This window comes from Juglans regia, chromosome 4, assembly GCF_001411555.2.
Source record: "Juglans regia cultivar Chandler chromosome 4, Walnut 2.0, whole genome shotgun sequence".
In the NCBI taxonomy this organism is placed as follows: domain Eukaryota; kingdom Viridiplantae; phylum Streptophyta; class Magnoliopsida; order Fagales; family Juglandaceae; genus Juglans; species Juglans regia.
Genome location: NC_049904.1, coordinates 30686808 through 30749122, shown reverse-complemented (window position 1 = coordinate 30749122; position 62315 = coordinate 30686808). Strand labels below are relative to the sequence as shown.

Here is a 62315-nt window from a genome sequence, read left to right as displayed (position 1 = left end):
CAGTTCAGACTCCCATCAGCTTGTTCAGACTAAGCTCGGTGTCCTCTGCTTTGTTTTAGTAGTATTCTAGGCTTGCTGAGGTATCCTTGCTGCAATAAAAACCCTCAACAGGGAAGAAGCAGGTTCTTCATGACATGCTAACCAAACACATCACTGACACATATGGAAACCATATGCCTTGCAATAAAATGCAATCGAGAGGTCTCAAATATTCAGCTCTCTGACTCATATAGTCACACCTATCCATTTTCTTGCAGCAATAAAAATGCAATTGGGGATTTGCTGGCTTCCCTTCCCTTCCCGCAAACATTCCATACCGCCCATGAGTTTTAAGACAGCGAGTGGCTTCTGCTGCAGTTCCAACTGCCAATGCAACAACGAACAAGCAAAACTAAAGACAAGGTTTGGACTGTGTTGCCTTTTGTTTTTTCGTTAGTGTGGGAATGCATGCCTCCAAACTCCTACTGGCCATTCTCCTCTTTTCTGTCTTTGATCGATACCTTACTTTTATCCTTTTTGTTTCTCAATTTTTTTGTTTGACAGAATTCATTACTGTTCAATTAATTTAGGCGTTGGGATTAGACCACATCGTTTTTTCCTATAATCTCACCTTTATCTGTGGTATTTTGAGCAGTGTTAATTTAACATCGGTCAGTGCCGAGCAGTGGTGTTGGCCGTTGGGTAATGCGTTGAGGTGGGCTTGATATCAACCAGTGGCCTATTTTTTATGGGTTATGTTAAAACCATGTGTTCGTGGGTTCAAATCCCACGTACGACACTAATAGTTGAGGACGTATTTCACCGTTTAGCATTATCGATCTCTTGCAACCAAAGGTTAAAAGGCACAGGGATGAAAAGGGGAGTCTCCAATATCTAAGTCAATAATAATAAGTGTAATCTCTAGATCAATTCATTTTTTGAGTATTTTACGTACCTGATTCTTTTAAATAGATATTTCACTTTCATCTCATCTTTTAAGTTTAACCACCTTATCTATCATTTGAAACTTGAATCTTAATCTTTTAAAATTATTTGTCTATTTTGAGTTGATAAATATTCTTAGGATACGTTTGGATTGTGAAAAGTATTGAAAAGTATTGAAAATATTTATAAATAGTTATAAATAGAGATTGGAGTGAGTTTGTGGATCCTATTGAGAATATTTTGAGTTGTTTAGATGTGTGAAGTATGTTGAGTTGTTGACTTTTGAGTAGGTAGTTGAAAAATGTGTGGGTCTCATAAATATTATAGTGATTTTATTTTTAATAATAAATATTATAATAATTTTATTATAGTGATTTTTTAATATTAATAAATATTGTAGTGATTTTATTTTACTTTTATATATAATAATAATAAATATTATAATGATTTTATTTTTAATTTATATATAATAGTGATAAATATTATAATGATTTTATTTATATATATATATAATAGTGATAAATATTATAGTATTTTATTTTTTATTTATATATAATAGTGATTTTATTTTTTATTTATATATTTTAGTGATTTTATTTTTTATTTATATATTATAATGATTTTATTTGTTATCTATAGATTATAGCTATTTTATTTTTTATTTATATATTATAATGATTTTATTTTTTATTTATATATTATAATGATTTTATTTTTTATTTATAGATTATTTATATATTATAATGATTTTATTTTTTATTTATAGATTATAGCGATTTTATTTTTTATTTATATTTAATAATAATAAATATTATAGTAATTTTATTTTTTATTTATATATTATAGCGATTTTATTTTTTATTTATATATTATAACGATTTTATTTTTTATTTATATATAATAGTGATAAATATTTTTTATTTATATATTATAGTGATTTTTTTATTTACTTATATATTGTAATGATTTTTTTTTATTTAATAATGATAAATATTATAGTGATTTTATTTTTTATTTATATATAATAGTGATAAGTATTATAGAATATTTGTAAATAGTTATAAGTAGAGATTAAAGTGAATTTGTGGGTCCCATTAAAAATATTTTAAGTTGTTTGACATATGAAATATTTTTAAAATTACGAAAATACTTAAAAAATATTAAGAATACTCTAATACCCAAACAAACCCTTAAATCTTGCCGGAGTAATGGGTGAAAACCTTCCTTATCAATCTAGCTCAAATCCTAACGAATTAGGTGGGTATTTAGGTCTCATACGTCTTGCCGGACTGTGGAGAGCCGAGCCCATGTTACCACCCCGCGATCTGTTGGGAGTATTTAGACCCTTCCAGGTTATTTGGTGGCTAGATGGTGAGGACACTGACAGTTTGACGGTGCCTGAGAGCCCGCTTCATATATAAATTGCTATCAGTTTTGGTGACGGGATCTCGATGCCGAACTGTTGGCTTGGTGATGACTCCAGAGGAAAAGAATAAGTGTGATTTGAGATGATAATAATATATATATATATATATATAAAAGGAAAAGCATTTCTAAAACTATACTATATAAAAGGAAAAGCATCTCTACAGCTCATTAATTTGAAATTATGTTTTCAATATGACCCACCACTCTGTTTCAACTTTCCAAGCGAACTTGTGAAGAAAGCAAAGTAGTAAACAGAGAGTCCAGGCCCCGAGGATGTCATGATCATGATTATCCCCACACTGTCCACCATTAAACTTGAGTTATTTAAAGCCCCATCCATCTAAACTAAATTATGGTGTGGCGATGGCGATTAAATGCAGTGTACTCCACCATTTGCCATTGCAGTCTCGCTTCCACTCTCTGTTAATCATTCTAATTCTAATATACTCTTTAATAATTTGATCACCATTCTCAGATCAATGCTGACTTGGGATTAAAGGGTAAACAAACCAACGAACATCATTGTATGTTTCAAATCAATCCAGTGCCGTGGGTGGAGGGAGTGAGTTGGAGATTTGTATACTTTTCGTCGGTGATAATGTGCCTTTCTCATTCAATCTTTTTCTATGCATCTCTGCTTTTCGTACTGCCCCCATTTTTGTCTCTCTGTCCTAAACGATCAAATAAATTGGAAAATGCTACTATACGACTTTTTAATTTATCAATTTATATATTTAATTTTTTTACTAATTAAAAAAAATGATTATTAGTATAGTGATAATTTTTTTTATTTTTTAAAAATATTTAAATATGTTTAAAAAATATTTAAAATAAAAAATATATATAATAGTTTCATTAAGGATACAGAATAAATTGAAGAGGCAAAATAATACTGTTCAAAATAATTTGGAAAATGTGACCGATGAATTGGACTCCAAATCGACCGATACTTGTGATAAAAAAAAAAAATACTGAATGATTAAGGATCAAATAAATCATATGATCACATAGCTCGCTCTCGAAATCATTTCTTCTTCTTGTTGTAAAAGCATTTCTTTTGAAAATCGAAAAAGAGAGTAAAGGGAAAAGGAGAAGCATCAAAAGCAGAGCAGAGCCATTGGCCCTTTCTTTTCTTTTTCTTCTATTTTCCTTTGCTCTCCTCAATCCAAGCTGATCAGTCTTTCCTCTTCACATCTCCTTTCATTTCCCTTCTCCTTTTCCTTCCCCTCTGGAGATATTCAAACGCATCACTTTCTCAGTCACTAGTTCTCAGGTAATTTCATCTTCATCTAATTGCTCGAAATCTCGTGTGCTTCCATTTCAGATGTGGGTTTATGCTAGGATCGTTTCCCAATTCTTTTCTTCTTTCTTTCTTTTTCGTTTTTTTTTTTTTTCAATTTTATTTTGTCTACTTGTGGGGTTTCGTTTCCATGGATCTAATGAGTTCCGTTGGTTCGTTTTTGGTATTGTGTTTACAGAAAGAGATTGGAATTGGAAAGAACATCACGGCGTGAGAGAGAAATGGGGTCAAAACTGGAAATTGCAGTTCAAATGAGAAAAATCGTGATCATATCAAGCAGAACATGTTATAGATCAGTTTACAATCATCCATTCCTTTTGGGCATCCTCTGTTTTGTGTTATTTCTGTACAGATCTTTTCCTTTTTTATTTTCCCTTTTGGTCTCTGCATCCCCTGTTTTGTTCTGCACTGCCGTTCTTCTTGGGACCCTTTTGAGTTTTGGGCATCCAAACATTGTACCCGAAATCGAAAAAGATGATGATAGTGTTAGCCATTCCCATGATGTCGCATCTCTTAAGGCCAGGGTTTCGAGGGACACCACTGTTGTTGTCGATGATGAGAGAGACGAGAGCTTTCTTGTAGAAAGATATACAGGAAAGGGAAGTGACATAGTAGAGGAGGCTACTGAGGGTCCTAGTTCCGCAGAAGATAAAGTCGGGAAGGTTGATACATATGATGGTCTGGATGACTGCGTGGCAGTGATTGCTCATAGTTCCCGGGAAATTCAGTTAGAGAAGGATACTGAAGGGGCTAGTTCGGTGGAAGATAAAGTTGGGAAGGTTGGAATAGATGATGGCCTGGCTGATTATAGGCCACTGAATGATCATAGTTCCCGGGAAATTCAGTTAGAGAGGCGAGTAACTGGGGAAGTCGGGGGAAAGTTTAATGGTTTGGAGTTGGAAAAGAAGGGTGAATTTCACGAGGAGAACTTGGGGATTGAATGCATGTTAAATGATGGGAAAGCTCTCGAGAATCAATGTTTTGTGGTTCACAAAGCGGGAGATGAGATTCTTGAAGTGGAAGATAATGTTAAGCGCCCGGGAGAGTTGGCCGATGCTCATAGTGGAGATCACTTCGATTTATTTCCTAATGATGATGAGGATGGTGATGATGAGTCTTCGGACCAAGGGTCTGATCTGGCAGAGAGTTCCTCACCGGATGCTTCAATGGCCGACATCTTTCCAATCCTTGAGGAGCTTCACCCACTTCTGGATCCAAAAGCTCCACAGCCTGCTCATATGTCCCATGATGATGAGTCAGATGCTGCTTCAGAACGCTCTTGTAAAAGTAACGATGCCAGCGTTGAGTCAGATGAAGAATCGGAAATTCATGGAGACGAAGAAGACGGCGCTGATGAAAATGAAGATGACGAGGAAGAAGCACAGGGAGGCAAGGAGGATGAAAGTAAATCGGCAATTAAGTGGACAGAGGATGACCAAAAGAATCTCATGGATTTGGGGACTTCCGAGCTGGAGAGGAACCAGCGCCTGGAGAATCTCATTGCAAGGAGGAGAGCACGGAAAAACATGAGATTGATGGCTGAGAAGAATTTGATAGACTTAGATGGCGCTGATCTCTTCTTTAATGTTCCACCCATTTCAACGGCAAGACATAATCCTTTTGATCTCCCTTATGATTCCTATGATCCACCTGGTTCGGCACCATCTATATTGTTGCCAATACGAAACCCTTTTGATCTTCCTTATGACCCAAATGAAGAAAAACCTGATCTCAAGGGAGACAATTTTCAGCAAGAGTTTACGACATTTCAGCAGAAAGATACATTATTCCGTAGGCATGAAAGTTTCAGTATTGGACCATCTGGCCTAGGGGGTACCAGGCAAGACAGGCATGCTATTAGGTTCAGACCCTTTTTTGTGCCAGAACGCTTCACTTCAGAGGGGACAAGCTATTCCTCATTCGAGAGACAGTCAAGTGAAGTTAGTGAATCAAAGTTGAGTTCTATTCCTGATACTGAATCAGTGAGTTCTGCTGTTGATAGAGATGACAAGAAGCTCAATGAACTAGATCTTTGTCAAGAAACAAAACTCATCTCCAGCATAGACCATGCTTCTGATCTTGTTGAATGTGGAAGTGGATTTCATGAAAATATTGATTCAGTGGAGATGGAACAAGTTCAGAGGAGGGATGTTTGCCATGATGAGGTTGAGATCACACTGGGGCAAGTGGGAAATCATGCTGAGATTGATTCTGGCTTGTCTGCAACAGGAGGCGTGGCTATTCCTCTGGAACTTAGCACTAGCGAAATTTATCTCGAAGCACCACATTTTATTCATGATGATGAGGTTGAGATAACATTGGGGCAAGTTGGAAATCAAGCTGAAATGGATTCCGGATTGTCTGAAACAGGAGGGGTGGCTATTCCTCTGGAACTTAGTACTAGTGAAATTCATTTAAAAATGGAACCTGTTGAAGACGAGTACAGCAGTAGATCAAGTTTGTCATCGTTACCAGAAATAGATGGGAGAGTACTGTATGCTACAAAAGAAGAAACGGTGAGTTTGGAACCAAGAGCCAATGACCTTGAAGAATCTAGAAGTGCAATCCTACCTTCCCCTAAGGAGCCAGATTCCCACTTTTTGAGTGGGGGGGTGGATGAAAATCAACATGAACCTGTTTATGATTCAAGCCCCCCGGAAGGTGAAAAGATCCTCTCCCTTCCCTCCATTTCTTCTGACTTGCAAGTGGAGATATCCAAAATGGGTTTGCCTCCAGTGTCTGTTGTGACTTCTATTCCCATTTCAGATAAGGAATCTGAATTGTACAGTGAGAGAGAAGGGAAGGATTCTTCTAATTATGAAGAAACTCATGGATCATCCTCAGTGACACATCCAGATAATGAAACGGAGCCAAGGTTGAGGGAAGTACAGGAGTCTAGTAAGGGTCATGTTACACAGGTCAAGTCTTCAGGAGTTAACTTGGGTGATCAAAATGGGTCTGAATATGTGGTTGAACATTTTTCAGGTACTTCAAGGTCATCTTATACTGATGTTGGATCGGTTGAGGAAGGTATAGTATATAAGAAAGATAGCTCATCTCATAAACAGGATCAAGTTAGCTCCTCGAGTAATGATTCGGAGATTATTTTTGGGATCCATCAAGCTGTGCACGAGAAGCCAGATTCTGAGGCTTCAAGCTATCAGATGGCTTCTAAAAATTTAACTTTGTCTAGAAAAGAGGAACAACATCCACGGCCTTCAGGGGTGGTCGAGTATGTGTCAGTGATAGCTTCAGAAACTGAACCATTTGAGCGGCATACCATCAGGAAGATAGAAACTTTTCAGCGGGAGCAGGATCAAGTTTATTCATCAAATTCATCAGACTATGGATCTATAGGGGAGGGTTTGATGCACATCAATGAGGTTCTTCAGCCCGAACATGATCAGGTCCAGTTCTCGATTGTTGATGGTGCAGAGATTGACAAAAGCAGCCACCAAGATGGGGGCGAAAAGTTGGATTTGGTGGCTTCGTGTCCCCAACACATTCCTTCCTCAGAGGAACAACAGCCTCCTCTGGTAACTGAGCAAGTTATACTTGTTCTTTCCAATCATTCAACTTCAGAAACTGAACGTGGGGAGGACTGGTCCTTGAATAAGGAGGAAATCGATTGCTACGAACAGGATGAAGTCCACTCATCAGGTTCTGATGCAAAAATTGATGCTGGTCACCACCGAGATTTGGATGTTGATGTAGTTTCTTTGGGTTATGATAGTCAATATGTGCCTTCTGAAGAAAAACCACTATCTTGTTCAGAAAAACATCTGACTTATGCAGATAAGCCTATGGTTGACGCATCCTTTGATGACCATGATGAATGCACAGTAAGTCATATCTGGTCCTAGTTATTTTGCGACTCTAATACTTAAAGATTGATCTTGTTTATTAAATTTTAAATATGTATCTTCAATGATGACTTGACACCTTTTCTTTTGTCTCATTAAGTAGCACATTTGTTGAACATCCTGTTTTTCAGAATGGTTACATTTGGTACTCTTCTGTCTCATGTCATTTAGGCATCCAGCCTAACGGATGAAGTGGCCATCCTTTTTGTTAGGTCCTTGGTGCTTTCTTCTGGATTTGCTACCCGTGTGATGGGTTCTGCAGAAGGGGATATTCTACCATATATACTACATTGAGAGCAACTCCAATTTGAAAATAAATGTGTTCGATCTAGTATCAGACGGTAGACATGTTTAATTGATTTATTGAACACACGGGTGTATGGTGCTCATATTTATATCCCAAGCTTTAGTGTGGAATTAATATACCCTTACATGAGAGGTGCTTATAATAGTTTCGCCCTACAATAGTAATTCTTAGTAACCTACAATCTTAGTGTCAGCTTGGATTCTTCTCTTCTTTAAAAAATTCTTTTTTGCTGGATTTTTTCAATATGTCTGCATTTCTTGCTTGGGAGTATTTGGCATGAATGTTTAGAGAATACGTCTGATTGATGACACTTTGACTCTCTGCATTTTATTTGTCCTCTTTATCTTAGTCAGAGTCAGACAGCCATGTTGGCTTGTTTGATTGATTTTTTTGGTATGGGCATCAACTAGAGCAATATACATAGGAAACTAATCATGGCTACTTGGATACTTGGCAGGAATCATATGATATCCGGACAGAATCTTCAGAGGTGGTGAAAATGACCGACAATGAAGATGGGCTAATAGTCCATGATCCCGAGTGCAAAATTAGGCCAAATCTGTCTTCCTCTGCGTCTGTTTCCACCCAAATTGATATCCCAGATGGGAGTCCTGAATACAAATTGCCCTCCAGTGGACTCTATTTGAAAGCTGATGTCCTTGGGGGAATTGTTGATAAGGACCAAACGAAGGTCTCAGAAGACTTCAGCTATCCAGCAGAAGCTTATGGCTCTTCCCATGCCGAGCAAAATGTCAACGAAGTTGATGAAATAAAAGAAATTGATGAAGGATTGCTGTCAGAGTTGGATGCAGTTGGGGACTTTTGTGTCAAAGAAGTTGTTGAGAGTACTGAATTTGAGTTGTTGCCCAAAGATTCAAACCCAGCAAAGACTGAGATGGGCCTCCCAGTTCTTGAAGCAAGATCACTTGAAGATATCAACTTGGCTTTTAAGCAACTTCGTGAAGGAGTAGACGCGGAGGAAGTCATCCTCCCCGGTGTGGTTGATGATTGGCTAGTTGTGGGAGAATCCAAGGATCATGTAGAATCCAATTCGAGCTTGAAAACAGTTGATGCAAAATCTCTGGAGGATATTCATATTGCTCTCAAGCAAGTCTCACAGGATAATGTTCATGAGCTGCCACAAGCGTTGGGTCCAAAGGATTCGGCAGCGGTAGAAACATCTCAAGTGGCTTCTGCCGAGGAGATTGAATCAACTGATATGGGGTCTGGTGTCCAAGAAAGTAGCACAGTGGCTATTGATAAACCAGAACAAGGATGTTATGAAACATCTGAGATTCTTGAGCATATCCGATAGATTGGATATAAAAAGTAAGGAAGAAAAATCCCATGGGGCTAGATCTAGCTCCAGCTCCAGCTCCAGCAATTCTGATTGAAAATGAGGACTTAAGAAGAGAGACAGTGACAGTTTCTCGATTCTTTCTCGTGGTTTCTTTCTGGGATAATTGGCCTTTGATTGCGTAGTTTGATGTCATCCTGGTTTGATCAATGGTTGTCGTCTTCAAGAATGTGTTTTGGTCTGGATTCTTCGAAGTGTGAGAGTTTCTTTGTCTATTGTACCTTTTTGAGAGCGAGTAATTTGAGGCTTATTGGGAGTTTTCTTTTTTTGTAAAAAAAAAAAAAAAGGTTGCATGCTGTAAATTATATTTTTGGTTTTTTAGATTTATATTCCGCAATTTTTTTAAGCTTTTGCATTTTTATTTTATTTTCAGTTCTATCTCCACCTTATGAATCTATGAGACCTTAATCAATTCTCAGCTGAATATATATCTATATATACAGGAGGACTTGTAATTGGATATGTGGACGCGGGACACGTGTTCTCGTATTCTGTTTTGGGAATAACTTGTTGGATTTAATAGTCCTATATTGTTTAAATTACACGTACTTGTTTTATTCGATAATGGGAATATGTGATTAAATGCGAAAACAAAAGTTTTATTATTATGAAGTTGTTTACACAATAAGGGATACCTATTCAGCAGCTCACTATTTAGCAAAATTTGCTATTAAGTATGGTTTAGATAATGAGATGAGATAAGATGATTTTAAATAAAAATTTAAAGTTGAATAAAATATTATTATAATATTATTTTTTAATATTATTATTATTTTAAAATTTGAAAAAATTAAATTATTTATTATATTTTATGTAAAAATTTTAAAAAAAATTAATAATAAAATAAGATGAAATTTTTTTACTATGCAGGCCGGGCCTTAATCTATCTTGTCCAAGTGTGAAAATGGAACGACGTCGATTATGTATTCAATCTATTGTCGAGGTAGAGATGTATTGATTGTTTAATCAATTAAAGTATAGTTATTTCAAAAACAAAAAGTCTCCAAACATTTAAGAGATTAATAATTCAATTCCCCATAATGACAGGTTTGGGCCGAAGATACTCCAATCAACATAATTAAAAGAAGACCTGATCGGCTCTCTTTAAAACACAAAAACTCCCGCTCTCTCTAAAACTTTCTGACCGGCTCGAGGGGATGGGAGCTTCGGCTCCTTCCCCCCTCACTCTTCCCTCCCGCCTTCTGGTTTTTTTGTTTTGTTTTTAGTTTTTTTGTTTTTTCAGGCCAAACAAAGGGAGTATCGGCGTTCGTGATCTTCCGGGCCCCTATAGTCAACACGCGCCCCACCAGAAGGTTGCCCAGCCGTCGATCTACACGTCCACCAAACACGGCCCCAACCGGAGTGGAGCGTAGCCTGCACGCGCGGGACGAAATTTTCGAGCTCGTCGGCGCGTGTCCTTCACGCGCCACCAAGGAGCTCTTCGCCGTAGCAATGCGCGGCTACTCCTGAACCGGCGATTCTAGATCTTCCAAGATTGATCGTCGGTTTTCCCTTTCGAGGCGTTTTTTGTACACTGTTTTTTCCTTTTTATAGTGTTTTCTCTATTTATTTAAATTATGCATTGTTTTTATTTTCAAGAAAACAAAAAACTCAAAAACATTTGTCCCTTCGGACTTAGGTTTAAAGGGTGTTGTCCCCCCTCCGCGTTGTCGGTGATGTTCGGGTTTGATTTCTCCATACTCAGCCTAGTTAGGTATGGAGTTTTATGTTTGGTTATTGTGAATTCTGTTGGGAACAGAGTTGTGCTATCTCTTAGACTTCGGTCTTTAGAGATAAGCCGTCTGGACTAGACAATGTCAGTCACAATAGTGTACTGAGATTCTACTAACGTTTGTAATTGGCTTGTTGTTCGAAGTCAAAGTTGTATGTCCTCTTAAATGAATTGAATGAGTTCTTTTTTATAAAAAAAAAAAACATAATTAAAAGAAAAATACTGAGTCAGCCTATTATTAAAGAAAAATAATAGAAAAATAATCATTTTTATATAATTATATTTAAAACGAAGGATATATATATTTTTTTTTTGTAAAACAACATTATTTTACATAAATATTCTTATTTTAAAGTAAAAAAAATTGTATTTGTATCATTAATCATTATTAAATGGTGAAAATATTCAATTTACACCCACTTTCGAAATATGCACTCTAATAAATAGAATATACACGCATTTTCAATAAGGTTCCGTTTGGATACATAAACGGTTTCATTCAATCTCATTTAATTATTATAATTTTTTTAAAATTATCACATAAAATATAATAAAAATTTTCAAATTTTCAAATCTTAAAACAATAATTATATTAAAAAATATTATTTTAATAGTATTTTATTCAATTTTCAACATTTATCTAAAATCATCTCATCTTATCTCATCTTAATATCTAAACGGACTTAAGATATTATGTCTACAAAAATAATGGGAATATATAGGGGTGTTCATCCGGATCCAGATCCGAATATCCGGCCATAACCGGATGCGGATGCTAAAATCCGAGTGGTTATCCGCCCGGATTTAATCCGAATATCCGAATTGTAACCAAATATCTAGATTATAACCGGATTTAATCCGGTTTATAACTGGATAAATCCGGTTTTTATTTTATTTTATTTGTTTTTAAAATACTTTAAAACTTAAAAAAATGTTTGTATAGCACTTGTTTTTTTAAAGAAAATTATGATATGCTTAAATTGTCCAGATTGTTTCAAAAAAATAATTTAAACATTTTTAACAGATTTTTATAAAAAAAATCAATTAACAAATAAAATAAATAAAAATATAAAATAAATAATATTGTCGTTACATCACAATGCAAAATATAAATTTACAAAAAATAAAATAAATAATAATACATCACAAAATTAACTAAAACATAAATTTACAAAACAAAAGAATTAATAATACATCACAACTAATTAAACTAAAACATAAATTTACAAATATCAAAATGCATTAGTCTTCACATCTTGAATAATGCATCCTTACATGGATTATAAATCCTATTGTTTCATTATAATCGAGAAGCTCCTTCCACTGTTTCCCAATGCTCAACTACAGCAAACAAGTTTGACATAAGATGTTTGTCTATATTATCATCACAACCCATGAAACCAGGAAATCTGGCACTACTATGTAAATATTTTTCTATATAAGTAAGATACACTTCCGATGGAAAGGGCATTCAGACCAATTTTGATAGAAAGTACTTCATCGTGGTAACCAAGAGACTTAATTTGGAAAAGCTAGTTCTTTGAAGAGTATATTCCACCAATAGAACTTGCATAATTCTTTGAAGCTAGCCTTTTATCTTGAAGCCATTGGTCGAGTATGGCAAAGCAAAATGGATTTATGAGCATAGAAATGAGATCATAGAAGAGAATATTTAAGTATTTAATACTACTTCAAAATCTGTTTTGCATCAGGATTGCATACATTAAGATTGCATCAATGTCTATCTCTGATAAATGAGCTTAAAAGATGAACTAGAGGCGAATCTATTATCTATTTATAATATGAACTTAGGAATGGGAAGTAGCAGAAACTATTATCTATTTATAATCACCGATACACAATTTTTTCAAAGGCATATTTCAGAGTGGCCCCAGTCAACAGAAAAAGTACAGCACTAATGGTTATCCATCGAATGATCAGCCAAGAGTCTAGCTTATGAAACTCATTTACATGTCTAAGGGTCTATGAAAAGGCTCAATTCCTTTTGACGGGTTTTGGTTGCAATCTAAAGGCTTGAAGGTTTTTTTTTTTTTTTTAAAATTTTTTGTCATGCTCATAATTTTCATTCTTAAATTATTTGCATCTTTGGCGTGTCTGTTTGTAGTTGAATTTTTATAAAGGAAGTCAGGAGTTTGGAGCTCAAGATCTATCATATATGATCATACAATATAGTTATTGGCATCAAAATCTAGACCAAGCAATTTCATTGCCTTTTTGTCATTTTCATTCCTGTACTCGTACATAGATTTTGCAAGCCCAAGTACATGGGGTGTTCACCATATACATTAACAAATTCAATCAGTTACAAGAAAAAACTAGAAACAAGATAAACTCATCATTATATGGCAAAGATAGTAGAAATCAGAACAAACCAACATTACTCTCTGCATTAATTGCTGCTTCTTCTTCCTCATCCTAAAGAATCTACAAGATAATTGAATTTTGATACAGAAGGAAAAATAATATAAACCAAACAAACAGAGTATTACAATGAATTATTACAAAAATAAATGGAACATTAAGAAGAGGGTTAAGTTGAAGTTGAAGTTGCTTAAGTTGCTGAAGTTGAAGGGAGAGGGTTACCTTAAGCAGAAAAAAATGTAAAGGTTAAATTAAATTGATAAATTAATAATAAAAAATCAAACTTAACAAATAAAAGTGTTTACTTTCGATGTCAACACGTTCTACATGCTCCTCGACCTCCTAAGAACTGAGTGCTTCATAAGTCAATAAATTTTGCGTGCAAATTAATGCTTGGACAGTCTTCAGAGCTAATGAGCTTCGGTATGGATCTATTACATGTCCACCGGTGCTGAATGCGGATTCAGATGCGACGGTGGAAATAGGGATGCCCAATTCATCTTGTGCGATCTCCGCAAGGATGAAATATCTAAATGAGTTATTATTCCACCAATCCAAAATATCAAACTCGGGTATTTTTGGTTCAATCACATCCGACAAATATCTATCCAAGTCCGAGTTAAGTACTGAACTGTTTTGCTTCTCAATATATTGCTATAGAGTTGTATTAAAATCTTCACAGTCAAAGTCATCACTAGTAATACTTGAGGAACTTCTATGAGCCATATTTGATCTTCCACTACCTAGTCCATAAAACTCGTGGTATTGCTCAATTAAACGATTCATGAGCAATCTTACTTTGGCCTTAATTCTATCTTCGCATTCATCCCTTTTGCATTTTTTTAACCAATACGACAAGACTATAATCTTATATCGAGGGTCAATGATAAAAGCTACATAAATAATCATATTCATCCTATCTGTATTCTCCCAATATTTATCAAACTTAAGTTTTATAATAGAAGTTATCCTCATCAACATATCATCCTCACTCTGACCCATGTTTAACGTTATAAAATCAATCTGATTTTGGGCAGTTTTTGTGGATGACTAGACAAACGGTATTCATATGATTTGAAAATTGAACATAAATTGATATTGTTCAATAAATGAATAAACGAGAATGATTATTATCAATCAAAGAAATAATTAATTTTCGTTTATTTTTTTAACATGAATTTAATATTTTGTTCAATTCCAGAAATTGTAAAATTCGCCGTACACGAACTGGAGAGTCACCGCACGTGTCACCTGTGCACATCTGATTTATCAAATTCCATTCTCTTGCTTTTTTCTTATTTTTATTTTTATTTTTATTTTTATTTTTTAAACAATCTAATTTCTCTCCACGACTGATTTCCACATCGGCCTCTCTCTCGACTATCCGTGCGAGAACAACGGGCTGTCTCTGTTCTGTTCTAGGGTTCTTGAGTCCAACAAATCTGTGTATTCAATCCCCGAGCCATTCTTCAGCTCTCTAATCGAGTGGAACTTTCTTCTTCATCGCCTACCTTTTCTGTGGTAAAGCTCAACTCTTCAATCATGGTTCTTTTTTCCCCCTTCATTTTAACCTGATTCTGAATTATTCATTATTTGACTTGAAATATGTGTTATGCGCTTTCCGCGTTTCCAGTTGCATATTATGTGACAAAACCCTAGGCCTTTGTTTCGGCTGTGGAGAACTTCTAGTGGAAATTTTCAAGGGAAAAATAACGCTTTAAAAGAGTTTCAAGATTCTGAATCTTCTGCTTCATTTGTATTATAGGCTTTCCAGTCGTAAAACTAGCCAGTTTTCAACCAGTTATTTCAGGTAGGGTGCGCCGTGTTACTTTTTATTTTTATTCTTAAAAAATATTCGTTACATTAGTTTAAATGACGAGGAATGTAAGATAATCAGTTCGATTTAAATTCATTTTACTCGTTTTCTTGGTAATAGAATGGACAATGCCTTTCACGCTGTGGTGATCCGTTAAATGAGAAAAAAATAATACTAATCATCATATAGGCATCAAGTGACTGGAACTTTTTTTTTTTTTTTACTTATCGAAAAAAGTGAATGGAACTCCCTTTTCAATGGAAAATATTATGTGTTGCGTGTGATTCGCCGTGCTTTGATTGTTATTAACTTTATCAAACATTTTAGAGTTAAGTGGCAAATACTGAGTCTGACAATCATCTATACACATATAAGAAAACTTCCACTATTTCGGTAAATAAATTGTAATTGCAATTTGGAATTAGTTGTCTACCGCTAGAACTTTCTGAAATTTTTCTTTGTGATTTCCCTGTCTTACTGTGGGATGTCTCTATCAGGTTCTTCCGAGGGAAGAGAAAGCTAAGAAAGGCTAAGGCATGTGTTTCAGAAGTAAGTTTAGAATTTTTATTGAAAATATGCTGTACTTTTTTTCCTCTTAATTAAGGAATTTGGAATTCCATTATACAGTGGAGACTGTTATCCTTTAATTAAACTTGATCTGCATTCTACAATAAACTTCGCAGTATCACTGTGGTATAGGCTGGAACCTCAGAACAATTTTCACATTCTCACTTGATCACAGTTTTTACTCTTCCATTTTACTGGGTATGGTAGCACCTGTGACATACACACTAACCCTTACATGCACACGTTTTTGTTAATATTAAGCATGTGTTCTGGTGTGCGTTTTAGTTCACATGGTGTGATATGAAGCACATACAATGACCCTATGTTTCACACCTTATTGCTTAAAAGAATGATTTGTATTATCAATGTAAAGATGTATTTATTATGCATTTGGAAAATGATGAAAACTGCTAGCATTTATAAGTGATGGTTTTACCTGTTTTTGTTTCTGCCATTATTTTTTGCTGATAGTCTGGATTACTCTGTCACTTCCGAATTGTTACACTTTATTTTTTAAGGTATAGGACATCCCCACGATATGTAAAACTTCTTCAACGGCATAATGAGCAACAGCGAATTTGACGGACAGGTTTTGGCTGAGAAATTGTCGAAACTCAACAATTCGCAGCAAAGCATTGAATGTATCCTGCAACGAAATCTCAATACTTATATCTGAGTCGTAGTCATAACATGTTTCATGGTTGATTGCTTTTTGGTTTCCTGTGTGGCATTCGGTTATAAATTCACCATGCACAGTGAATTCTTATGTAATTTCAAAATTGATTAGAGGAAGCATGACATGTTTCTTTTTTGTGGCAGAGTTAGCAATAGAACATAACTGAAACAAATATTTGCGGTATATCTTATTTTACCTACCAGAATTACTTGTCTCCCTTATATATTTGGTTGTGACGCCAGAACTGCATCTGGTTTTCCCCTAATTTCTGTTTTCTTCTTACTCTAAGCATGCTGGACATACTTTTGTTGAAACGATCTTATTTAGTATCATGGGAGTCAATATGCTTTTGGTCCATGTTGTAGGTAGTATTTGATCTCAGGTTTCTTGTATGGGATAAGAGACTTTACAAAGCTAGCTAATTCCCATACTTTTTAGGCATCCAGAAATACCTCACCTTACGCTACCTCTTATATTTCTATGTGAAGCTTGAATGCAGTATCTCACAAATGAAAAATGGTTTAATTATCAAAAAGGGAAAACAAATTATGATTTTTTTTAATTGATTACATTATCCCTGCTAACAATAAGCTTGAATGGATCTCAACTCGTAGTCTGGGTCTCAACTCTTAAGGTGATATTTGGATGTTAAGAGTTTTTAAAAACCTCATGAATAGTAATGAGAAGTTTTTTAAAGGAGTTTTACAGGCTTTTGTGAAAGTGATGGGACCCATTGAGAATATTTTTGGATGGAAAATTTTTTTGGGAAAAGTTTTTATGGACGGTGTAATAAATAACTAGAAGTACAAGATGCGAAAAATAAAAAATTTGTAATCAAAGAAAAAGAAAAAGCCTTCCAAGCTCATGGGGGGATGGGATGGGTGAACCCACCCCCTCACCCTGGCAATCACATGGAGCTGCTTGCTGGCCAGATCAGCCACCTCTGGGACTTGATCCCAGCCAACCCAGGGGTGGCCTCCCCCTCCCCCTCTCTGCCCCTCCTCCCCATTTTCTACATTATTTTTTAAAAATTTCTTTTTAATATTGCGTTTTTTAGAATTTTTTATTTACTTTTTTTGGATGCTTTTGGAAATCACTCTAACCATTTTTGCATTGTAGATGTTTTTGAGTGTTTGAGAAGAACACCGTCTAAAATGTCTCTGGGTTTTGAGTCTTTGAAATCCAAACAAACCAAGCAGCTGAGCCGTGAATCTGACATCCAAACAAGCTCTGCATAATTAATTTTCATTATATTGCTTATTTCTATATTTAGTACTTTTGGCATTACACTTGATAAATTGAAGGTGTCGAAGTACCTCAATTCTTAACATAGTTTTTCTACCCTTTGACATTGCAAGTTCTGATGCTAGGAAGTAATTTTACAGTAAGATAAACCTATGCTTTCAAAAACTAGAGCAGACCACACAGTTCAATTGGTTGAACAGTGAATCAGGCCTCATTGCCAATTGGGTTCATCACTTGAACTGGATTGAACAGGACAGATCAATGGTTGGATTAGATTATACCAGCGAATGACAGCCAATGAACGCGTTAACTAGTCTAAATTTGCAGAATGGTGATTTTTTTAAAATTATTAAAAGTAATATGTTTTTTCTTTTTTCAAATACTCTATAAAAAGTACCCTAAAGGAACACATCTATAGAACTTTGTATTTTTCTTTTAATTATATTGAATGTTTATGTGATCAATAGGTTGAGCCAGTAGTTCAACCGGTGAGCTGGTTTATACTGTAATTTGGAGTTGTGGTACGTTTTTCTTTATATTTGCATCAGCTTTGTCTCGTTGGTGTATCTCTCATCGGAAGAAGGCAAAACAGATTGTGGAAACGTGGGCTAAATTGTTCAACTCTTCTCAGAGGGAGCAGCGTGTTTCTTTTCTGTATTTGGCCAATGATATTTTGCAAAATAGTAGGCGGAAAGGCAGTGAGTTTGTGAATGAATTCTGGAAAGCTCTTCCTGCAGCTCTCAGGCATGTTTACGAAAATGGTGATGAATATGGAAAGAAAGCAGTAACCAGACTGGTAAGGCTCTAATTGACTATGAATCATCGTCCTTTAATTTCTTGTTTAATGAGTACCAGTTTGGGGATTCTAAGTATATCTATAATTTTATTTTTATTCTACTTTGGGCATGGTTTTGTAAATATTACAGTGACTTGCTGCCAATAAATGGCATCAACAGAGGTGTTTAAAAAAAAAAAAAAAAAAAAAAACTTTAGGAGAAAATTTCCCTTGGCTCAACCCTTTCTTTCTTAAACTGTGCTCTAATTACAATACCTAACGACTGTCTTCCAAATATATGGCCCCATGCAAAAAAAAGTTTGGCTTGAATTGCCATCGTATAATGGAGTAATTCAATTTAGGGCAGGTTTGGGGCGTGGGATGAGACACAAAATTCTCATATCATCTCATCTCATCATTACACATTTTTCAAATTCCCATACAAAATATAATAAACAATTTAACTTTTTCAAATTCCAATTCAACTTTTTCAAATCTCAATACAATAATAATACTAAAACATAATATTTTAAACACTAAAACAAAACATAAAATTCTCATCTCACCCCCCAAATCTGCCCTTAGTGTCCACCCTTCTGTATTTCATGCTGCTTCATGACTCATGAATGTTGCTTTCACCATGCATCTACTCTCATCACTTCATTCATCGACTTATTTTTTTGCTGTTTGGGGGGTGGGGGGGGGGGGATTTTGGGTTTGTCGTGTTTGCTTGTTTAGGTTGACATATGGGAAGAAAGGAAGGTTTTTGGTTCTCGAGGGCGGAGCCTCAAAGATGAAATGCTGGGTAAGAATCCTCCTCCCCTGTCTGTGAGTAATGGAAAGAGTTCAAATCCAATCAAGATAGTGAAGAGGGATGCAAACTCAGTTAGAATTGTAAGTACTTAGCTTGTGGTATCTAATTCTAATCTGTTGCCCTTTTGTCTGCATTTTGATATATATTGATGTTGGCTATTGCTTTTTGGTTATGCTAACTTCAGAAATTGGCTGTTGGAGGTCTTCCGGAGAAAATATTAACTGCATTTCAATCTGTTCTTGATGAACATCCTACTGAAGAAGCTGCCTTAAGCAAGTGTAATGCCACTGTACATCATGTGGGTAAAATTGAGGAAGATGTTGAATGTACCTTAACACAAGGTAAGATTTCAGCAGTAGGGTTTGATGTTTTGACATGCTACTTTATTCAAAGAGCTCCGCGTTCCCTACCTCACATGATGATGATTAAAGGCAAATGTATGATTTATTTGCAAAGTTGTTTTAATAGAATTATTGTCTTGAAATACAGATGCTGTGCAGTAGTAAATTAGAACTACTAAAATATAATTAAAGCTAGGCCCTATAGAAAGTCTTATAATTGTGATGTTTAGTGACCTTGACTTGTGTGAGGTATGATGTGTAGGGTATGGCACCTTTATAGGAGGTCCATGAAGTTCTTTTTTTACTGAAGTATATATTTGTTATTCCAAGCAAGTAGAGGTACATCAAGAATCAATGCCGATGGATAAAGAAAAGCCATTTCCACATTAAAAAACAACAGCAACAAAATCTTGAGCTAGTATTTTGAAAAAAACTCATAAAAAAACTTGAGCTAGTTTTTTGAAACCAGCAGTTTATCAAACAATAAATCGAGCCCCACAGTTAAGTTGAACCAATAGGGCCTAAAGTAAAAGTTATACGGATAGGAACAATGTGAACTATGATTGCACACAGATATGCAAGTACAGACAGAGAGAGAGAAAGAGAGCTCCACAGTTAAGTTGAACCAATAGGGCTTCAAAGTAAAAAATAGATGGATGAGAACAGCAACGAACAATGATTGCACACAGATATCCACGTGCAGGGGAGAGGGAGAGAATTTGTAGGTTGTGAACAAAAATGTTGTTCTAAGTTAAAATATTTGTTCTAGCCTATATCAGTTTGTCAGACACGCTTACGTGTTCTGCCAAAATGTATTGATTGGTTCCCCCTTTTGTGGATAATGACATCAGGAAATCAGCTGGGATCTACTGTAGTGGATGAGCTGCACGAACAGGAGGATATTCTTAAGCAATGTGTTGGGCAACTTGAGAGTGCAGAGGCAACTAGGGCTACCTTGATTTCCCAGCTTAAAGAAGCACTTCAGGACCAAGTATGGTTCTGTTATTTTTAAATTTTCTGTAACTACTAAGAAAATTTATCATTTATAGCTCTGTTCAAACAATCTAAATTTTTTCAGGAATCAAAGCTGGAATTTATTCGCAGCCAGTTGCAGGTAAGAATAAGCATAATCTCTCTATTGTCTCCTTTGAATTGTATACTTTAAACATTGAAACTCTAAATAATTTTGAAGCCTAAGATCTTCAACCATTTATTATTTGCTAATTTTATTTTATTTACCCGAAAAGACCCTTTAGTGCCGTGTCCAATCCATAAAGACCCTTCAATTTTATGTTCAATCCTAGGAAAGATCCTGTTTAGCCAAATCATCCACTCCCATTATATATGTCATTAAATGAAAATTAAATATTGTATGCCATGAAATAGTGGCCTTCCAATTTTTCTCTCTATTTTTCCCCCTCTCCGTACACTTTTCTGTTTTTCATTTGTTTGGCTGGTAATGCTGTTCATGGGAGGTTGAGTGAGTGATTATTGCAAATATGAGTAGGACTATGAGCATGTTGAATGCTATTGTTATTGATCGTAAGTTCTTTGAGGTAGTTAGAGCTGGGCGATGGGTGAACAATACAGAAATGGGGTGGAAGTTGGTGAGAAGTCTTCACTTGGAGTTAGCCTCGGCATGGTGGTTCACTAAAGCTTTGGAGGATTGCTTGAAGGTGGGAAGAAGGGAGTTTTATTCAGCTCACAGAGAAGGGGATAGGGGCTTCATAGCCCAAAGGTGTGCTAACTCCTAAGGTTCATTCATGTCGTTGGTGGAGTTCAAACAGGGGGGTCAGAGAAACAGTATTCTCATTCCTGAAGGGAGAGATGGGAGGGGGTGGAGAAAACTAGTGGAGGTTTTGAGGGAGGTAGGCAGAGAAGGCCGTGTAGTTGGGTCAACTCCTCCAATGGTGGTAGCAACGTCGGCAGCTCAACCCCTGAAATCGTATTTGGAGGCTTTTCAAAAATCCAGTGCTCGAGGTCCTGCTAGTCTTGTTACGAGAGGTGCTATCACTGTATTAGCAGAGGAGAAGTGTAGGGGGGTGATGGCAGGGGAGATGTTGGCCTTAATAAGAAAAGTTTACTGAGGGCTCTGTCAGAGATGCAAAATCAAGTGATATGTAATATAACTTAGTTGGCTTGATACGGGTGGTTGAGGAAGATAAAGGAGAGGAGGTGATATGGGGGCGTGTTGATACAGAATGGGTCGAACGGTGTGTAGAGGGTGTTAATGGGGGCTGCGCCTGCGGAAGGATGTCTTGAAGGACTGGGCTCGAGAAAGGAGTCTGGGCGTGCGAGAGGGCCAAACTTGGGGAAAGGCCCGTTATGGGTGTGGAAGCCAGTGGGCCGAAACTTGCGTATCGGGGGACACATGGCCTATCACGACGGCGTCAGAGCCTGTTCCGACTGCGCCACCACTCACACAAAATGTCGCCGGTCCTGGGCGAGTCTTCTGGTGGTGCGCCGGAGCTAGTGCTGTTGCCGGAGAGGGAAGAGGGAGTGCTCGACATCCGTAAACATAGAGGGTCTGTGACGGATTTTCAGGAGCCTGATTACGAGGAGGGGGAAATTTTGGGGGGTTTTGGAGTGATTGTAGATGTGTCCTGGGTTGCCAAAGTGAACCAGGTTCTAGAATGTGAATTGGTTGAGGAAAGCTTGTCGATGGAGGTGTGTCCTCGGTAGCCGATGGAGGAAGAGGAGTCACAGAACTTGCCGACGGAGGGAGAGGAGTCACTGGTTGAGGAAGATTTGGGGGTGCTGGAGAGGGGGAAGGAGGTGGAGAAGGGGGAGGTGGAAGGGGATGGATCACTGATTCTTTTTAAGCCGTCTACATCAGAGGAGTCCACAGGGGAGGAGTTCACCGATATGTATCATGCCACCTCTACCTACTGACTAGGTATTAAAAAAGGTGGAGGAATTGCAGAGTGTGGTGGGGATTTTGTGTGAGGGATATGCTGACTTGTTTAGGGCTTTGTTAATAGCCATTGAGGCAAGGCATCTACAACAAGGAACAGGGCCAAAAAGAAGTAGGGAGTTGAAGCAGCTCGATTGGTCCACAAACTATGATGGAAAGGAGTAGGGGTGGGCAGCCGGGGCGCGCCCCCCACTACCCAACCCCTGCCCCTACCCCCACCCATAATGGAACACCCCATGCGGGGGCGGGTTGACCCCAGCGGGGCCCTGCCCCCCGCCCCCCGTCCCCCGCTCTGCACCCTTCCCTTTTTTAATATAAAAAATTATAATTTTTAATATTTATATAAATAATTTATTTAAATATATTGTATATGAATATATACAATTTGTTAGAAACTTGAAGTTGCATTTAAGTTAATGGATTGCCTTGCCTCCTAGGCCAACCATTATATAGAAGGCCAAGACAATACAATAATCATACTTAAGCATTGTGGTTCCAAGGCAATCAAAAATAAAAATCTGATGAGTTTATATTTTTTTTGAATGTATAAATTTCAATTTATAATTGAAATTATATTATAATTTGGGTCTAAAAAAAATTTTGGCTCAAAATTTTTTTTAGACCCTATGTGTCATTGAGTTGAGAGGGGGGTCGGGCGGGGTGCGGTTTCAACCCCACCCCTGGTACCTGGGCGGGGTAGGAAACCCTCCTTCCCCGCATGGTGCGGGGGAGGGGGTGCCCCCGCCCCGCACCATGTGGGTAACACTCCTAGAAAGGAGGGGAGTGCAAGTCGTGGTAGGAATAAAAGGAGGGCTTGGATTTGTTGATAAATGAAGCCCAAAATTCTTATTTGGAATGTTAGGGAGTTGAATAAGATTAATAAACGCCTTCGAATAAGATCATTGTTAAGACAATGGAAGATGGACATTCATTGTTTGTAGGAAACAAAGTTGAAGATTATTACAAGAAGAACTATTCGGAGTATTTGGAGCTGCCAATATGTTGGATGGACATACTTACCTTCAAAGGGTGCTTCGGGTGGAATTTTGGTCATGTGGAACAAGAATGTAGTGGAGAATATTGATGAATTTGTGGGAGATTACTCGGTGGGATGTTCCTTGAAGAATTACGTAGATGGATTTGAATGTGCCTTTGCAGGGGTTTATGGCCCCAACATGGATGGTGAATGACGGTTGCTTTGAGATGAGCTGGCAGGCCTATGTACTTGGTGGGATGTTCCTTGGTGTATTGGGGGGATTTCAATGTGACAAGATTTTCCAGCGAAAGATCGGGATGGGGGCGACAAAATCAAGCTATGGTGGAATTCTCAGATTTAATATTCAAACTAGAACTCATGGACTTACCACTCATGGGAGGTGACTATACTTGGTCTAACAACCAAGCATGGTCAAGGCTGGACCGTTTCCTCATTTATCCTTCATGGAAAACACAATTTCCAGAGTTATGTCAGAAAAGACTTCCTCAGGCATGCTCTGATCACTTTCCCATAGTGTTAGATTGTGGAGGAATTTCAGGCGGTAGAAGACCTTTCAAATTTGAGAATGTGTTTTAAAGCGGAGGGGTTTGTGGAAGTGGTTAGGCAATGGTGGGATTCATATCAACCAGAGGGCACCCTGAGCAAGGTCTTGGCTAGAAAATTGAAAGCTTTGAAGGTGGATTTGAAGACATGGAATGAACAGGTATTTGGTAATGTAACATTACAAAAGAAGAATCTCCTTCAAGAATTGCAAAGACTGGAGGGTGTGGAAGAAGAGAATGAACGCAAAGGCCAAGTTGTCTCATAGGTAGAAAGGTTAATATTAATGGAGGAAATCTCGTGGAGGCAAGAGTCAAGGGCATTGTGGCTTAAGGAGGGAGATAAATGTACAAAGTTTTTTCATCGAGTTGCAAACTCACATTGGAGGTTTAATGCCATAGAGTCCATGACTGTTGATGGAGGTTTATCATCAGATCAAGCAGTAATTAGAGAGCATGTTGCTGGACGCTTTGAACAATTGTTAACGGAACCGTATGCATGGAGACCAAAAGTAGATGGTCTAGCTTTTGAGGCCATTGATCAAAACAACATGGTTTCGTTAGAGCGACCATTTGAAGAGGAAGAGGTACAACTAGTAATCAGAAAGATGAATAAGGATAAAGCGCCGGGTCTGGATGGCTTCACTATGACATTTTTTCAGATTGTTGGGAGGTGGTGGGAGGGGAGATTATGCAGGTTTTTAAGGAATTCTTTTCATTTGGAAAATTTGAGAAAAGTTTAAATGCTACTTTTATTGCACTTGTTCCTAAAAAGGTAGGTGCAATAGAGGTGCTAGATTTCAGGCCTATTAGCCTTGTGGGCAGTATGTATAAGATAATTGCCAAGGTTCTTGCCAACAGGATAAGCACTGTTATGGATAAGATTATTTCTAAGTCCTAAAATGCATTTGTGAGAGGTAGACAAATATTGGATTCGGTTCTTATAGCTAATGAATGCTTGGACAACAGGCTTAATCGGGAGTACTGGGTATTTTATGTAAACTGGATATCGAGAAGGCCTATGATCATGTCAATTGGAACTTTCTGTTTTATTTATTAAGTAGATGTGGTTTTGGGGAAAGATGACAAGGGTGGATAAAGCATTGTGTGACAACGGCTCGGTTCTTAGTTTTGGTAAATGGTGATCATGTGGGTTTCTTTAATAGTTTGCAGGAGCTACGACAAGGTGATCCACTATCACCACTCTTATTTGTGCTTGTGATGGAGGCTCTTAGTAGAATGGTGTCGGCTGCGGTAGAGGGAGTTTTTTTTTTTTTCAAGATTTTCAGCGGGGGCTAATCATGGCTCTACCACTATTTCTCATCTCTTGTTTGTAGATGATACGTTGCTCTTTTGTGAGGATGAGGCAGAACATATTCAATCTTTGAAGGCCATCTTACTATGTTTTGAAGCGACATCCGGATTAAGGATAAACCTTGCTAAAACAGAGATGGTTGCGGTGGGTGAGGTAAGAAATATTAGAGGATTGGCTAACATATTGGGTTGTATGGTTTCTTCGCTGTCATTGAAGTATCTTGGTCTTCCGTTGGGAGCAACTTTCAAAGTCAAGACAATTTGGGAGAAGGTGTTAGAGAAATTATAACGTAGGTTAGCCGGGTGGAAAAGGCTATACTTATCGAAAGGGGGCGAATCACACTTTTGAAGAGCACTCTAATGAGGGGAGGGGGCTTACGGGGTTGGTGTTCTAATGAGGGGAGGGGGGCTTATGGGGTTGGGTTGTGGAAGTATATAAGGCAAGGGTGGGGTGATTATTCGAGTAACACTCGGCTGTGTTTGGGGCATGGCAACAGAATTAGCTTTTGGGAGGATGTGTGGGTGGGATATTCGGCTCTTAATGATGCTTATCCTAATATTTTCAGAATTACACGAGATAAGGAAGTTATGCTGGCTGATGTGAGGGCAATTAGTCATGGTTCACAGGTATGGAATATCAACCTCACTAGGGAGGCACAAGATTGAGAAGTGAGTGTGCTGGAGGAGGTCTTCAACCTGCTGTATAACATCATTGTTGGGGTTTCAGCTGAAGACATGATGGAATGGAGACCTTCTAAGAAAAGGAAATTCTCGGTTCGCTCCTTTTATGACATACTTTCAGCTCAAACTAGGCCCAATTTTCCATGGAAGAACATATGGAGGAGTAAAGCACCTCCTAAGGCTGCATTCTTTGTCTGGACAACAGCTCTAGGGAAGATCCTAACCATTGATAATCTAAGGAGGGGAATTATAATTATGGACTGATGTTGTATGTGCAAACATAGTGGGAAATCGGTAGACCATTTACCATTACATTGTGATTTTGCAAGGGACATATGGAATTACTTCTTCAACAGCATGAGATTAGCTTGGGTAATGCCGGGAAGGGTGGTAGAACTACTAGCTAGCTGGAGAGGGATCACAGGGACACCACAGATTGCAGTAGTGTGTAAGATGGCTCCTATTTGTATTTTCTGGTGTATTTGGCGAGAACGAAATGATAGACTTTTTGAGGATTGTGAACGTTCCTCGGAGGATTTTAGAAGATTTTTTTGGACGACTTTATTTATGCGGGCTATTGCTTTAGAGTTAAATGGTCTCAGCTTCCATAACTTTCTTGTAACAATTTCTAGTTCTTAATTTGGTGTCCTCATATGTATACCTCCGGTGTACTTGGGTTATGCCTATCTTTATCAATACAACTACTTATTACTTATAAAAAAAAAAAATTATTGTATGCAATTAAAGTTAAAGTTATTAGATGAAAATTGAATATATCGAATTACATTAGTCATTTTCATTGAGGAGTCTTTTAGTTTAGGGAAGAGTATCATTCTTGCGTTATTGAAGGGCGTGTCTCTCTCATGTTTTCCCGTTGACTCCTTATTTCTGGTGCTTCTCGCCAGAAATAATCTTAATCTTCCTCGTCCTTTATCTTTAAAATTTTTCTCTTTTCTTTATTCCTTTTTCGTTCTCATCTCTTTCCTCTTTTTTCTGTAATTCCTAGCAGAACTTAGTTTCTTTCTGTCAGCTCTTCTTATTTCTTCCTTTTGTCTTTGAGAATCGTTATGATGGAGGGAGATAGGCATTTGAAGGTAGAATTGAAGTCCTTTGTGTTTTTTAAAGTGGGTGGAAATAGCATTTGTATTACTGAATATAGTAGAAGGATGGTCAATTTTATTTCCCAAAGTGGGTCGTCGGCCTTATGGGTGGCAATGGTATTTTAAAAAAACTGAGTTTGAGTAACGGAGTTCTCACCATTCAACGCCATGTTAACTTGAGGGGTCGCTTTTTGCAATTGGCAGAAGTTGGGAATGGAAGGAGGGTTTTTTTGGTTATCCTTGAATGGTAAAGGATGCAAAGGATTTGCGTATTTCATTCGTTTGGTTGCTGGTTTCAAAGCCCCTATTCTTGAAGATGCAAACAGGGTGTTGGATTCTTCCAATCCCTCTATGGTTCGACATGGAGTGGGGTCTGGCAGTGGGACATCTATAGGGAGATCCCTCCCATCCAAAGGGGCCTCGTATGCTTCGGTTTTGAGGTCATCGGTGACTCCTCCGGCAGGAAGTAGTTATGTTGTGGTTGTAGGCAAGAATCAGAAAGGGGGTAAGGCGTTGGGGGAGACGATGACAACGGTCGATTGCTTGTTCCACACGTTGACAAATGTCACTCAGTGGAGATTGGCGTGGGTGGTGGTTGCAATTTTGATGGGTGCTCAAGGGTGTGGGAAGTCGAAGGGGTTTTGTGTGCTATTAGAGTCGAGTTGGTGGGAGTTATAGAGAACATAAATGTTCTGATGAATAAAGTTGATACCGGTTTAGGCTTGGTTATGGGCTTGGGCTTGGGTTGTGGGTTGCTTGGACCACACTCTGTAACCATTTCCACTAAGAAGTCTAAAGCTGAAGCTGTATGTGCTATTGGGGCAGATTTGATGGATAACAAATTGGGCCGAAACCTAAGGGTAGTGGGCCGGGCCTGAAGATTCTTAACACTGGGGGACAGATCCTTAGGCCCGTTTCTTCTGAGTGGAGGGTTAAGTTACCCAGCTCGTCGCCTTCTGGCCCGAGAGCTCTAATCTCGTTGGAGAAGGCTCCGGGCACCTCCACGTCGCCACAGAAAGAGTCGTTAGTCGTCGGCGACCCTCCGGTTTCCCACGCGGTGCAGTTTTCAGCTTTAGTTGGCATGAAAAAATGCGAGGACGGGACGATTTCAACTGAGTTGGCTTGGAATGAAGTTTTTGCCTGTCCTCAAAGAAATGATGGACCTTCATTGCCTTCTGTTAGCCCTCAATCTTATGATGTCGACACAACTTTGGTGATATTTTCAGATGTCACTGCATTTGTTGATGGTGAGAGGAAGACGATGAGGTGTTTTCGGAGGATGAGTTGCTTTCGGATTTTTGGTCTTTGGAGGGGCTTGATCTGCAGCTGATTTGTAAGGAGTTTGGGGTAGGAGCCTCTACAAATGGAATGGAGGATTTTGGGGATGAGCCTAGCCCTATCTGTTCTTTGCCTCCAGTGTCTTTACAGGCTGGTTTTCATTTAGATTGAGTTCTTCAGAAGGTAGATGAAATATGTGATTGTGTAGGGATTTCTTGTGAAGGTTTTGAATATCAGTTTAAGGCTCTTCTCATTGCCATTGAGGCGGGACAACCTCTACTGGCTAAATCAGCTGCTAAAAAGGAAAGGAAGCTTAAGAGACTTTTTTTTTTTTTTGATAGGTAATAAGTAACTTTATTGATGTGAATATAAATAGGCATAGCCTAAGGACACGGGGAGTATACAAAAGAAAATGCCTAAATACATTCTAAAAGCTCTAAATTAAAGATAAGAAATTATGCACATTGCTTCCATTAGGTACAATAGCAGAAAACCATAGTATTAAAGTATGCTGAAAAAAATTATGAAGCTCCGCCATTGTTCGCTCTCTATCTTCAACGCAAGGGAAGGAAGTGCAAGTAGGGGAAGACATAAAGATAGGGTGAATTCTGGTGTTTTATGAAGCCTAAGATCATTTCATGGAATGTTCGGGGGCTGAATGACCCGAGAAAATGCCTTCAGATGAAGAATTTGATTTGGAAATGAAAGGTTGACATAATTTGTTTGTAGGAGCCCAAGCTGAAGTTTGTTGACAGAAATATCATTACAAGTTTGTTGGGCTACTCTTGCTTTCAAAGGAGCTTTAGTGATGTGGGATAAGAGAGTAGTTAATTTGGTGGAGTATGTTGGAGAATATTTGGTGTCTTGTTCTTTCATAAATGTGGATGATGGTTTTGGGTGGGGTTTCGCAGGTGTATATGGACCTAATATTGACAATGATAGAAGCTTTCTTTGGGATGAGATTGCTGGTTTGTGTAGTCGGTGGGATGACCCGTGGTGTTTTGGAGGGGACTTCAACATCACTCAGTTTCCGAGTGAAAGGTTAGATGACTCTGGTATTAGTTCGGCCATGGCTGACTTTTCGACACTAATATTTTATTTGGATTTGGTTGATTTACCTTTGGCAGGGGGAGACTTCACTAGGTTAAATGGGAGGGCTTGGTCTAGGTTGGATATATTTATTCTCTCTTCTTCTTGTGAGGAACACTTTCCTGACCTATGCCAAAAATGCCTTCCTAGGCTATGCTCTGATCATTTTCCCATTCTATTGGATTGTGAGGGTCTTCATGAGGGGCGTAGATACTTTAAATTTGAGAATATGTGTATGAAAGTAGATGGGTTTACGGACAAGTTTAGATCGTGGTGGTCCTCATATAAGTTTTTGGGCATTCCTAGTTTTATGATTTTATCCTAGCTGGAAAACTAAGCCTTGAAAAATGATTAGAAAAAATGGAATATGGAAGTCTTTGGGAACATTAATGATCATAGGAATATTCTCTTTGAGGAGCTATACTGTTTTGATGAAAAAGAGATTGATGGGACCTTCTCAGTTGAAGACAAGGCAAGGAAAATTGTTGTGGAGTCCGAGCTGGAAAAAATGCTCTTATGGAGGAGATTTATTGGAGATAAAAATCTCGAGCTCTTTGGTTGAAGGAAGGGGACAAGTGTACAAAGTTTTTTCATAAAGTGGCTAATTCCCATTGAAGAAATAATGCCATTGAGGTAATTCGGAAGTTAGGGTACTTTTGGACAGCATTGATATAAAGGACCATATTGTTCACTTTTATAATAAGCTTCTCACGGAGCAATATCTTTGCAGACCCGAGGTTGAGGGGCTGGTTTATTCAATTGATTAGTCTAGTGCTACTTGGTTGGAGAGAACATTTGAAGAGGATGAGGTGCTTACCGTGTTAAGTGTGATGGACAAGGACAAAGCACCGGGCCCTGATGGCTTCACATTGGCTTTCTTTCAAGATTGCTGGGAGATTGTTAGGGAGGACGTCATGAAGGTTTTTCTCGAATTTCGTTTGTTAATGAAATTGAGAAAAGTTTTAATGCTACATTAATTGCCCTTGTTCCAAAAAGGGTAGGGTCTGTGGAGGAGAAAGATTTCCGTCCTATAAGTCTGGTGAGTGGGATGTACAAGATCATTTCGAAGGTTTTAGCTAATCGTCTGTGTAGTTATGGGGAAGATCATCTCGAAGTCACAAAAAGCTTTTGTAAAAGGAAGACAAATCCTTGATTCGGTCCTCATTGCTAGTAAAAGCTTGGAAAGTAGATTCAGAGTCGGCGCCCCAGGTATTCTTTGCAAACTGGACATGAAGAAGGCCTTTGGTCATGTAAATTGAGATTTTTTGGTGTATATTCTTGGTAGGTATGGTTTTGGGGAGAGATTGTGTAATTGGATGAATCATTGCATCACAACTGTTAGATTCTCGGGTTTGGTTAATGGTACTCTTGAAGGTTTTTTAAATATAGCTCTCGGGGTTTGAGACAAGGGGATCCTTTGTCTCCTTCCCCTAGCTGGGATGGGATTATCGAAAAGATTGAATGCAGATTGGCTGGTTGGAAAAGTATTTATTTGTCTAAAGGTGGTAGAATCACCTTAATCAAGAGCACTTTATCTAACCTTCCAATATACTTTCTTCTTTATTTCCTTTGCCTACAGGGTGGTTAATAGAATGGAAAATATTTTTCGAGCTTTTGAGTGGGGAGGTTTAAAAGATGAGAAAAAATTCCATTTGATCAAGTGAGATAAGATTTGCACCCCTTTATCTCGTGGAGGATTTTTTTTTTTTTTTGGGGGGGGGGGGGGAGAATTTTCTCGTTGGTTGTGGCGGTACCATTGGGAAGGAGATGCTTTGTGGATGAATGTTATTGATGTTAAATATGGGAGTATTTATGGAGGTTAGTGCTCAAATGAAGTAAGAGGGGTTTATGGTGCAGGTGTTTGGAAATTTATCCGGAATGGTTGGGGAGAGTTTGTCAGAAATTTCAGATTTGAGGTGGGAAGGGGAACGCGAATTAGATTTTGGCACGATATATGGTATGGTGATGTTGCTTTGAAGAATGCTTTCCCTTCTCTTTATAGGCTTGCATTGGGTAAGGGTGCCGCTGTGGCTGATATCATGGACATATCTTTTGGTTTTCTGTAGTGGTCTGTGAGGTTTATTAAAGCTGTTCAGAATTGGGAGGTGGGGGACATTACTGAATTTTATAGTGTTTTATATGCACTGAATTTAAAGGCTGGAGGGGAGGATAGGTTGCTTTAGATTCACTCGGGAAATAAGAACTTTTCAGTCAGATTCTTTTATAAGGTAATGTCCTCCCATTCTTCTATTGATTTCCCTTGGAAGAGCATTTGGAGAAGCAAAGTACCTCTTGAGGTTGCTTTCTTTGGTTGGCTGGCTCCCAGGGGAAAATTCTAACTATTGATAAGCTGAGAAAGTGCGGCATCATTATAACGAATTGGCATTTAATGTGTAAAAGAAATGGAGAATTGGTGGACCACCTTTTTCTTCATTGTGATGTGGCTAATGCTTTATGGGTTGAAATCTTTACTAGGCTTGGTATCGCTTGGGTAATGCCTAGGAGGTTGTTAGATTTATTTTCATGTTGGAGAGGAATTTGGGGCAGTCGACAAATTGCAGCTATTGGAATGAGAGGATTGGTCGCTGTTTTGATAATGGGAACGTTTGATGGGAGGGTTTGGAGATTTTTTCTTCCATACATTGTTATCTTGGGCTTTGGCTATTGTATTGAATGTGACTAGCTTTAATGACTTTTATGCTGCTTTTCACAGCAATTAGCTTGTAAATAGGTTTTTCTCTTGTATACTTCCTATGTACTTGGGCTTTGCCTAATTATGTGGATTAATAAATTCTTCTTACTTATATAAAAAAAGTGTCTTTTAGTTTTCCCAACACATTTTTTTGTTTTTTCAACATATGCCTCTTTAGTTTTGCAACCAGTAATTCATAAAATTTATTGAGTTTTTTGTACTTGGGCTATGCCTATTTCAGTGTAAATAAAATATCTTTTACTTACTGGAAATCACACTTGTCCCAAATCTTAACCTGATGAGAATATGTAGATTTTATTATTTATATTTTATCTTAACACTTTCCCTCACGTGTGGGCCCAACACATAAAATATTTTATTAAATGGAGTAAAGTGGAGAGTCAGGGTTCAAACTCAAGACCTCTACTATTATACCATGTGAAATCACTATTTATCCCAAAGCTTAAGCTGATGGGAAGAATTAGATTTTATTATTTATTTTATATTGTTAACACTTATAAAAAAAATATTGAATTTTCAAAGAACTTAAATTGTCTCTAAGTTATTACTATCTACCGTCAGAGTTACTTTGACACGCTATATAAGAGCTCCTGGTTATTTTCCCCACTCAAGCAAAGTTGTGAGTTTTCCTATCACTAACACATAAACAAAGAAGAATAAGGGTAGAGAAGATCAAGATGCACAACCAAAAATTTTGGAAATCATGTGCTAACATTGTACTTTTTTAAAGATTGTATTTATTGTATAATGATTCAAAGTTTGTTAACTTAGTTATATACAGTATTTATTGTTTAATAAGTTTAATGTTCGTGCGCATCATGCAAGTCTACAATTGGTTATTAAATAAAACACATATTTCCTCGTAAGTGCTAATTGGGCACCAGCTTCCACACTTTTGTGAAAAGTGCCAGCAAAAGGGCCAATATCTCTCTATATGTATATTGAGTAACATATATTAAGAATGGTAGGAATGATAAGAACAATATTAAAATACAAAAATCGATGTAATAATTATTTATATGATTAATACTTAATATTTGACAATATTTAGTAATGCATTTGGGTTTGATTTGTAGAACGAGATAAAGACATAATAATCAGCAATTATGTAGAGATGATGTTTTTTTTTTCCATTGTTGTAGTTTAAGAAATTATACAATGAGGTTGGGATTGAAGCTTGTGTTTGGTATGAATTTTGCCTGACACAAAGAAGGCGTGTGATATCTGGGGTAAATGAAGGGGCAAAGTTGGCTTATGATTTTTTTGAATAATACTTATCCATTATAAATTATGAAACTTTTCCCACTTCATCAAAAAAATAATGAAACTTTCGTCCACAGTCTATATCCAATACTCTGAATATATTTGTATCCAAGACTTGGCAAAATTGTTTTGGCCAAGAATGCTTGATTTAAAAATAAAAGTAAAATTAAGGTGAATACTGATTGTTTGCTTTTGTTTGATAATAGGTTCCATAAAAAGCTTTACATTGCTTGAAGCAGAAAAGGTGAAACAGGATAAAAGAAGCTTAAGGAAAAGTAAATTCTAAAGAAATATTTAATTCAGTTTCAAGAAATAATTAAAGTTTTTTCAATTTTTAGTTTTCTGGCCATCAGCTGTAACTTTGATCCATTACACATCTTTTTGCAGGTTTTCTTGTGTTGTTTGGCTTTTATTTGAGTTTCAATAGTTCTGTAGTTTGGGTTTACTAATTAATGTCTATGGACATTAATTCCTATTTAGGCCCCGTTTGGATACGCAATTGGTCTCATTTCATCTCAACATCCAAATACTACTCAAAACACAAATACTTTTCAATTTTTCTTTCATATTTTTTAATCTAATTATTACAACTTTTCCAAACTTCCATATAAAAAAAAAAAATCAACTTTTTCAAATCCCAAAATAAAAATTATATAAAATAATTATATTCTAACAATATTTTAATTTTATAATATATATATTCAATTTTTTTTCCCTCCTTTTCCAAAACTCAATAAAAATCTTAACTCAAACTATTTCACTACTATTCACAAACCATCTCACTACTATTTACAGACATGTCATCTCATCTCATTTCATCTGACTATCCAAACGAGGCCTTAGGAGACGTTTGAATTTGAAGATGAGTTGAGATGAGTTGAGATGGATTGTGAATAGTAATGAGATGAGTTGTGAATAGTAGTGAGATTTGTGAGTTAAAGTTGCTGAATAGTAATGAATAGTAGTGAGATGAGCTGAGATGAGTTGAGATGAGCTGAGATGTCCTGCGAATCCAAACGTCTCCTTAGTCTTAGTCGCCTGTGTAGGTATATGCAATTCTTTCATTCTAATTTTTTGTTATACTTTTTTATATCAATTTCTATCTTCTTTTACCTCAACACTTTTAAATCAAATTTCTTTCAATCTAGACCTCATTTTGCTGCAATTGTTTTCCTGAAAATCAAATCTCGAATGCCCTAAGTCACTCTTCCATCAAATAGCTTCCAGAACCAACTCCTTTTTTTTTTTTTTTAATTTTTATATTAGTAATCAAGGTATTTAATTCACAAGAGTAGGCAAAGCCCAAGTACACAGAGAGTATATATGAGAAATACCTAACTAGAGTTTACAACTGATAGTAAAAAGTCATGGTGCCTTGTGTAGAGGAATGTCTAAAGTTAGGAGTGCAGTTGGATATTGTGTCTGGAGATAATGTTGCTCTCCTGGTCTCTCTTCCTCCAATAGCGGATTGGATTCTGCCTAAAGTTAACGAGATTGAGCAGTTCGTGGGAATCTCACATGGAGGATGTGAAGACCAATTTAAAGAACTAATTACTGCGATTGAGGCAAGCCAAGCGCTTGAAACCAAATCAAGTTTCAAGAAAAGCAGGGAGTTACAATGTCTTTCTTGGGCAATCAACTACGGTGCTAAGGGTGGTAGCTCAACTAGAGGGAAGTCTAAAGGGAGGGCTTTGTGAAGACGGGAAACAAGGGGTCGGGGTTGGGGTTGGGTTTTCGGGTAGAGTTTTAGTTCTACGGGAAACAGGGGGTTGTTGTCGGGCTTGGTGTATTTTGGGTTTTTTTTCACGTGCTTTTTGGGTCATTAGGTGGCTTCTAATATGGGTAAGGTGTTTTTTTGTATACATTCAGTGTATTTGGTTACTCCTTTTGATATATATAATATTTTTATCTATAAAAAAAAGTAAAAAGTCATGGACATTTAGTCTGTTACAAATAATGACCCCACCCATGAGAATAATGTTTTAAAGAAAAAGACTTTCAGCTCCTCCATTGTCTTCTCGCGGTTTTCGAAGCTTCTATCATTTTGTTCCTACCATATACACCAATACATGCAAATAAGGACCATTTTTCAAATTGCTGCTACTTGTGAATTACCTCGGAAACCTCTCCAGCTAGCTAGAAAATCCACCAATCTAAAAGGCATGACCCACGATAAGTCAAGTCTTGTAAAAAAATAATCCCACAAGGTCCTTGCCACTTCACAATGTAGAAACAAATGGTCTACTGATTCACTATCTTTCTTACACATGCAACCACCAGTCCAACACCATTATTCGACGTTCCCTTAAGTTATTTGTGTTGAAAATTTTGCCAAATTATTTTTTATCAAAAAAAAAATTTTGCCAAATGTTGTTGTCCAAACAAAAAAGACAGCTTTTGAAGGAGCTTCTGTTTGCCAAATGCTCTTCCATGGAAATGTGTGCATGCCTGAGCTCGTTAAAACTTTGTGGAGTGATCTGACAATGAAGGGCTCCAAATCATCCTATCCATGGTGCCCTCAGTCATATGTACGGAATACAGTGCCACATAGAACTCTGTGATCACCTCCAACTCCCAATCTTGAATGAAATCAACATTCCATTGAGGGGAGCCACTAGAAAAAACCAAGTGATCCGTTATTGTTGCATCCTTACTTGTGCATGCCCAAATATGGCAAGGAAAGTGTCTTGGAGACTTCGTTCACCACACCAGTTTTCATACCAAAATCAAACACGAGAGCCGTCACCCACTACAATTTGTGTATGTCTCTGGAAGATCTCCTAACCCTTCCTAATGTATTTTCATAGACCCACCCCATATGAGCCACGTACTTCATTGAAACACCAACCGCTCTATGCTTCCCCAACCTGTGCATCTATAACAGTCTTCCACAAGGCCCCGCTTTCGTGTTGATACCGCCACAACCATTTACCCAATAGAGTTTGGTTGAACTTCATCAAGTTACGAATCCCCAGTCCACCCGCAGAAATAGGAGTACAAACCATTGACCAATTAACCAAATGGAACTTGAACTCGTCCCCCCAATCACTCTACAAAAAGTTGTGTTGTAGCTTTTCAATAAGGTTGGCAACCTTTGTTGGTAGCGGGAGCAGGGACAAAAAATAGGTGGATAAATTAGAAAGAGTACTTTTAATCTAGGTGAGCCTACCACCTTTAAACAAATACAACATCTACCAAGATGTCAGTTTGCCCTCCACTTTCTCAATCACTACATTCCAAATATGCTCTAATTTAAAGGAAGCACCCAAAGGTAAGATAATATACTTTAGGGGTAGAGAAGATACCTTACATCCCAAGAGGGAGGCTAGAGCTACTGCTTCGGGAACAGTCCCCACCTATACCAGTTCAGATTTTGAGAGGTTAACTTTCAAACCCAAGATAGCTTCGAAGCAGAGAAGTAGAGCCATCAAAGATTGGATATGCCCGAGATTAGCTCCACAGAAGATGAGAGAGTATCATCCACAAACAACAGGTGATAAATATTGATAGAGCCATAATTACCATTTCCCACCGAAAAACCGTAGAGAAAACCATCTTCCACGAGGCCCACAATCATCTTATTGAGAGCTTCCATGACAAATAAAAAGAGTAAGTGTGAGAGCGGATCCTCCTGTCTCAAGTCAGAGAGTGAGTCGAAAAACCCACTGGTGAGCCATTCGCCAATATAGAAAAATGAATTGTGGAGATGCAAAATTCTACCCAATTCAACCATTTCTCTTCAAAACCACATCTTGTAAGTATATAAAGTAAGAACTTCCAATTTACATGATCATAGATTTTTTCCATATCTAGTTTGCAAAGTAACCCAGGTTTTTGAGATTTGAGTCGTCCATCCAACACTTCATTAGCAATTAAGACCGAATCCAAAATTGGTTTGCCTTTGACAAATGCGTTTTGTGGCTTCGAGATTAACTTTTCCATCACTGTACTCAATCGGTTCGCTAGCACCTTAGAAAGAATCTTGTAGACCCCATTCACGAGGCTAATAGGACGATAGTCTCAAACATCCATTGACCCCACTTTTTTGGGAATAAGTGCTAAAAAGGTAGTATTCAGACTTTTTTCAAATCTAGCATTATTATGGAATTCTTGAAATACCTGTATAAGGTCGCCCTTTATCACTTCCCAATAGGTTTAGAAAAAGCCCATTGTGAAACCATCAGGGCCTGGGGCCTTGTCACTAACCATACCTCGAACGAATTTGCATACTTCTTCAAAGGGCCTCTCGAGCCACTTTGCACTCTGTGGATCTAGTGCAGAAAAATTCAAACCATTTACTGTCGGTCTCCATGGTTGTTGTTCAACTAGGATATGTTCATAATATTGTGCAATGTGGTTCTTGATGATGGATTGATCTGAAGATACTACTCCATCTATCATCAACATATTAATAGCGTTGTTCTTTCGGTGCGAATTAGCCACCCTATGGAAGAATTTTTTGCACTTGTCTCCCTCCTTGAGCCATAGTGCCCTTGATTTATGTCTCCAAGAGATCTCTTACATCAATATGACTCTTTCAAGTTCTGTGACTACGTAACTCTTGCGAATTTTTCTGATTCAGAAAGAGTTCTAGCCTCCTCCTCGCCCTTCTGATCCTATAGCTCCTTTAGAAGGGAACATCGCTACAGAATTACATTGCCAAATACTTGTTCATTCCATTGCTTCAAATCTTATTCCAGCGCTTTTAGCTTTCTTGTCATTATGAAGCTTGGAGAGCCTTGGAAATCATAAGAAGACCACCATCGTCTTACCCTGTCTACAAAACCGTCATATTTAAGCTACCTATTTTCGAATTTAAAATACCTTCTGCCTCCTTGGATGCCGCCACAATCTAAGAGGATGAGGAAGTGATTTGAGCATACCCTATGTAGTCTTCTTTGAGTTACATCCGACCAGGATGAGAGTTCACGAGTATTAGACCGAGTGTACGAACCTCATAGTGGGTGTGATGTGGGACATATCTCTCACTCAGGAAACGAGAGATATTGAAATCACCCCCTATGCAACTTGGTAATGCCCACCAAATAAGATGCCCCGCCTGTTCTTTCCACAATGACCTTCTTTCCGCATCAATATTAGGGCTGTAGACTCTTGCAAAAGCCCATTGGAAACCATCTTCTAGAAACCCTATTAGGAACCCTTATTAGAAACCATTGGAAACCAACTCTTTCCCTTTCCCTATAAGAAACCCTTATTTCCTTTATTTTACCTGCAGTTTTAACACAAAACCTTAGTCCTAGATATGCTATTATATTGATTTGCATGGCTTCATCATCCTAGATATCTTGTGCCTCCCTAGTCTTCACCATCACTGGTCCATATGTAGCAGTCAGCCTTGCTAAAAGTCCTAAACTGAAGGAAATTGGTTTGCCCCTTAAGAACGAAATCTCTGATTTTCATGACTAGTTGTTCTTTACGCAGAAGTCTCTAAATTTGGAAGTTTACATAATTTTTGTTATATCTTTATAGGACCTTTAGTATGATATTTGTGAGGAAATATCATTGTTAAAGCAGCACCCCATTTCTTCCTTTTACCTTACATCTGTCAAGCGTGCCCAGCTATACATTATTTATTTTTTCCAATGATTTCCTTGGTCTTGGAGACCAAACGACCAAATTGTGCTAGTCCCATGTTGAGTGTTGCTGGGGATGGATGGTCCCTAGTTGTCCATTAGTAGTACACTAGATCGAAGGTGTGCTCATATTGTTTCTTAATGTTTGATAAAATAATCTGTTTCATTTTGTACCAGGATTTTTTAGTTCCTCTCAAGTATGGTAGACATCTACATAGCTCTCCCTTTCCCTCATGACCTTTTGTATTCTTACCTCCGGTGCTTCTCACCGGAGATAATCTATCCACTCAAATCACTTGTTTTTCCCTGATTTCTTTGACGCTCCATGTCAAAAATCCTCTTCCATTCTTTCTTTTTCTTTTCCTCTTCTCGTCTTCCACTTTTGTTATATTCCCTTTGTTCTTCCTTCGTCATCTCTCTTTCACCCTATTTTCATCTTCTTTCTGAGTGTCGAGCAAATGTCGGGTACTAGGAGATAAGGGTGGACTTGAAGTCCTTTGTTTTTGCGAAGGATGGCGGTGATCGTATCCGTATCACCGAAAAGAGTAGAAGTGTGTCAACCACCTTCTCTCTTCATCGGTTGTTGGCTTCTTGGGTGACTAGGATGGTGGAGTGGCTGCTTCAAATACTCTTGGAAAATTGGTTTTTTCATAAATTTATGTTTGGACTCTAGTGTTCTTGCTATCCAACGTAATCCAAACTCGAAGGGACTTTTTCGCAACTAAATGAATTCGGGAATGGGAATAAAAGGGGTGTCTTGGCCATTCCCTAAGGTCGTAATGGCCAGGGATGGGAAGATTTTGTTCATAACTTATGTCTGCTAGTAGGTCTGTTAGCCTTTGTCTCTACAGACGAAAACAGAGCAAAGGAAGAAATTTGGGGAGAAAATCTCAAAAGTCAGGAGGCCGTTCCACATGCTATCAATTGTCAGCGCCTGGCGTCAAACGTTGGCAAAACTTCTCTTTTTGATGCTTGCTTGGCGGTTGGGAAAGCTGAAGGGGTGCTCTGGGCAGTGAAGGCCGAGTTGTCGAGGATGCAGGCAAGGTTTTTAAAACTCAAGAATAAGGTTGATGCAGGTTTGGGCTTGTTAATGGGCTTGAGTTGTGGATTTGTTGATCAAAATAAGCCTAAGTTATGGTGCATCAAGTCTCTTTCCGTTTCTTCCTCTAGCTCGAGCATGGCTCCCTCCCAAGGGCCGCCGTCGCATGATCCAAGGACCTCCGGGCTGGCACAAAAAAGGTCGTCAGATGCTGGCGACCCTTTGGATGGCTTGCCGGAACACGGATATGTTCTCCCATGCAATTTTAGTTATGATTTGGCGGGCTCAAGAGTGGCTCCCTCCTAGGCGCCATTGTCGCATGATCCAAGGACCTTCGGGCCAGCACATAAAAGGTTGTTGAATGCTAGCAATCCTCTGGATGGCTTGCTGGAGCACTAATCTGTTCTCCCATGCTATTTTAGTCATGATTTGGCTAAGGAGACTGTTGTGGTTGACGGGACTTTGCTGTCTCCCATTCCTATTGCTGAAAATGGGTCGCCATAGATGACTGGAGACTCTCTACAGCCTATTGATAGTTGCGGGAGTCCTTCCGTGGGTGTAAGGTCGCACATCCAGAATGAGTCCATTGAGGACTATGCTGGGGTTCCATGCTCTATTGAGTATGACTTGGAGGCTATGAATGAAGGATCCGTGAAGGTGTCCGAGTTGCAGTTGATCTGTAGGGAGTATGAAGATAGTGTTGATTGCTCCTTTTTTGGTGAGGTAGGGGTTGGGGACGCCCCAAGCCCTATTTTTTCTATGCTGCTAGGTTCAAGTGGGACAGATTTTCAGCTAGATTGGGTTCTACAAAAAGTGGATGAAATACGGGAATGTGTAGGGATTTTATGTGAGGGTTTCGAAGACCAATTTAAAGCCCTCCCCATTGCTATTGAGGTGGGCCAGCTCCTCTTGGCTAGATCTTATGCCAAAAAAGATAGGGAGTTGAAGAGACTTGCTTGTTCTATCAATTATGATGCTCGGGAAGGTAGTGCAAGTAGGGGAAGGGGCAAGGCTCGGGTGAATATTTGCGATTAATGAAACCTAAGATTTTATCTTGGAATGTAAGGAGGCTAAATGATCCTTGTAAGCGCCTCCATGTAAAAAACTTGTTAAGAATTTGTAAGGTTGATAAACTTGATATCATTTGTCTTCAAGAGACCAAACTAAAGCTTATTGATAGAAGTATAGTTAGTAGTCTGTGGGGATGTCTTCATATGGGTTGGGTCTATCTTGCCTCTAATGGGGCATCGAGGGGTATACTTTTGTTATGGGATATGAGAGTTGTCAATATGGTTGAGGAGTATGTTGGGGATTATTTGGTGGTTTGTTCGTTTCAAAATGTGGATGATGGTTACAAGTGGTCTTTTGCCAGTGTTTACGGTCCTAATCTAAACAGCAGTAGAAGGTTCCTTTGGGAGGAGATTGCTGGTTTATATAGTTGGTGAGATGGGCCATGGTGTTTTTTTTTTTTTTTTGGGGGGGGGGACTTTAATATCACCCATTTCCCGAGTGAGAGGTCGGGGGATTCTCGTATTACCCCGGCTATGGAAGATTTTTCTGATCTTATCTTTGACCTAGACTTAGTTGATTTACCTTCGGCAGGGGGAATTCACATGGTTGAATGGAAGGGTCTGGTCAAAGATTGGACAGATTTATCGTATCTTCGTCTTGGGAGTCCTATTTTCTGATTTATGTTAGAAGAGACTTTCGAGACTATGTATGGACCATTTTCTCATCTTGTTAGATTGTGGGGATCTTCATGACAGATGTCGATATTTTAAATTTGAAAACATGTGAGATTGTGGTGGTCCTCTTGTGATTTTTCTCGCACACCCAGTTTTGTGTTGGTTGGAAAACTTAAAAACTTTGAAGAAAGATCTGAAACTTTGGAATGATGAAGATTTTGGGAAGATTGATGATCAGAGGAAGACTCTTTTTAAGGAACTATCACGCTTTGATGAGAAGGAGATTATCCGGATTTTCACGGATGAGGAGAAGGTAAGTAAGATTACGGTAATGGCTGATCTGGAAAAACTCTCTTTTCGAAGAGATTTATAGGCGACAAAAATCCCAGGCCCTTTGGCTAAAGGAAGGAGATAAGTGCACCAGATTTTTTCATAAGAGTGGCCAGCTCTCATGGAAGATTTAATGCTATTGAGGTGCTGCATTTGGAAGGTAATATTCTTACGGATAGATCTGATATTAAGGAACACATTGTGTAGTTTTTTGACAATCTACTTACGGAGCAATTCCCTTGGAGGCCTAAGGTTGATGGGTTGATATTTGACACGATTGATCAATCATGTGCTGATTGGTTAGAGAGGATGTCTGAAGAGGAAAAGGTGTATAATGTGTTGAAAGGTATGGAAGGTGATAAAGAGCCGGGACATGATGGTTTTTCAGTGGCTTTTTTGCAGGTCTACTAGGACATTATCAAGGAGGATGTTATGAAGGTTTTTGTCGAATTTCACTCGCATATGAAATTTGAGAAAAGCCTTAATGCAACTTTCATAGCCCTTATTCCGGAGAAGGCCGAGTCGGTGGAGATGAAATATTTTCGCCCCATTAGTCTTGTGAATGGAGTCTACAAGATTATATCCAAGGTTTTTGCCAATCGTATGAGCACGGTCATGGAAAAAATTATTTCGAAGCCAGAAAATGCTTTTGTTAAGGGGAGATAGATTTTGGACTCGATCCTTATCACAAATGGATATTTGGATGGTAGAATTATATCCGGCATCCCAAGTATCCTTTGCAAACTTGATATGGGGAAGGCCTTTGATCATGTTAATTGAGATTTTTTAACCTACATCCTAGGTAGATTTGGTTTTGGGGAGAGGTGGTGCAATTGGATGAATCATTGCCTCACTATTATTAGATTCTTAGTGCTGGTCAAGGGCACTACCGAGGGTTTTTTCAATAGCTCCCTTGGTTTGAGATAAGGAGATCCTCAATCTCCTTTTTTATTGGTTTTAATTATGGATGTTTTGAGTAGAATGTTGAAGGCAACGATCTATCTTATTAGGCTTTTTAGTGGGTGGTACATCATTTGGGAGCGTCAATGTATCTCATCTTCTCTTCGCTGACGATACTTTTAATTTTTTGGGTTGTATGGTTTCTTCTTTGCCTTTGAAGTACTTTGGTCTTCCATTGGGGGCCCCTCATAAATCCAAGACAATATGAGATGATCGAAAAAATTTAGAATAGATTAGCTTGTTGGAAAAGGATGTCTCTCTCCAAAGAGGTAGAATCACTCTTATTAAGAGTACATTATCCAACCTCCCCATGTACTTTCTTTCTTTATTCTTGATTCCTCTTGGTGTGGCTAATAGAATGGAAAAAAATCTTCCGTGATTTTTTATGGGGTGGACTTGGAGATGAGAAAAAGTCCCATTTGTAAATGGGACAAGATTTATTCCCCCCTATCTTGTGGTGGTTTGGGGATAAGAAAGCTGAGTATTTTCAATAAGGCCTTACTTGGAAAATGACTTTGGCGGTACCATCATGAAAGTGATGCTTTATGGAAGACCGTGGTTGATGCTAAATTTGGGAGCACTTGGGGTAGCTGGATATCTAATGAAGTGTGTGGTTTGTATGGTGTGGGTGTTTGGAAATTTATTAGGAAGGGCCAGGAGGATTTCTTTTGTAATTTCAGATTTATGGTGGGTCGAGGCACTAGGGTCAGATTTTGGTTTGATGTCTGGTGCGGTGAGGTTGCTCTTAAGGAGGCTTTTCCTTCTCTTTTCAGAATAGCATTGTATAAGGAAGCTTCAGTTGCTGATCATTTGGACACTTCAAATGGTCTGCTGCAGTGGAATGTGCCATTTATAAGAGCAGATCAAGATTGGGAAGTGGGAGATATTTCTGCTGTACACATTGACTTTGGAGCATGATGTAGAGGACAAATTGTTGTGGATTCATCCCGGGAACAAGAACTTCTTAGCAAGATCCTTTTATAATGCTTTGACTTCTCAATCTTCTACTGTTTTCCCTTGGTATTTGGAAAAGCAAAGTGCCTCTAAAAGTTGCTTTTTTTGGTTGGTTGGCCTCTCATGGAAAACTTCTGACCATAGACAAGCTGAAGAAGTGCGGTATTTTCATAATGGATTAGTGCTTTATGTGCAAAAGGAGTGGATAATCAACTGACCATCTTCCTCTCCATTGTGATGTGGCGAGGCTCTTTTGGATGATATATTTGTAAGGCTGGACATTGTGTGGGTGATGACTAAGAGGGTGGTGGATCTCTTAGCTTATTGGAGTGGAGTACGGGGAAATCGTATCGTCAAGTAGCGGAGGTTTGGAATATGGTGCCTGTGAACGAGAGGAATGAACAATGCTTTGAAAAAAGAGTTCTTTGGGGGGTGGGGGGTAATTAGAGCTTTCTTTTATCAATCTTTGTTACTTTGGGCCAATTAGAGGGGTATTCACTTCACTCCAGTAAATATTGTATGCTTCTTTCTTTGCTAGTAGGCTGTAATTAGGTATATTTCTCTTGTATACTACTTGTGTACTTGGGCTTTGCCTAATTATAAGGATTAATAAATTTGTCTTACTTGTCAAAGAAAATTTTCTCCAATGAGTTGTTTATGGAAGAAGATTTTGGGTGATTTTCCCCAATATGCACATGTACACACTTGTACAAGCATGCACATGCACATATATACACATAATCTACTTAGTAAATACTGCCACAAATATGCATATAGGTCTCATGGGCATGGACAATATTTACAGGAGTGAAGTGATAGGTCTACAAAGAGAATTATAAAAAAGTACAGTACAAACTAACGTTGCTTGATATGGTAAGTCACATTTATTTTACAATAAAAAAAAGCTTTACAATCGAACTTGCAACATCGAGCCACGCCAATTTGTAAGGAAGTATATCTGTAATTCTTTTTATGGATCAAACATTTTCCTTTACTGGAACCTCAGACTTGTGATCAGGATTATGACACGGTTGATCTTTTTCGTGGTAATCTAATGTGTTCCAGCATGAAAATTTGTTATGCAGCTTGCTTGCGTGCCAGCATTTACATGCATCTGCTATGTTCAGCATTTACTCGGACATCCTAGATTTATTTTCAGTATTTGTTCTATGTTATATATGTTGTGATTTTATATTCAGTAGCTACAATGCTGGTATGAAGACTGGATTTTTATGGCCGTGTAGGTTGCTCAGGATCGGATTGGGCGAGCAAGCAATATTAGGAACAGGCTGACATCACCCACTGTTCCTGGCCCCGCAGCCACTACCATGAACCCTACGACAGAGGGAACAAGGGTTGCAGAACAGAATCTGCCTTCAGTTCAATCGACCAGTACCCTGCCTCAGCCTCCTCTTTTGCAACCTGTGGTTTCTTTTGCTCCTCTTAGAACTACTGAAGAAGAGAACAAGAAAGCAGCAGCTGCTGCTGTTGCTGCTAAGCTTGCTGCCTCTACATCCTCTGCACAGATGCTTACCTCTATTCTTTCATCCCTCGTTGCAGAAGAAGCTGCCTCCAAGAATGGTATCATAAATTCAACTGCATTTAGTTCAGCACTAACCGTGTTCCCTCCAGAAAAACGGCCCAAACTTGAGAAACCAATGCCTGCTCCTGACGTTAGCAGTTCTGATGTCAGCAGCACAACCTATTTTACCCCTCTACAACAGCAACCAATGACCAACGTGGCACCTGCACCATCAAGTAGCTTGCAACCCACTTCACAAGCCAACCAGATGCAAGGTCCCTTTGCTGCTCTACCACCACCACCTCCTCCTCCACCTCCACCTTTATCTCCTGCAACTCCAGCAGTGAGTCAATATGTCCAATCTGCTGGTCTGGTTGTGATGCCTTATGGGTATGGAACAAATACCCTACCCCCTCCACCTCCTCTTCCTCCACATGTTGCGATGAATTTGGCAAGACCTGCCACCCAGCCTCCAGGACAGGGACAGCCTCAGCCTCAGCAATCACAGCAACAGCAACAGCCAGCCACTGGAGGATTTTACCGGCCAGCAGGTATCGGATTCTATGGGCAAAGTCATCAACCAACACCACCACCAGTACCTCGGCAGTGAGTTTCCCTTGAATCATTGAGCCACAGATATTCTGTGGGGCCTTGAGTGCCTGGGTTATGGGCAAAGACATCAGTGTCAAAACCTTGCTTGTAAGTTCCTCTTGAAATCACGGAGGCTGGATGGCCACTGAAGAGGCATTGTGTTGTTTATGTATATTATTAGAAAGTTAGTGATGTCTTCTAGACTTTATCCTGCATGCAACTCTCCTTTAGATTTCACACCTTCCCAAAACCCAATAATTGAAAAGGATCCTTTGATGCCTGCAAACCAGGCGAGATGGTGCTTCAATTATAGTCCTCTAGTATCTTGCTGCTGTACGGACTGGCATCGAATCTTAGGAACAACAAAGAACCTGATCGGTCTCACTAACGTGTGCAATGCTTCCTACAATTGCATGTGCCTAGCACTCTATGTGAGGGTGAACCCCGCCCAGCTGCCTCCACAGAGCCGCTACTTAACTGACTAAACAATCCCTGTCAACCATTTCAGTTATCAGCTTTCTTTGGATGCAGCCTCTGGAAAACTATCATGTAAACTTCACTTGTGTTTATTAGACGCTACCGTTTCAGTTAGACTGTTCAAAAGTAACAAGATTAATTAGGTAAGCTATTGTAATTATAATGCTATAATTTCTAGTGCAACTGTTCTCAGCTAGTGTCTTCTTGTAGGATATATATGGTAGCAAGAAGCCAATTAGGCTGTGTCTGGATTTGGTAGTTAGAAATTGTTTCTTATGAATTTGTCATTTAAAGAGGGAAGCGTTATTCGATCTGGGGATTGGTCTATAGAAGAAGCACGTATATCTCTTCAAGAGGTTCGACTTTTTCAGTCCCGATTCCCAAATATTTGAATAGGAATAATGGAAAACATTTGCGCTCAAACTTGATAATATGGGCCAAAAATTCCTTTTCTGAACATTGAGAGGTACAGCGTGAATGATGGTATGACATCTGTAGAACACATGATTGACTAAAGGTTACGTAACATGACGATGAAGGTAAACATTATGAAATGTAATCAGCTATTGTGAGTGATCACTGTTAAAGATACCTCCTGAAGAATGGGTCATTTTCTTTTCTACTATCTAAATTTCATTCATAAATTAAAACTGATCATTTTAGTGCCATGACTTCTTGCAAGTACCACTAAAAGTTCCTGTCTTTTCTTTTTCATTTCAAGAATACCTTACAGAAGCTATGGTTAATGTTTAAGGCCCATTTGAATTCAGAAAGTGTCATCCTATCTCATCATTATAACTTTTTTAAATTTTTTCATAAAATATAATAAACAATTCAATTTTTTCAAATCTTAAAATAATAATAATATTAAAAAATAATATTCTAATAATATTTTTTTATATTAAAAAATAATATTCTAATAATATTTTTTTCAATTTTCATATAAAATTATCTCATCTCATATCTGAATCCAAACCCGTCCTAAATCGTTCAAGGTGCATTTATGTTGCCTACTCCAAAGACATACTCGAGGATAAAAGCTTTGATCTGTTGAGGATCCAAGGACCATGAATGCCTTGGTAGGACATTCTTCATTGTCAAGTCAACAGGCCTTGCGTACTTTTTTTCATTCCTCTAATTACTTATCAAGAAAAGTGAAGTTGCAGTTAGCTTCTTGAAGTCTACAATACCCATATCAATAATAACCTCAAAAGTTTTGGGAAAACAGCACTAGGGCCCCCATCTAGAGCAGCAAATGCCCGTTGTAGGTGGCCAAGCAAATACTTTGACAGTGAATTCTAAAGAGTTGTTTAAAACAAATCCAGAACACAAGTAGATCAATCCAAGGATTCACAACTACTTAAAATAATGTAGTGGTAACTGCAATAATGACTTTCCTTGTTCAGTAATTGTCTGACATAGATATGCAACAAATTGCTTACTCTCCTAACGAATCTCCATACTCAACACGAAGTGATATTTCCTCATTTACAATCTGATGGGAAAGGCAATATATCTCTTAAGAATCCAATCATATTTGAATACCTAAACATTAAAAAGATAAAAACGAAATGAAAGTTCCACTTGGATGGTGACTCACACGCCAAAGCCAGCCTGCCCAGTAAATGCTATATACAATCTGATGGGAAAGGAAATGGAGGCAACCTTGAATTCTGTCTGACATATGCCAGCTTCGGTGGCTAGGGAGATAACTCTTGCTTAGCTCAATGGAGATTTGAGTTTAAAAAAGTAAGCATGCGTTTTTCATGTCTCGTTTTCTCCCAGTGAGCTTGAGCTTGTGCTCAAGTTGGAGTTTGAGTTGAGATTAGGCAATGAAATATGTTGATGGTTAGGCCATAAACAACGTTCAGGGGGACATGGCATGGGAGCCGGGTGTGCAATGAAGGTAGGAATATCATCTCCAGGCATCAGAACCGATACTCCACTTGTGTATACAGTCATCTGCAGAATTGAGGAGCGGCAAATTGTTAGAAATATATGGGAAAGTGGAGTTTAGAAAGGGCATAATAGACCAAAATATGTGAAACCAAAAGCAAGTGCCAGAACAGCTATAATCACAAACCCAACCACCCAGGTCGGATGGGGTGAATTGTAGGTCAGCCAAAATGACACCAAGAGTAAGTAAGACAGGAAATAGGCATCAACCCGAGCATATCTTACCATACCACTAGCAATACACAAATTTGGACGGAAAATCTCAATGGCAGTATTATGTTTTATGATGTGCACCTTCTATTTTTTGAAACCAAACATAAGAAGACATCAGTATTTTTTTAAATGAGATAAAGAAGATGTCAGTATTCAAAGAGGATTAATATGAATGATGCAATTGCAGGCAGGCATGCAACCTAGATATATGGTTAGACATGGCCAATGGCAAATTCCGATAATAATCCACAAAATTCTCATGGAATAGAAACTGATGAATCCATTGAAAGGTATAACCAGACCCCAGTAAGCTTCAAAGAAACATTATCAAGAGGATGGAACTACCGCTGGATCAAATCCCACTGCTTTCTAATTTGCTACAATTAATACATTGTTTCTTCCAAATTAAGCTGATAGGTGGAGGCACACTTGGGGGGGCTCAATAGTCCCCATCATTAGCAGCAATCCAAGTTGCTACCCAATGAAAATGAATCATTTAGAGTCATTCAGTAATCTGATTTACTTGGAACATAAATTTCAAAACATAAACAGAGCGAAAAAAAGAACCAAACAACATTAGACATTTAGCAGTCTTACTCTTTTATTTATTTGGACTTAAGATAAGGTAGCAGGCAGCAACATTTTTCCCAACTGGCATGCATGTGCTCCTGCAATTGTTTATAGTTTTATGAGTTGAGTTCTATAGTGCCATCAGGCATCACAAGTTTCTTCATTTAGAGACCTTGGCTGTTCTTGTAGTCACCATCTCTCTAGCGAGGATAAGAAGTGACCAACAGTGATTTATACTTTTGAAATTTGACAAAATTGGTTTTCCCAACTGACAATCCTTAAAACTTGGAATACGCTGTCAGTCCCTTAACTTTGGTCCTTTTTCTAGTTCTATGATGTAAACTTACCATGGTGATCTTCTGCTCTATGTACTCAATAAACAGACCACTAATTCACCACATAACCCATTTCAAGTTAGTCTGGGTAATTTCTAAAACACTGGAATTGTCCTTTATGGTTGATAGGCTAGACCTGTACTTCTGTTCCAAAAGTTAAGAATGCCTCTTTCGTATGCTATCACATATATAAAAGGTAATCCACTAATTGAACAAATAACATGGATGAGTCTGTGGGCCTTGTCGGTTCCTTGGAAGGTATATAATATATACATACATATAGTATAAGGTATACCAACAATGGGTTGCACATGAGAGACTCCTAATAGGATCCTCTAGACAATTAATAGGATTCTGCAATTTAAATGCAATTATAGCAAACATAATATCTTTATGTATTGTTTTCTTTGCTTAATGGATCTAGCTGGATAACAAGTTGACATCGAAAGATGGGAATAAGAAAGCACTAAACTAAGACTTGCCTACTACAAATAAAAAAAAAAAAAAGGTTGACTACTAGCCTCAGACTCAGGGACTGACCATGCGGGTGTCATAAATATTGGTAGTGATGGGGCTCGATGGACGCCATGTTACCTGGTGGGTCTTAATTCTAAGTACATTTAGTCTCAAAGACTCTGCCTTGGGACCAACCACCGACCACCCAACAGAAAACTACTTGGATGGGCCATTGCCCAACAATCGTAAGTAAAAGACAGCAGAGTTCTTTATAGATGAAAATGGGTAGAGAAAGTAAATGCGGATAAGAGAGAAAATTTAGCATCGGCAAATGGTAAGCAATGGTGTAAATACATAATTTTTCAAATTGGTTTTGGGGACAATTAATTTGGTCTGGGAAAAGAGTTGGCTGAAAAAACAGGAGGAACATCTGCATAGAACCATATGGCAGACAAGAAGCAAAGACATGTTTGGTGACTGATCAGTAAAAGGAAAGGGGAGGGTCCAAATTTATTGGTCAGGGATGATCTTATCCCACTCACTACAGTGGCCTGAATGATTAGACATTTCCGCAGTAACTGCTAATCTCGTGAATAAGAACAAGACTGAGTGGACCTTATGAAAAAGGAATGCAATGAGGAACGATAAACCAAATAACGAAAAACAAAAGGGAACACTTGGAACCGAGAGTCTGAGACACAAAACAGACAAAAAGAAAAGCAGAGAAAATTGAACTAATAGAAGCAGATGCTTCATTAATATAGTAATACCCGGGATATGGTTACATTTCGAGGCAAGGTTTTTTAGCACGTTTGGAAACAAAAAACTTCAGTTAAAACTCCAGAACCATCTGACCAGTAGAAATTTTAAATTTAACGAAGATAACCATAAGGGAACGCAAATAAGGCAGAATGTCTGACAAATAATCATTACTATTTACAGAAAATATAAATAACCGACCAGGCCATCAAGAATCAAAAGAGGCATTCTCCATTTCCCTGGTCATGCCTAGTGTAGACTGAAGAAAGAGAAACTGGCACAAAAAGGGAACTTTCAAGCATCTTTTAGAAAATCAAACGTGACTAAAATAAGTTACCCACTTCCAAACCAAAATGTTAACTTAGAAAGTAACCATTGAATTTGAAGAAAAGAGTGCAGAGGTTGCTTACTTTGGGAGATGGGTGGCCGAGCTTGGCATTGAAGCCCGTCTGGGCCTCAAGGTCACGGTGGCTATGGCCACTGGACGGGGAGAGAGCAGGTGAGGTGGGTCTGAGGAACCTCTCAAAGATGGCCATGACCAGGAACATGGAGATGAGAATGGCAGTAGCAACGAAGCCGAACGACACGGCGTTGACCGAGTTGTCAAAGTGCCTCCAGTGCTCCTCTCTCTGCACGTCGTTCAATGGAGCTCCTATTGGTGCCCATGCATACCCGTCTTCTTCCACCATTTTCTTTCTTGTTTTCGTTTTTCTTCTCAGCTTCCAACTCTAACAGAGTTTCGACATGTTTACGTGGTCCTTCTCGATCCTGGGAGTGCAGTTTCAGAGCGAGCGAGAGGTGGAGAGAGAGGTTTGGACTGTTGTGAGAGTTGTGGCAGTACTTAAAGGCTTTACACTATTACCAAAGCGTTGGTTGTTGGAGTACTAAAAATTTGTAATTTCGGCCTGCGAAAAGAGGAGCCGATGGCTGAGAGAGAGAGTGGGAGAGGCATGTGGGCTTCGGACTTTGGGGTTTGGATAGCTCTTTAGGTGGGGAAAAGTGTTTTTTTTTTTTTTTTGGCCAACAGAGAGGAGTGATAACGGCTGGATATTAGCTCTCAATTTTTTTTTTCTCTCTGGTATAAGATTAAGATAAATATTTTAATCGAAATTATATAAATTTATAAAATAATATTTTTTAATTTTTGATGGGCAGGTTAAATTATAAAATTATTTTTTTATAAAATAGATTTAATTAATCATATAAAATCACGTCATTAATTTTATATAATTAATTTGTATGTGTAGCACTTTTTTAATATTAATTTTTTATACAATTTTTAGTGGTACAAATTTCATATATTTTTTTGACAAATAATTATTATTAAAAAATAAATTTTTTATATAAATTTTAAATTTATCTACTTTATTGAAAGAAAAAAATTACATAAAACTTGCACACTAATTGAAAATATAGTAGGATTGGTGTCTTCTGCTTTGGCAGTATATTTCCAAGTACAGAAAAGCATAACTTAAAAGGAAAGGTGAAAAGAGAAGAAGCTCAATGATAACATAACATGAAAACGTTGGTAGAGATAAAGGAAAAAGAAAACAATAATGTTGCTTAGTTAGCCTAGTTCACATAGTACTATAGCTTTACATTGCAGTTTGAACTATGCTGAGCAAGATAAGAAGCTTTGAACTGTAAGTTGGTAAACATCATGTTTACCAAAAATTTAGAAAGATTTGTCTAGAAACATCAAAAGTATGCAAAGTATTAGAGTTTTTCTTTTCCTTTTCCAACTCTATTTTACATGAGGAGAGGGTCACAAAGCTTTCATTCGAATTTTTGTTGAATATTGCTGACTTCATGTGTTCAAATCAGAATTCGATCAACTTTAAACAACTTTTCAGTTTTCGAGAATAATTTCACCACTGTTCGTTCGATCAACATTAATGTACCAGACATGAGTATGCATTGATAAACACATATATATATATATATATATATATACACACACACAAATATATGAGCTATTAGCCACACATGCAAGCATCCAAACAGTCAAAGGTGTCCGAGGAACATGTTTTCCATTTATCTTCTCCTTTTGTTTTCCTTGAAACAGACCATCCAATAATTAACTTTGAAGGTTCTCCCACAGAGAAACACCAGCAATTTGCCTGGGCCATGCCAGCTTCCCATTGCTTACTTTTCTTTGTTTGTGGTTGCCCTTTAAGGGGTCCAACTTCCAACCCAACCATTTTTGCATGCCCCAAGCTTTGGACTTAAGTGCTGGCTTCTCTTCTCTGCAAAATTATTAAAACTGTCCGACTCGTTTTGTGTTGAAGTGATCGGCAATGCTCAGTCAATACTATCTGTTGCCTTATTGCAGAAGGTCATGTCCTTTCTGAAGTTATAGGTTGGAAGTTGGTCTGAGAGCTTTGTACTAAGGTCCAAAACTCCAGAAAATGCGCAGTTACTACGGTAGCAGACAAAGGGCTGTGCAGATTAAATGGGAGTTGAAAATGGCAACACAGGTTGTGGCCCCAAGACCAGTGGAGACCTGACTGGGTCTAAGGAGAATGCCATAATTACGTGTCGTCCGACAAAGCAATTCGTGATCCCTCGTGGCGCTCACATTATACATGGGTGATGTTGGCTGTCTTTTAAGATTTCGGTTTGATTATAAAGAAAAAAATTAGAGATATAAGTTATGGAATGAATATTATTTTTTATTTTAAAATTTAAAAAAATTATAATAATTATATGAGATAATTATTTCATATACCTCATGTTAGACATGTTTAGTTAGATACACTAGTTTCAAATGAATTTTGAGCATCACATGCAAGAGGGCTATATATAGTACCTCATAAAAAAAACATTTGAGATTCTCTCAGCTGTAAATAGAAAACTACATTTCTTGCCTGAACATTGTTTTTATATACCACGTATTGGTTCGTGGATTCAGGTTTCAGACTCTCATGAAGTTGTTTTTTTACATTTTCTATAGGAAAACATGATTTATACATGATTTAGGATTAAAAACACACGCAAACACTAAATAAATATTGGGCAGAGAATCTTTGATTCGTTCAACAATGACAATCTGGGAACAAAGATGGATTGACAACTTACGGCGAAAGTACTGTTGAGAGGGCATCCCGAAGCAGTGAGCTCAGACCCCTTACCTTCAAAGTTGGAAACCCTATTCCTCTGAGTATAACTCTCTCGCACATGCATCATGTCGAGGTATGCGCCATTGTCCTCGTGGACCCTTTGGATTTCAGGCCCCAAGGACCCCATCTGTTTTCTTTTTGTCCACGTATTAATCCGATCTCATTCTCTCGCCACGTGGCATGGCTGGCACTGGCACTGGGGAGGAAAAGCATTTTACAAAAAAAAAAAAAAAAGGCAAGAGACGGAGGCCCTCAATTCTGATAACATGACGCAACACCGACATATCAGCCCTCTCATTGTCGGCCTTTCCAGGTCCTAACTCCTAACCAACATGTTAGAAGACCCAAATCCTCGAAATTGTCCCCCACTTCGACGGCCAGGATTTTTCTTCACGGGATACGAAATCTCGGCCCTTGGTATGGGTGCCTATAGTCAAAGTCAAACGGATGAAACGTCGCATTCAGATATATAGTTGGTACGGGGATATATGGAATCTCGCGCGTGCGTGGGTACAATCGCACGTGTGGTTACGTGTCCAGGTGTAGAAATTGTCAAGCCAAGCTCTCTCTCTGTCTTTCTCTCTCTTGTTTGCATTAGTTTTGAGGTGACAGCGAATAGAATAGATGTTAAAGAGTGTTATGGGTATGTCAGAGATGGGTCAGGAGTCAAGGGTGCAGGGAGTGTGCATGGGATGGGATGTGTGGCGTAGTCGTGGGAGCCTGAGCTCATGGCTCACGTGAATGATGGATGTTTTAGCAGCTGCATGCACTTTCTCTTCTTTTAATGGTGGTAAAAGCTTGACATACTTGACCACTTGAGAGCTTCTTCGGCCGGCCTTGAATGGTGGCTAACCTAACCTTTTGAGGCTAACCTTATAGAAGCTAGCTAGCTCTTACCACCCACCAATACTAGCTACTTTAGTGACCCAAATCATTTTGCGGGTAGGTGCACTGCATGGGGTGAATGGGTCCTTTTCTTCAATCAGGGCCCACCTAGACATCAACCCAGGTTGGGTTATTGCATGCCCTCGATCTCAAGCTTCATGAAGAAGGTCCTGCGCCAGCCCATTTTAGGGTTTTATTTCTTTTGGTAAACATTTTAGGGTTATTAAGACAAGTGACAGCTTAAACTTATGATAATCAACTTAAAACTTCCCGTTTCGGTTTGTTATGTATATACTTCTTGCATTCAGCTTTTGCCAAGGGACAGAAGCTTAATTTCGAAAGAGTTATAGGGGAGCATATGGGACATGGAAAGGGCCCAATTGGGGGAATTAGCAGAGTAAGAGGAGCAATGGCCTGTTGGAGACCAAGTTATACTCATGATTTGGGACACTAAAGTTGTAGCAATTAACAAAGGCAAATTGTATGTGTTTGAAAGATAGACAAGTGGGACAGACTAGGAATTAACCAGTAGTTTTCTTTGGTGAAGATTAATGACATGTTGAAAGGAGACCAATTAACGAAACTATATAATTATATGATTTGAAAGGTTACAAAATATAGTTTTGGCCTATTGTATTTTTATTAATCCTCTGTTTTGTAATCAGGATGTTTTAGTCATTTTGATACCTTAGTTTGGTTTTTCTTTATTAATATGTATCCCCTATATGTCTTACTGTAATCACGATTTTTCTCTACTACAAATGAGTACTATCAATAAAATTAGAGTCCCGTTCTTTTAAAAAAAAAAATGATTTGAGGGGTCACCAAGTAGTATTTTCTAATTTTAGACAAAATCATCAAAATGCCTCAAAGAGAGATCCTAGCTAGCTAGCTATAGCTAGCGGCTTTTACTTTTTGGGTACTATGATTTGGTTCTGCACTAGAGACCTTATATTATAAAACTGATCTCTTTATTTATAGAGTTAAGGGTAGATCAGCTCTTCCCTAGATCATTTGAATTATCAACTAGACAAGTGGTCAATGATAATATATGCATATATATATATATATATATATATATATATCCTTGTGTTAAATGTGCACGTAAATATGCAGTACTAAATGTAGCTGGCTCTTTTTGGCACTAATAGTATTCTTTATTTGGAGCAGAGTAAATTGCATTTTGTACTGGTGGTCACAGGTTGAGCATTTATCCGACCAACCAAGATGCCTACATTACAAACCTGCAAGTGATTTAATATGCTGAAACGTTACAGATATTATAGTGCTTATACAAATTAACTTATTTAGGCAGCCACTACCATGCATGTTGTTCTTGGTGGCTGCTGCTACTTACAAATTAGAGAAATATTGTTAGGCTTACAAAAAGATTTTATAAAGATAAAATTCATAAACTGATATGGCTGGATATAATACGTTAGATTTAAAAAAAAAAAATTTAATCTAACGCACTACATCAAGCCATGTTAGTATGTAAATTTTACTTTTATAAAATGATTTTGTTAACCAAACATTTCTCATAAATTAAGTTTCCTGGACTTCAACGACACAACAATGGCTGCAAAGTTCTTTCAAGCCCACCTCTTCCATTGGGTCAAGGCTCCTCCATGCGTTGCTAGTTGCTGACGTGTCAAACACGTGGACCCTTGACATTGTTCTTGATAATTCCCCAGCCATCCGATGGCCAGTGAAGAAATATATACGGGCTCCTATCGGTGCCATTGTGAGGTAAAGCCTTTGATTTGGCCGCCAATTTTCAGTATTGTTGGATGCAGAACTCAAGGAATTAAGGGATCCTTGTGACCCATTAACTTCGTTCCATATGTTAACCTCCCCATCATAGACCTCAATGTGACCTTTCCATGCATTTAGGCAATCTCCACAGCTAAATAGCTTCCCATCCACCGTGACAATTTGATTAGGTGGGACATCTAGTTGCCACATTCCCTGTATGAGATCCCACTTCCCCGCTTGCGTGTCATACACCTCGGCCGAACTGCGCAACACCATGTTGAGCCTCGAATCCGAGTCCTCTTCCTCTGCAAATCCTCCAACCACGTAGAATTTACTTTGCCATGTCACCCCCACACACATGTACCTCAAAGTATTCATATTAGGCAACGGGGTCCACATGTCGAGTCTAGGATTGTACACCTCAGCCGACGGAAGACCCCTTGCAGTAGCCAAAGTGGATTTCCCACCCGCCACATAGATTTTGTTATCATGAACGGAGCATGCAAAATCATAACGTGGTGTTCTTAATGGTGCACATCGGGACCATTGTTCGGACCTAACATTGTAACACAAAACCAAGGGTAGGACATCAACATCCACTTCTACAAAGTCATGATCCGAATCATCCTGATCTGGGCCATGAGATCTTTCTCTGTGGCACAGCCTCCCGCCAATTATGTAAATGGAGTCACCTAAAGAGACCATTGCAAAACCCTTCAAGAAATGGTTGTCAACTAGGCCAGGGATAGAGCTAGCGCGAGTCCATCTGTTACTAAAGCGATTGTAAAATTCAATCGAATTAGATCTGTATGTATTTGGGCATTGCTCAGTTGGGGAAAACACGGCATAAACTTTAAAGTTGGAGGCAGAGCTTTCTGGTGATGGTGGTAGATCAATAACTGGTCGTGGAGGGGAAGGGAGGGAACCCATTGGAGTGGTGATCAGGGAGCTGACTCAGATGAGGGTATATAGAACTAGCGGCCCTAGTGTTTTTTGTCAAGTGTGAAACAATCCGGAACTGAAACAGAAAGAGATAAGGGTCTTATAGACAGATTCATTGGAGAAAACAAGGGGGGTGTGGGGGGCTGTTTGTGAGCATCGATCACGAATAAGATGGAGATGAAATCTATATATATTTTACCTAGAAATAACTGATGAATGGAGGGATCATGTCCCTTTCATTCATGTCATCCATTTTTATTGCAATATGGTTTTTCGAAATGATCGATGACCAACCGACGGATAGTTAAACGACATTACTTGGAGGGAAATTCTGATGGCTTAATAATATATTACACATAGTTTAATCTCCCAAGCTTGTTCTTTTATGTATCAGTCCAGTCCACATTGTTATCACCATGGAGGTGTCCCGACATTAAAATAAACAAATCACATAAATGGGTACTTAATTTAGGAGGAAATTTGGATTAAGATGCAAGTTTCTTGCTGTTTTTATTGCTTTCAAGTGATCTGTTGATGTAATTTTTGTTGAATTTGTCACAGCAAATTGGAATATCACATCTGATTAATTTTGGAAGAAAACCATTTGTTTAGGCTATCAAATGCTATGTAGTCTGCCTGAGAAACAAATCATAAGATTGAGACAAATAGTTATAAAATATAAATTTAGAATAAGTTAGTACAAAAATGTGATATGTTGTCAGGGGGTACCCATACATAGCATATCTTTATTTTTAATGGTTTCACTTTCAAAAGATATGAGAGGGAGAGGGAGGCTAGCTAGGCAAGCTACACTAATAAGCCACTCCCTCTGAAAAATCAAGGAAAAAGATTTGAGGAGCAAATCCATGTAAGATACTGCTGCAGGAAACATGCGCAAAGGTCTAAAAACCTTTGGATTTCAGCTTTTATTCAGCCAACAAACATTCGGCTCTAGGAGTTAGGTCTGCCTATCTAGAAATGTGAAACAATGTTCCTTTTTTAAGGTACCAACTAAATGTATGGGTAAAGGGTGGCTCCTGGGATATCTCTTTATCTGCTTTTCATCATGTAGATTTTGAAATAGTTTAATATATATATATATAATATAAAGCTGTTTTGGGGAACAAACAGCAACAAAGGCATGTGACAAAAAGAAAGCCAAACCACCAGACCTGATCAGGATTTTATGTTTGCATATCAAAGAAGATGATAAAGGTGCATTTCCATTCCATTTGAGAAATGTTATATATTAGACTCTCGTTCTATTTGTAAGATGTGATATATTTATTATCATTAGATCAATGATAATAAATGTGTCACATCTTACACAATGAGATGAAAGTGAAATTGTAGAGTGGCGTTTAGAATTTTCCTTTTAAGTACTTTAACACTAGAGGTGTACAAACCGAGTAAACGGGCCAGAAACTGATCAAACTAGCCGCTGGAGCACGGAACCGGCTGAAACTAGCAAGGAACTGGTCGGCCGGCGATGGAAAATAAGCAGAACCGATCTCGGCCGGTTCGGTCTCAATTCGACCAAATGAAAAATCGCTAAACCGGCCGATCGGTTCTACCTTTTTTTTTTTTCATTTTATACCTATATAAAAATGATGCCGTTTCACTTAAATGAATGAAACGGTGTCGTTTTGGGGCCCCTCAGTTGAAAAAAAATAAATAAAGCAAATAGCGCCGTTTGGTTGAGACCAAACAACATCGTTTCTGGACTAGGTTAAGTCCCCCCTTCTCCCTCTCATTCTCTGATCCGCCACTCTCTCTATCTATCTCTCTCTCATGCCACCGATCCATTGCCGGTTTTATTGGGTTCCTGTTCTTCTTCCGTTGTTGTCCCTCTCTCATTCCATCCATTTGCGTAGTTTCATCCATTTGAGCCATTTCAAGTTCTCATCTTCGATTCATTTGAGGTTTGTTGATGGGGACGAGGGTTCTTTTAATTTTTCTAGAGAGGGTACCCATCCATTTTGTTGATTTTTTTGTGAATCAATCTTGTGATATTTGTTATATTTTGTAGAGAGGAACCGATCCATTTTCTAGTTTTTTGTTATGGCTTAGTTATGTGATAGTGTGATATTTCATATTTGTTGTGAATCTTTTGATATTTATTGTGAATCTTGTAACTTTGTGAATCTATGATGATGACATTCGAGTATTTGTAAGTTTGTTTGCGCCACCGACAATGCCGGCAAATCTATTGGAAGAACATCGAGATTGACGTCAACGATTTTCTTCCCCTTCATTGGCTGATTTCGGTTGAGATAAACATATTTTCAGTTTGTAGGTGTGGTTTTAGTTTTGGATCAAAACAGCACCGACACTATCGGTTTTCACCCCTATTTAACACTAGTGATGAGTTGCCCTAATGTTTGATAAATCTATTTCCATCTTCATCTATACTGCATGGTACCGCTCCTGAACGTGGACTGTTTGTGACATCTTGAAGGGGCTTTGTAATTGGTGCATAGCCCACAAGTACGTAGTTTTCGTGACAAAACAATGGAAAGAAGGCATATCATGTGAAATTCCAAATGGAGAAAGACAGAATTCTACGGATTAATGTTTCAGATAAACCGTACAAGGAAATGAGCAAGCACCTTCGACGAGCAAACTAAACTTAATTAATCTGAATAGAATAAATAATTCTATTCGGCTGACATAAGTGCAGTGAATGTTCAGAGTGGCAATATCTAGCAACAGTTTGGGCTTTAGCCAGCCAAGACCTTGTTGTTGTAACCCAGCCGAAAGAGGGACCCAATGCCATGTGGCAAAAACCTGAACAATGAAAAAACGTAGGCTAAGGAAAGCCCAAATCCACACAAAGGTTAAAAACAAGTTGCATAAATAAAATAGTCCACAGAGAGGAAACCAATGCCTTAAGACAAAGACATCCCTTGTTGACAAGAATGACAAGTCATCTCCATGGACCCCACATCCCAAAAGAAACTACAGTAGTCGTAGGCAGTGTTCTACAGTATTGAGAGGCAATCGTAAGGGCCTAAGGCCCAAGCAAAGATCAGAGAGAGAGAGAGAGAGAGAGAGAGTGTGTTAATGCGGGGGATAAAAAGCAAAAAGGATTTCGAGGTGAAGACAAAAGAAGAGAGCTCATAAAAGAGTATTTAAGAGAGAGAGAGAGTAAAGATAATCAAAGCGAGCATACGTGCCACCCACATTACATTCTGTAGGAGGCCAAGCAGTTAGGAGAAAAAGGGAAAATTTGATTTGATTGATCACTGCTGGGTTCCATTGCCGATATAAAGAGTTGACAGAATGGACCACAATCCACATGCATTCTGGCAGTGTGAAAACCCTTCACTGAGACTTGGTCTGCATAATATGGAGGCAAGCGTTTAATTCAAGAGCATTGCTACGATTGATCGAAAATGGTCCCGAATAAGGATCCCGATGGTCCCGAATAAGGATTCCCATCAGTCTATTTCATTTTTTTATTTTTATTTTTTTATATATATTTTTAATTATCATATATATTTTTAAAAAAATAAAAATTTATAATATTATTAAAAAATATTTTTTTAATCACTAAATAATAAAAAAATTCATTCGGAACACAAATTCGGACCATTTTCAAGACATAAAGTATTTATCTTAATTAAAATCAACTTTGAGCAGACAATATGCTCAACCTTTTTTGTTATTTTCTTTTTCACATTTTTGGAAATAAAATTATAAAAGTGAACCCGGATTTTTTCCACCAAATACCCATCTCTGTATTGTCTGTTCTAACCTATTGAATAGTGTTGTGTCAACGGGTTTTGAGAACAAGTTGAAATTATGTAATTTTAATTGTTAAAATTAATTGTTACTATTGATTAGAGCTATATTTGAACCGAGCCGAACCGGTTTTTGATTTGTCGAGTTCGGCTCGACTCAAAAAACTCGAGCCCAAACTCGAAAATTTTTATTTAACCTTTGTTCAAACTTGATTCGGTAAGCTAAACTCTCAACTCGAGCTTGTCTAAAAAAAAACTTGAGTCGAGCCAACTCGAGTTATTTATTTTTTGAATAATACTTAATAATTAATAAATTAAATAAATAAAAAATTTAATATTAAATTTGTACAACTAACAAATAAAACTTCTATTGAATTATAAGATTTTAAAAATTTATAAATAATTAATATGTAGCTTGTAAGGGATAAAATATCTAGACTCAAGACCAGGTCCAACCCACCAAACCACCATTATGAGACAAGAGGAAAAATAGTAAGGTAGCAGACCACTGTCGAGGGCACAAGACTACACAAATCGAGGCTCGGATCGTCATAGTTGGCCGAGAATGACTCTTTCTTCCCTTTTGGCATGTTGTGCGATTTTTTACGCATCAACATAGTTAGTTGATATTTATCAATAACAACAATATATTGTATATCTACATAAATTATTAATACATACATATAATAAAATAAGTGTATATCTATTTCATATATGATTCTCATGTATTAGTATATGAAATTATTAAATCTTATCGACTAATTATTATATAAATTATAAAATATAGTTATGGAGTATATTCAATACATAAGTAATTAGGTAATATACTATATATTTAATTATAAAAATGTTATACTTATATTATTAGTTAATACACACATATATGCATATATATATACATATAGATACATGTATATATTTATTAATATATGAATAAACTTTAATCGAGTTAAACTAACAAGTCAATTCGAAGATAAACTAGAGAGTCTTAACGAATTTAGTCTAATATATTTTA

General features: G+C 38.0%; 4 protein-coding genes across 9 annotated transcripts; 2 read left to right on the top strand and 2 right to left on the bottom strand.

Annotated features, from left to right (window-relative positions):
- Positions 1-3398: 3398 nt before the first annotated feature.
- On the top strand, positions 3399-9663 carry LOC109013676. Of its 2 annotated transcripts, XM_035689447.1 has the most exons (4): positions 3399-3625; positions 3831-6313; positions 6419-7494; positions 8280-9662. In XM_035689447.1, exons 2-4 carry the CDS (start codon positions 3874-3876, stop codon positions 9135-9137), a joined length of 4374 nt encoding a protein of 1457 aa, XP_035545340.1. In that variant the 5' UTR covers positions 3399-3625; positions 3831-3873; the 3' UTR covers positions 9138-9662. The 2 variants fall into 2 exon arrangements, with proteins under 2 accessions (XP_035545340.1, XP_035545341.1); XM_035689448.1 differs by having other exon boundaries at positions 3414-3625; positions 3831-7494; positions 8280-9663.
- Positions 9664-14638: 4975 nt separating this feature from the next.
- LOC109009718 (regulation of nuclear pre-mRNA domain-containing protein 1B-like) lies at positions 14639-46880 on the top strand. 5 transcript variants are annotated; one of them, XM_035689807.1, is made up of 10 exons: positions 14639-14814; positions 15059-15103; positions 15607-15658; positions 16201-16317; positions 18146-18393; positions 19111-19266; positions 19371-19527; positions 20379-20518; positions 20606-20641; positions 45222-46880. In XM_035689807.1, the coding sequence occupies exons 4-10, from the start codon at positions 16239-16241 to the stop codon at positions 46107-46109; spliced, it is 1704 nt and encodes a 567-aa protein (XP_035545700.1). In that variant the 5' UTR covers positions 14639-14814; positions 15059-15103; positions 15607-15658; positions 16201-16238; the 3' UTR covers positions 46110-46880. The 5 variants fall into 5 exon arrangements, with proteins under 5 accessions (XP_035545700.1, XP_035545697.1, XP_035545698.1 ...); XM_035689804.1 differs by having other exon boundaries at positions 16195-16317; XM_035689805.1 differs by having other exon boundaries at positions 14927-15103; positions 16195-16317.
- Positions 46881-47938: 1058 nt separating this feature from the next.
- LOC108982778 lies at positions 47939-51722 on the bottom strand. The gene is made up of 2 exons (XM_018954237.2): positions 51267-51722; positions 47939-48529 (listed from the first exon to the last, which is right to left on the bottom strand). Exons 1-2 carry the CDS (start codon positions 51543-51545, stop codon positions 48332-48334), a joined length of 477 nt encoding a protein of 158 aa, XP_018809782.1. The 5' UTR covers positions 51546-51722; the 3' UTR covers positions 47939-48331.
- A 4683-nt stretch (positions 51723-56405) lies between these two features.
- On the bottom strand, positions 56406-57545 carry LOC108982777 (kelch-like protein 8). The gene has a single exon (XM_018954235.2). The coding sequence runs from the start codon at positions 57543-57545 to the stop codon at positions 56406-56408; it is 1140 nt and encodes a 379-aa protein (XP_018809780.1).
- Between the last annotated feature and the right edge of the window lie 4770 nt (positions 57546-62315).

Excerpts from the sequence above, each read along its gene's own strand:
- LOC109013676 (XM_035689448.1), top strand. The coding sequence starts at position 3,874 with ATGGGGTCAAAACTGGAAATTGCAGTTCAAATGAGAAAAATCGTGATC. Across the intron at positions 7,495-8,279 it reads ATGACCATGATGAATGCACA|GAATCATATGATATCCGGAC; the intron begins GTAAGTCATATC and ends GATACTTGGCAG.
- LOC109009718 (XM_035689808.1), top strand. The coding sequence starts at position 16,239 with ATGAGCAACAGCGAATTTGACGGACAGGTTTTGGCTGAGAAATTGTCG. Across the intron at positions 16,318-18,145 it reads TTCGCAGCAAAGCATTGAAT|CTTTGTCTCGTTGGTGTATC; the intron begins GTATCCTGCAAC and ends TATTTGCATCAG. Across the intron at positions 18,394-19,110 it reads AGAAAGCAGTAACCAGACTG|GTTGACATATGGGAAGAAAG; the intron begins GTAAGGCTCTAA and ends TTGCTTGTTTAG.
- LOC108982778 (XM_018954237.2), bottom strand. The coding sequence starts at position 51,545 with ATGGTGGAAGAAGACGGGTATGCATGGGCACCAATAGGAGCTCCATTG. Across the intron at positions 48,530-51,266 it reads TCGGCCACCCATCTCCCAAA|ATGACTGTATACACAAGTGG; the intron begins GTAAGCAACCTC and ends TCAATTCTGCAG.
- LOC108982777 (XM_018954235.2), bottom strand. The coding sequence starts at position 57,545 with ATGGGTTCCCTCCCTTCCCCTCCACGACCAGTTATTGATCTACCACCA.